The sequence below is a fragment of the Kryptolebias marmoratus genome, linkage group LG20 (genome assembly GCF_001649575.2).
Source record: "Kryptolebias marmoratus isolate JLee-2015 linkage group LG20, ASM164957v2, whole genome shotgun sequence".
NCBI lineage: Eukaryota > Metazoa > Chordata > Actinopteri > Cyprinodontiformes > Rivulidae > Kryptolebias > Kryptolebias marmoratus.
In genome coordinates, this window is record NC_051449.1 from 19,072,863 (window position 1) to 19,144,951 (window position 72,089).

Here is a 72,089-nt window from a genome sequence, read left to right on the forward strand (position 1 = left end):
GTGATAGCGTTCAAAAAATTTTTTTCCTGCTGATAGCAATGCGCTTCCGTACTCTAGAGTCACAATTTTAAATCAATAATTTCCTAAGAGGCAGTATAAGTGATGAATTTGCCGAAAACCGGCACTGACATCGTGTAAAACAGTGACATCCTACTGACACCCAACTGGCAGCTGCCAGCAAAACAGTGACATCCAGTGGCCTGCCACCGGAAGTGTCACTACTACATGCCAGTGCCACAAATTGAGCTCGGCCTTGCTGCATCCTGTAGAAAAACACTTTAACAAGACTTCCGTAAAGCCCCGAACACTGTGAGAAATACTAAAACGAACATCAAAGCATGGGCTGAGCCAAATGCAATCACAAGAAACACGATCTTAAAGAAGGTCCTGAAGATGTCCCTCCCTGACATGGACAGCACCACCACTCCCAGAACCGTGGACAGGGCTCCCTGCAGGACCGGATACCCCAGATGGACCAGGGCTTCCGCGGCCTTCTCGTTGACGTCGCTCTTGGGGCACGGGGCAAAAGTGTAGGAAATGTGCGCTGGGAAATCCACCGAGAAGCCGATGCACATGAGCAGGTTGATCATGGAAACGGAGTCCAGGCCGAGCCCCCACAGCGACATGAACCCCGCCATGCCTGCCACCACTGAACCCACGGCGAAGGCCACCCATATGGAACAAACTGGGTAAGGGAGACCAGCAGCATCACAGCCACGGCGATGAGGACAGTCTGAACGGCGTTCTCTGCGATGACGGCGTACTGATCCAAGTAGATGAAAGCAGGGTGGTAGACCAGCAGCTCCATTGGACATTCATCAGCTGTTTTCCTGAGTCCAGTCATCGTCTTGTCCATTGTTGTTTCGTTCAGTGTCTGAATGAAGAAGCGGGAGGCCTGAATGGCTCCGTCTGCTGTAAAAGTTGAGTTGAGCTCTAAGAAATCATTTAGATGGGTAAGAAAACCCTCCTGGGAGGAGAGAAGTGCAGCCCTCGGTGGCTGTAAAAGCTGACAATGTAGGAAACTTTTCCTTTGACCTTTGCTGACACTCTTTTAAATAAATAATGTTATTATACTTGTTTTTATATCCTAATATAGCATTAAATAGAATAATCTAATTTTTAAAATTAATTGCCAAATTTAAAAACAAATCTGAGGGCTTGAATGTTTTTGTTGTTTTTACCAAATACTTTTATATTGTTATTAGTTATAGCTTATGACTGAAGTTAAAATTATTATTATTATTAATATTATTATTATTGTTGTTGTTGTTGTTGGTCCTCGTGAGCTCCGGTGACGTCACACGGATTAAGCGGAAGTCCAACCTGCCATCGGCGCTGCTAGCCTCCTGCTGCTAAAACAAGTTCAACATTTGTCTCCGGGAGCGTCTCCGGCTGGAGGTCAGGCTGACTTTCAGGGGAACATGGATGAAGACGTGCTGACGACTCTGAAGCTGTTGATAATCGGGGAAAGCGGAGTCGGGAAGTCCAGGTTTGTGTTTGCTGCTAGTAGCGAGCAAGCTAGCTATAAGTGCTGTGGATGTTGACATCGTCCTGCTCGTTATGTGTGTTTATCCCTCGCTGCTCGGCAGCTGTTTCTGACTGGCTGGTTTCGTTCCCTTGAGGTCAAACACAACCATAAGCTGCTAACAAACTGATGTTTTGGTTACTTTCTAAAGCAAGTCGTTCACGCAAAGTTATGAACCTTAAAACCGTGTTGTTCTTCTTGTTGTGTGGTCCTGTGATCCTCCTGGCAGGAAACAGCTTATTAAACCTGTCCCCCTCTGCCAACAAAGCCTATTGTTCTGTGTGCCCTGCTCATTTCCATCTGATCTTTATTTCTCTCCACCAGCCTCCTGCTGAGGTTCACAGACGACACATTTGATCCGGAGCAGTCAGCCACAATAGGTTATACACTCACATACTTTGGAGACAAATGGTAATTTAAAAACAATTAATTTACGAACGTAATCTCACTTTTCTGTTGTTGTTTTTTTTTTGTGGTTCCAAGGTGTGGACTTCAAAGTGAAGACATTGTCAATTGAAGGGAACAAAGCGAAACTAGCTATTTGGGTAAGTCTGTTCTTCGTCACTGACGGGATAAACACGATGGAGTTCCAGGGTTTCTCCACAAGATGGCGACATTACACAGCAGAGCCCGTAGGGCGGAAAGGAGAAGCTTCTCCTGAGTCACGAAGTGGGTCAGTCTCTGTGAAATCTGAGGCTGTTCTGCACAACGAACCCAAGAACTAATCTCTGAGCACAAGTTCTACTCTTTGTTGTGTGCAAAAAGTCGTAAATATGACTAAACTTGTGTTGTAAGGCCTTGTAAGGCAGGTGTTCTGAGTGTTCATTGCTGGTCTTCAAAAGTTTCACCAGTGTTAATTTTTATTTTTATTTTGTAAAATTTTCTTTTCCTTTTTTTCTAGGACACAGCTGGACAGGAGCGGTTTCGCACTCTGACACCCAGCTATTACCGCGGTGCGCAAGGAGTCATACTTGGTAAATTGATGAGTCGTCTTTTTAAGGCTCTTGCTTTTGGCTCGTCCACATTCGCGGCCTTTTCACTCCCCACACATTTACCTGAGCACCTCTACACTGTAGCTTTATGTATCCCCTGTAGAAAACGATGTATCCCTACATAATCAAAATGTAAATCAGTTTGGCCGTTTAGCAGTTTAGTTAATATAAACGTTTCTGTATTAACGGTCTTCTCATATTTTGTCAGTGTATGATGTCACGAGGCGCGACTCTTTTCTGAAACTCGAGAACTGGCTGAACGAACTGGAAACCTACACGACACGCAACGAAATTGTGAAAATGCTGGTTGGCAACAAAATAGACAAGGTGAGATAAGTGTTTATTATTTAATGGGGGAGGAAACGGCTCTCAGAATCCAGGATTCAGTTTGACATTTGTTTCTGTTTCTCCTTTTTTTTTTTTTTCTATTTTGTAAACACTCCAGAAATAACCTCCAGCCGTGGTAGATAATCCAGCATTTCCCCTTTCATTGTGATAGCTTTCGGTGTGTAATTTTTGAGTAATAAATGGGGAGACTTCGCCTATTTTAAAATCCTTTTTATGTATTTGGCAACAAAGATTTTCATCTTTTTTTTTTGCTTCAAACTCATGCAGTTATTCACTGTCGAATTCTAAACAAAAAGGTTTTCTTGACACTAAAATACAGCGTTAACTCTTCTCTAAGGCCTTCTGTACATGCTCAGCACACATTTATAGGCTGCGTTTATCAAAATGTTAACTTTGCTGCTGTTCTTACAGAAACTGTCAGACCCTAAGCCTAACTCTGACCGCGGTCCTTTGTGATTTGTGATTTTTGTGGTATTACTGAAAATGACAAGATGTGTCAATAAAGGTCCCCCGTGTTCGGCTGAAGGGAGAAACTACTCGCTGCTTTATTTATTTCAGTGTAAGAACTGCCTTTTAGACCTACAATCACTGTAAAGTTTGGGGTAAAAAAAAACCACGTAGGCCGTTCAGGAAGAAACCCAGATTCTGTGTGTTTTACTGTGCACGTCCACAGGTTTCACTTTGGTTTTTTTTTTTCTTTTCTTTTTGTTGTTGTTTCAGGACGACCGTGAGGTGGACAGAAACGAAGGGCTGAAATTCGCCAGGAAACACTCGATGCTTTTTATTGGTAAGAACTAACTGGAGTGAAATCGGTGTGTTCTGTTTAGACCAGGGGTGGGCACACTAACACACCTGATTTGAATCAGTGGGTGATGAACAGGCTTCTGCAGAACATGAAGAGGTCATTTAACCACTGAATCAGGTGTGTTGGAGCAGGGAAACAATGAAAACCTGCAGGATGGTGGCCCTCGAGGACCAGGGTTGCCCACTCCTGGTGTAGAGCAACAGAGCCGTAAGCTGCAGTAGGGGGTTCTGAGAAAACCATGGACTCGGCCTGTCAGGTCGTTTCTCCACCATTAGCACAGCTGCAGCACAACTTGCAATCTTGAGCTTGAAGGACGGGTGTGAGCAGCGCGTGCACGAGCGTGATCGACACCGTTAAGACCCTCCTCCCGGCTCTGATTGGTTGTTTCTGACCGGGAGCTGTGTATTTCTGCAAATGGCAGCAGGACCACTAGGAGGAGCCAGAGGAACATGATTTTTATTTTATTTTTCACAGAGTATGTCTCATATTCTACTGTCAGGACATAGTGACAGTTTTAACAGATATGTTAAAAAACCTGCTGCAGCTTTAAGTCGGAGCCGATAAAACGTCAATGAAGGAGGCGTTAGTTTATCTGCTTTTACAGTGTTATCATATGTTTCTCTGCTGTACTGATAGACAAAAAGGATAAGATTTAAAACACGTTTTTTTGTCTCTTTTTTAAAAAAAAAATGTTATTGAGTCTTTTGTGTCATTTTGGACTCTGACCGATCTTTTAAACAGAGGCCAGCGCCAAGACCAAAGACGGCGTCCAGTGTGCCTTCGAGGAGCTAGTGGAGAAGATCCTCCAGACTCCGGGGCTCTGGGAGAGCGACTACCAGGGTCAGAAGGTCCAGCTGGGGGGGCAAGATCAGGGCAGAGGCGGGGCCTGCGGAGGATACTGTTCTATACCCTGAGACAGGACAAAAAAACACCTGATAGAAATGACTACGGACCACGGACCAGAAATAGAGTTAAACCAGTTTGTTTGTTTTTTTTTTAAAAAGAAAGAAGTTAAATATCTGAGTTTTTCTGTTGTTTGAATGAACATTGCAGTTTGCACAATCCCTGTCCCACCACCATCTACTCCGTTTAGGAGACATCCTGCAGGGGTGGCCATCTTGCCCGCCGAGGCGTAGTGTTTTAAACGAACCACGTCAAGTGTTGCACAGGAATTTTCTGCCCATTTTAAAGTCCTGTTCTGTGGAAAGCTTATGAGCAATCAGTATCTCACCTGTTGTAGGCGGCTAACCGCTAGTTGGCCAGCACGGCGAAAACCCAGTCGACTGCTGCCGACTCGTAGGGTCCTGAGAGGAGTTCAGAATTTCAGCTTAATATATAAATGAGTCTTGCTTATATTTGTACGGGCATAAATGTTACAAGGGATAAAAAAAAAAACAGTTATAAAGGTTGTTTTTGTTGCTACAAAATTTTACTTAAATGGCTTATTAGGAGTGTTTGAAGCCTGATATTAGCAACAGTCTGGGACACCAAGTTATTTTGTAGGTCATATAATCATTAACTCACAGATCCAGTCAGAATGAAGCTCCGTTTCTCCAAACTGAGGTCATTCAAAGAGCGATCTACAGCATGGGAGATATTAGCCGTTCACAACCCACAGAACCCCACTTCAAAATGGCCACAATATCCCTTTAAGTTCTACATCTGGGTGTGTACCTTTGGGGACAGTGACTCGGTTGCACATGAAGGCATCAGGTTAGTTTGTAGGCAACAGGAAATGGCTCCTAAAAACACTAAATCCTGATCAGTTTCGCAGCCGCCTCAGTCCTTTTCTGCGTTTATTGGCTGCGATTTAAAAAAAAAAAAAAAATCGGCATTCACTAATCTGAAGTTTTGTTAAATACGCATCATAGCACTTAGCCTGAGGACGGGGACAGAGGAGGCGCTTTGCTGAGTAGCTCAAAAGGCGACACTGTGAATCCTCCCGAAGAAGACATTTTACCGCCACTTCCTGACAGTTTGGTGTTATTGCTGTCGATGTTCTCTCTTCTCTGGGGCACAGATGCTCTCCAATCAACTCATTTCACCCGTTTATTCCAAAATCATGGTTGACATTCTGATATTTTTTATTTTTATGTTTTCCTTTGCTGTCTGTCTTTGTCTATCAATTGTTTTTCTTCCCTACTCTGACAAAAATAGTAGCATTATTGTTCTTTTTTTTCCCAGTGTCCCTGTTAGTATTTATTCCAGTTGCGTTGCAGTTCCTCTTTAGCGTGCGCTCTGTTTGAGGTTGGCATTTTTTTCCCTAATAGTTAGTTGTTTTTTTTTTGCTTCTGTCTTCCTGTAAAGAAAATGAAACTGACCCTTTTTTTTGTTTGTTTGTTGTTGTTTTGACTGTTCTAATACAGCTACGTGTAACATTGAAACCTGCCTTAAGAGAGCGATGCTCGCCTGGAGTTGTGGTTTAATGAACGTTTGAATTGTTTCAAACTCCAATAAATGACAGCCTGAAGATGTTCGCCCTCAGCTCTGCTCATTTTTTTTGGGTTTTGAAACGTCACTTGAAAGGTGTTGGGATGAAGTCAGACTGATGCAAATCAAAAAACAAAACAGGAAAAATCTGTTTACTTATTTGAACAGTTCTGCATAAAAGCCCCAAAGCCTGCAAGTTGGAAAGCAGCAACAAACACTTTTTTTAAACTCTTCACTTCAGCTTCACTCTTTGGGTTTATTAACAGTACCTAAACCCTCAAAATGACCCCGAAGACAAGATTAACGGGATTGATTATGTGACGAGAACCACGTCAGAGATCTGAAAGTGCTTCAAAACATTTAGTTTTCTCTTCTGTTAAAGTGAATTGTCACCTTTTTTTGTGTGTGTCTCCACTGTTAGCAAAATATGGCATGATCTACGGAGCAAATTTTAATGATTGTTTTTTCCGGAAAGTAATCACTACTAAAACTGATGACCTTTTGGAGCCAAGTCATTTCAAGATGGCCGCCACAGCTAAGCTAGCTTAGCAAACACAAATACAGCAGTCAGTTTTACAGATATTGAGCTAAAACTTTGCTGTGGTAAGTAGCTGGACATTGTCCCAAACACGTAGTTTGACGTCTTCGCTTAAAACCCTGGCAATAACTGTTGAAGTCGTCCCTGTTTAGTCTGTTAGCGAAATATCTCATGAACCACTGGATGGATTTCAACAAAACTCTCGGAAAATAATAATTGGATGCACATTTACAATCAATAAATCTTTGGAGTCAGTGCAATTCAAGATGGTCGCCACAGCTAGTTGACCTCAGCCTGCACAAAAATGGCTATAATTCAGTGAATTTTACAGCTACTGAGCTAAAATTTGGTGTGGTAGTAGCTGAGAGTGATTGACAACACATGCTGTAAGTGCTAACAGATTATGCAGGATATTGATATGATTCTGTGCGTGGTATATTTACGAGGTCTGACCAAAACAGATGCAACTCCCTCCATTCCTCAACATTAGGTGATCTTGGGCGATATGGATTCCTTCAAGGCAGGCAAGGCTTTTAATTTAAAATTGTGCCAAAGATGGTTTATCAGGATATCAGGATATTGTCCCTTTCCTTCAGGTGAGAGACTCTGCTGTCCGTGCCTGTCTTTGCTCGTGTCCTCAGCGTGATTTATAGATCCTGCCACGGTGTCTGCGTAAAGTTTCTGCTCTCGTGGGGAGTTTCAAACATCTTTCCACACTCTGAACTTCCATCAGCTCATCAGTCAGGAGGCGTGTGTGTGTGTGTGTGTGTGTAGGTGAGACAGCAGGCAGTCCTCCTCTCCTATGACCTCTTTCACCAGACACATCCTTGGCGAACATGGCTAACCTTCCTGATTGCCTGTCGTGCTATATTTATTGCTGTCACCGTTTTATTAGCATACCAGCTGTGTGTGCAGCCATTAGCCCCCCCCCACACACGTTCTCCAATTATCCACGCTCCCCTTCCAGCCCACCTTTATCTTTACCTCTCCCAATGTTTTTTTCTTACCTCAACCCTTGACCCTTCTTCTAATTCCAACTGTTTCTATTTATTCCCCCCATCCCCTCTGTCCTACTGTCCCCCCAGAGGGGACGCATCGAAGTGACCGATCTGCCCCTCAGACTGACCCTAACGTCAGGGGTTGGAGGGGTGGCTGACTGACTTTGGGAAACTTGTGATGAACGAGCAGAGCCCGTGGCCAGCTCTTTTAAAAGCCCCCATCACTCAGAGTGCCACTGACAACGTGAGCCGAGACCAGGATATGTGTCATTATTTAGCACTCCCCTAAACGTGCCTTAAGGATCTCAGGGCGCGCTTGATCGTTCGTGTTGGGATGGAAACGGTCGTGAACTGGCGGTGGTTGTTGCTGTTGTGGCAAAGTGATGAATGGAGGCTCCCGGTTTTATCTCAGGGTTTAATATCAGAGGCCATCTGAGAGCCTAAAGGTTGTTTTTTGCAATGAAATATAGCAGATGGTTTCATTTCACTATGCAGCGCTTCTAGCAGTGTTAGCAGGTAGAAATGACACTGAAAATGACTGGGATTGTGAGTGTTGTGGAAGTTTTGGGGGGGCGAGGGGGGTTGGTACTAATTATTTTCATTTCTTTTACTCTTTTAATGAAGAGAATTAGTTTCGCATACAGATTTTCAGGGTGCAGATCACCTGTTTGAACTGATGAAATCAATTTTCAGAGGGATTTTTTAAATTTGGTTTTTAGTTTGGACTGGGTTGATGAGCTAAAGGCTAGTCCGGGGTGGGGGTGGGTTAAGGCCAAGGCGTCCTCCAAGGACAGCAGCTTCAAATTACATAGAATTTGATGGCATTTTTCAGCACAAACAGCAGCAGCAGCTAGCTGTATCCCCGTGCAGCCTGGGGCACCTCAAACAGGAATTATCTTTGCCGTAATAACCATGTAATGCAAAGTAATGCTGGTGTTGAGGTTTATATAAAAAAGTGAAATTGAAGTTGTTTTAATTCCAGTCAGAGAGGAACAGAGTTTACTTTACTTTACTTCAAACGGATGATGATTTGTTTTTTGAGCGCACGCCAAGGATGACGTAACATTTGATTCACAGTGTTTAAGGAGGCCTTCGTCACGTGTGCCGATAACCCAATGGGGGTGAGCGTGCACACACTTTTACTGTCCAAGCAGCCCCAGGGCACTCAGAGAGCAGATTCCCAGTGGGATCAGTGTGAGCATAAACAATGCTGAAAAGCCCCAGGGAGAGAGAGATACTTCCATCTGGAATGAATGGAGCTGAAGTAACTAAAGTAATGGCTTCCCTGGACCTAATATTACGTTCTGTTCAACTTTGACCTGCTGTCCTTAATCAGGGACACTTTGAATTTAGATTCTTTAGTTAAATTTTTAAAATTTGTTTTGAATTTTCATCGTTACAATTTAGAAAGGAGCACAAAACAAAAACCCAGGGCGGCGGCTATGGGAGGGGCAGTTGAAGCACAGCTTAATGCATGTGAGCTCATCGCACAGGTGACCGATGTCTGAGCGAGGAGTTGGGTCCTTTATCGGATCTGTCAGTTTGCTGCCTGACTGCAGCCGATACGACGACGTGACAAAAGACATCTGCAACCCTTTCTCTGCAGAACCCCACTTCAAAAGATCTGGGCTGTCCCTTTACAATCTCTGAAGGCTTTAAATCAAAGTGTCATTTGAAGCTGTTGTATTACTTTAAGTTTCTTAAAGAGACGAAAGGTGTTAGCTGCTTTGGCAGACATACACCTTTTTGTTTTACCATGCGCTGGGCTTCCTTTGAATACTGCGGTGGGTCTGGAAATGAGGATTTAAGAACAAAGAAAGGGTCACTTTAAGCTGTACGGTTTGTTTATGATGGACAGTTTTCTACAGATGAGATGAAATCAGCTTGATAAAGATTGATAAGCCCAAAGAAAGCATTTGAATGTGCCAAACCCCAACATTTCCACCAGTTCAGGGCAGCATTTTGGCCTCTTCTTGTGGACTTTAAGACACCTTTGATTTATTTGATCTTTTTTTTAAGGATGTGATTGTCAGGCAGCTTTTTTCTGAAATAATACAAAATGGAGAAAAAGCAGTTAATTAGGAAGTATATCACATTTAATTAGTCTCAAAACCCATTCATGTATAAAACAAACAGTCATACATGACAGTAAGCATGGGAGGAGAACTGTATAAGTCTGTGTGTGTGTGGATAAAGGTGGACATGTCTTGATTTTTCTTTACATGCAAGTTTTAAGATTAATCAAATGTTAGGTTTCCAACTTCTCTTTATCCGTTGATGATTAAACCGTAAGCTTCTGTTGGTTCTCCGGCTGCCTTTTCTTCACCCACACATTGTATAAATAGCTTGTTGCAGGTGGATAACATTTATTGCTGCCTTAATAAGCAATACTTCAAGCAAAAGCTGAATTTCAAGTAGCAGTGATGTGGAAAAAGGTATAGCGACGAGTTCAAACAGCACCGACACAGTAAACAATCGCTGATGTCGAAACTTCAACTGGGAAAACATAATGTGAGAATTCCACGCAGCGCCATGATGCATTTATCATTTAGTAAACCAAGCACGAGTTCATGACTTATATTTTCTCAAATTTACTGTGAAAAAAACTCTCAGCTGCAATTGTCATTTGAGCATCTTTAATTTGTTTTCATCCCCCCTCTGTATACCTTTGGCATTTCAGGTGATATCTGCTGTAAGGCACAGCTACATGCAACTACCATAGAAATACACTTCGGTAACTATAACCAGATGGAAAACCTATTTACTGATGTATCCAGAAAGGCCTGGTTATATACAAGATACAAAAATGAACACAAATACAAGCTGAAGTCAGAACGGTGTACAGGGCAGGACATAGCGTCATGTAGTTGTAATTGCACGGTCTGACCACACGGGGGTGCTGTTGTACCCACTGGTACTTATATTTTTCTTTCACAAACCAATTATTGACTGCCGGACTTCCAAAGAAGAAATTAGTGCAGATAATAAAAAGTTGATGGCCAAAAATCAAATGTTAATTATTCTTCTGGTGTGATGGAATGAGACACATAAAGGTTGCTGATTATATATATATGTATTGGTTTGAAACTCTATTACATTAAAATATTATTGATTTTCTAAATCCTCTGAACATTTGCACCAATCTGCAAAGATATAACAAGTTGAACAGTGTGATTCTAAAGTCTGGTCACCACAGTGTGTGTGTGTGGATATGAATCCCATTAACACTTCACTCACCATTCACCCCTCAGTTCTCTGGCACGCAGCCTATGTAAACAGGAATTACCAAGGAAGTTATTGAAGCAGCCACAAACAGCCGTCAGAGGATTGGTCTGAGAAGTGTTTTCCATCTGGGTCGTAAGCAGGCCATCACTCTTCTTATCAATCATAATAATTAGTTGACTCCATTGTTCTGCAGCTATGTGATGAGGCAATCATCCCTCTGGTCCTCTGGATAACACTGGTTTAATAAAAGGACTAGATTATATTTGTGCTTTGTCAGCCTGGTGTGGGTGTACTGTCAGACTAAACTGTCCGGTGTGTGTTTGTGTGTGTGTGTTACTGCACCACATTTCTGAGTAATCTGATCATGATGTAAACATAACAAAGAATCAAAAGGGAAATATGTCTGTGTCTAGATTTAAGAGCAATCAATAGTAACCTTGTGTGTGTGTATATCTGTTTTTTGTTAACTCTTTAGGACTGTTTTTGGTCTGATCACCATGTCAGCACTGGTTGTCCTTATAGGGACCAAAAACAGTATACTGTTTTAACACTAAACCATTTGTCTCAACGGCTTTCTCTCATTGTTGGAAATTGAAGCCAGACGGTCACATGACCTTCAGTGTTCCTTTAAGTGTGATGTTAGAACTTTGAGGCACATTGTCAGTAGTGGACCTCAGGTCCATCTGGTGTTTCGGCCATTATCACTGGACACCTTCCCCCAAGGAAGGCCCAGTTGAGGTTGATCAGGCCTCGGTGTGTGTCCCTGAGCTAGTTGGGTTTGTTTGGGGCTGGGCTAGAGAAGCTGATTAGGTCATAAGGTTTGGGTCAGGTGTTCATATGGAATAGTTATGGTTAGTGTAAACTTTCTGAGTAAGGTTAAGGTATGGATTAGGCTGGACACACTAATGTAAGCCAATACAATATTTCAAAAAGGATGGAAACACAAATGGGTGTGTGACTAATGTGATGGAAAGTCATTTTTGGGTATGGGCTAAGGTGTAAATTGAATTTAGGTACGAGTTAGGTTGGAAACACAGTTGTTCGTGGGTTTGGGTGAGCATTCCCTTGTAATTATATTAGATTTGGACCAGCTGCACCACACTGTTCCCATCAGGGGTCTATATTACAGCTTAATAAGTAGCAATAATGTGCTCAATTTGTCTGTTTAAAAAAACAAACAAACAAAAAAAACAAGACAACAATTGGTTTTGAGCGATTTCTCTCTCATAATTTTGTTCAGCTTTTGTGCCCTTGTAGTCCCAGGCCGAGCCATACATCCATTTTCTTTACCCACTTCTCCTCTCTGGGTTGCGTGGAGCTGGTGTCTATCTCCAGTAGTCATTGTCTGAGAGGCGGGGAACACCTTGGACAGTATGCGAGTCCACCACAGGGACTCATAGAGACACAAACAACTATTCAGACTCCCATTCACACCAAGGGACAATTTTAGAGTTACCAAATCAAATACCCTATCATGCACATTTTAAATCTGTGGGAGGACACAGGGCTAAACTCACACGTACACGGGGAGAACATGCAAACTCCATATAGAAAGTCCGGGAGGTGACATTGTGACTTTCTTGCTGGGAGGTGACAGCTTTAACTATGCTCCCCGGGGGATACAAGTTAGGATACATCAGCACAAAATAGTAGGTGTAATTAATTATAATCAAGATACAGTTTGTGGCAAATTGTCTAACCTCTGAAGCTCTTTGTGTAGGGTCCCCAGCTTGTAGTCAACTAAACACTGGAATTAAAGTTTTCTAGGCATCATATGACATATTTTCAATAACTACTGACCAATACCCCGGCTAGGGCCAATAAACTCTAGTCCAGCCGAAGCGCTTCTCATGAACTTATTTTTAAACATTCAGCAGGGGTGCATGAAAAGAAATAAAAAACATCCCATCGCTGTAAGTCAAAGCTGGACTTTAAATGTTATTGCTTAATAAAAATATAAACAGTTGAGGGATCTTCAGGTAGCTCGAAGCGATATTAGGTCAGCTGACACCAAGTAGCACTGGCGTAATTACAGAGAAAGTAGAAAAGCTCCTCAGCAGTGTTTCCAACCGCACAATGAAAGCCTGGGCAGTGGTATCGATCACTGCCATAAAGTTTTTTTGAACCACCAGACTGATTTCAGTGAAACTACCAGGGAGCGATCATTGGATGTACGTCCATTACTGACTAGTTTTGCAGTTAACCCAATTCAAGATGGCTGTCACAGTTATCCAGCCTTAGGGAACACAAAAATGGTGACAAGACGGTATTTTCTTTTATGGTATTTTCTTTTATAGAGCTAAAATTAGCTTAAAGTCATACCCTACAAATACATGACAAGAGATCATGGGGCGTCTTGTGGTATCGAATGAGGTTGCACATTATTACATTATTTTCAAGACTCGATCAAAAAGGCCATAACTTGTCATTTTTCCACACAGAAAGATGATTCATGTGAAAACTTTGGCATGAAATGTGTCGGGATGATATGCATTCCTTTAAGGATTGATAGGGCTCTAATCTTTTCTTTGTTATCATCTTTTTTTCATACCAGTGTTTATTCTTCTTATTCCAGTTTAGTTTCTGTTTTCATTTGGTAAATTTATGTCAGTATAGTAATAAATATCAATAACCTAGACAGTCTGTACACTCAATATGCTTTAATAGGGGCCCTTGGCACAGTTCATTAGAACTTATGGGAGCCTAAAAATAAGAGCTTTTCTTAGATTGTCAACACATGACTTGTTTTAGGCCAAATCTTCCAATAATTTGACAGAATTTATGGCTTCTGGGATGCTGAAGTCCAGCTTCCAAGTTCCTTTCAGGCTCCATCTTTACATCTAATCGAATGCTGAGTGCTTCAACGTTGCAGACCTTTTCAAGTCTCCATAATTTCCAAATATGCTTTTGCTTTATTTGATCTTTTGGGGAATCATGATCCATATTTGCTTGAGAAGACCAAGCCTTAGCGGATTCTCTTTCTAATCCCAGTCTTCTGTCAGCATCTAGCCATGATCCCACAGCACCATCTCCTGAAGCTGTTGTCATACTCCATGAGAAGTTGAAAATACGTACATCTGGACCAACAGACTAAACTCATCCTGCTCGGTTCTGGCCCTATTAAGTGGGCAAACATGCCACCTACGAGCTCTCCTACTTTTCATCGCCTCTGTTAACACGCAAAGTAGTAACAGATCTTCCTCCTCCTGCTTGTCAAACAACATATTCACCTCCTCCTCATCACTTGTGAACTCATAATCGTACATCTCTGTCAAGCTTGATGTCGCTGTGTTTACTTGTGTTGGGAAACCACACCTATATATGCTTTGAGCGTGAAGTGTTTTCCCAGGAGTTCTGCTCTGTGTGTCTCGTGGACCATGAAAGGTGTGTGCGAAAACGAACGTCTCGCAACCACGTGACCGCAAACTGATGACTTCTTGACTGCGTATGGCGTATAACGGAGCCTTCTTCTTGCTCATGCTCTCTGTTGGTCTGCTTTGGCAGATTTCAGTCTGACAGTCTTCTGTTCAGACCCACAGCAGCAACTTGAGCACCGGCTTCTTCCAGGTCCTCGTTTCAGGAGTGAATGATGGGTAGAAAAGGTTGGTACCGTACCTTTACACATTACATGATTGGACACAATACTACAAAAAGGATGTGTACACATTGGTGCTCTCACACTACATACTTATACTCCAACAATGCAGTATGTACGCAGCAGCAACAACACAACATTGTGAATGAAATTGTATTTACATGCTACACGTGTCAAAAAACCAAATGATTAGGCCAGTCAAATGCAGCTCTAAGAAAACGGCAAGGGCAGCACCTGGTATGTATAAAAGCCTCACAAATACGCCATAGTACCATGGCAGTACAGACAGAGTGTTAGCCTAGAGTAGCATGAGATTGTGTAACAACGCTGCGACAAGATTTTGTTACAGACATTGATCTTAAGACATCATAGAAACTGAAGGCAGATATGTCAAAGTAAAATAGGTGGTATTAGTTATTGTTGCATTTTATGTAGAAAACTTTGAAACACTTCTGGAAATCGGATTTCTTTGGTCCAATGTGATGATAAAGTTGACTTTCTTTTAAAATGTGAGCTAAAATGTGGTACAATTATTTCTAAAGACTTGGGTATCTGTGGAAATGCCAGGAGACTGCATGCTGACGGCATGTTGCTAAGCTCTTGGAATTAATGACTGTTGAATCTGCTGATAAATGTTTAACACAGATTTTATTGTAGCTTTGATTCGTAAAAAATTGTTTCAGGTTCACAAATAGGAACAACAACAAAACAATGTGGTTATCTGTGTAGGTAGTTTTTCTTTTTATTGACGCGTGCATCGTTTGACAGAACAGTGGTAAAAGCTGAATCACTGTGGTACTGTAAGCCAGGATCAGCGCTCCTCCAGCAAAACTTTTCAGACCGGAATGGATCAGCATCTAGTCCTGATGCAAAATACAGCCTTGCGTTTGATTGCGTGGAATACTTGGCAAAACAACAAAACACTTATCACAGTGTGGCGCTTCTGCTTTTTACCTGCCGAGGCCAACAAGGCTGGAGAAAGAAAAGCATTAAGAGGAAAGTTTTAGAGCGATGTCAGACGGATGAATCACAAGCAGTGTAGCTGGAATGCCTTGAGATGAGAAAGAAGGGAAATTGTTCTACTTCACCATTTATATTTTTTTGTACAGACATTTTATCAATAAATTGTGAGTCGTCTGCAGATTTAAGGTCTTTTTTTAAACTGCAAAGGTAAAAAAAAAATCAAGTATTTGGTTTGCTTATAAAATCCAGAGTAGAGATGCACCACTTTCTTTACTAGATCACAAAACAAATGTTGAATACTTGCTGACATTATTCCTAAACTGGGAATCAAAATAAAGAAAACAGAGACTGAAGGACGAACATTGAACCCAGATGTAGGAGTGTGATCTCTGCAGGTCTAATTAGGGATGAAAGGCGCTGGATTGCTGATAATCTAATTCATTTTGTGCACTCAAAGATTCTTGAATGCTGCCCAAAATCAAGCACTGATCCCCCCCTCAGAGCCCAGAAGAACAAATGTGCATTTGTAAAAGCAGGTAAAAAGGAAAAAAAGGCTGTGGCAGTCTCTTTGTGTTAAGGTTTGCTTTCTTTTCCATTTTCCTACCCTTTTAAAATCCTCTTCCCTTGATCATCATGTCACGCTCCTGATGAGAGTCGAGCTGAAGCCGTTGATGCCATCTGTCTGGAAACAGATGACTTTTCTTTCCAGGTTGACATGCCTCCGTAATCCGGCCAGTGACATGAGAAAACATCAATACCTGTATTAGCAGAAAGCACGGAGAGCGCGAAACACGCTGTAACTCTGAATTCCATCTTGTTTTAATAGTGAATTTATGTTACTTTACAAACACAAAGAGCTCAAGGTAATCCCTGAATGGATGCTGCTCTAAATCTTCACATGGCACACACACAAACACATAATAAAGAGATCCTGTGGATCAGCTGCAGCTCAAACACGTCTTCATCTCCTACCTACAGATGTCGGGGTCCTCCAGCTTCTTGTATTCATCTGATAAAACTAGCAACAAATGAGAACTGGGGACTAAAATCAATGCTCCGAATGGCCTCAGCCACACTACACCAGATATGTTTTTTTAAAAACATGGATTTTCTGCTGCGTTTCGCCTCCCGTCCACACAAACAAAACTTTGATGAGAAAAGTAGAAATTAATAAAATTTCTGTTTTCAGAAACTCAAAATATGGCGGCTTTTTTTTCCTATGCATGTCCACAGTTCTTTTGTGGCCTAAAAACAAAACCAGTTAAAGGCCTTACAGCTTTTTAGTCAAACCTGGTAAATGACCTCATCTCATGCCATGCTGTGAGATCTCAATGAAATGTGTTAGCACTCAAAATTTAGCTCAATATCTATAATAAAAGTGACTTAGTTACAGCCTTTTTTGTGCTGGTTGAAGTTGATTAGCTGTGACGGCCATCTCAAATGAGGTTGACTCCACAGTTGTAGACGTTAATCCAGTGAATTTCTTTCAAACCTGTACACTAGTTCATGAGATGTGTTGCTAACAGTACAGATAAAACACACACACACAGACAAAATCATTAATGCTCCACTCGCGCCTTCGTTTAGGGGTGATAACAATGGAGCTGTTTTCACCGGTTCGTCTGTCTGACTTTATCCTGATTCTGTCGCTGTTAAACTCTGCTGAAATAGTTAATTGAAAGGAAACAAATGGCATAAAAACACACACAAGTTACAACTGTTCTGGGAGAATCTTTAGCCAGGGTAAGAGCGCTCTTTCTTTGTATTTTGATACCGTTAATGTGGATGTTCTCACCAAGGGTTAGTCAGCGGTTTTTCTTAGAACTGCGTGGACAGAATAAACAAAGAATTAGAAAAATAGAAAAACAAAATCTATAGAAGTCCCAGCAAAGCATCTTCTTTGTCCTTGTCTCCACCAATTCGTAGTCTTTATGAGGGAGAAAGGAGGACAAAGAAGATGCTGGATCAGGAGGTAAATGGCGTGGTCTTGTTTTTTAAATTCAGTACTTTTTTTATTCTGTTAAGTGGCTCAAGTCAATTTTAACTGACTGGTAATAATGAAGAAACAGCTCTTGTATAATCATTCATTGAATTCACTCTGAAAGTTGTTTCAAATAATCGGCTATGGTATAAACAGCTCATTTTCTCCCAGATAAACCTTGAAAACCCTGCCTGGTCTTCGGACACATTCAGAGAATCTTCGATCCATCTCAGCTCAGTAAAGTGAAAATTTTCTTCACTTCTTTTCTACAAACCGCCGCTCTGTTTCTGCACAGATTCCCATCTCACTCGGCACAACAAGAGTTGGAATTAACCTCTCTAACCTGTCCTGGTTTAAAGTTTTCTGTAGATCCTTCATAGCACCTCATAGCTGTTTTGTTCTCTCTTACATTGTTTTTGTACAGCACTTTGGTCAGCTGTTATGTTGCTTTTTAAAGTGCTTTAGAAATAAAGTGTTATGATATGGAATGTGCAAGAATGAAAAATGTCGCCTATGCTCTGAAACATCTGACAATAATGAACATTTGATGATAATTGCAGCAGGAAACTGTTGAGAATTGAATGTGATGGGCTATTTGTTGGTATTCATCAGGGTGTAAATTACCGGTTCGTGTTGGGTTTCCACTATGGCTGTGAGACGTGAAGCTCAGGGTGGAAGGCCATGTGTTGATTTCTACACATCCAATAAAATACTAAAATGCAGCAGATTTTTGTTATCTAATTCGGGCACAATTTCTTTACTTTTATGGTAAAGGGAGAGGAGAAACACTTGTAGTACTGAGATAATGTATTATCTATTATTGGACCAAAGTGTTTCGGCTTGTGGTCACATCATCTAGATCTACATCCTAAGCTTTTCAGCTTTCGACCCACAAAATAAAAGTCTTACAGACTCGAGATCCCGGCCATTGCTGGTTGAAGCATATTTCTAATAAGGCGTTTAACAAAGAGCCTCATCAAACAATATATTATTGTTTTTAACCATTTATAACCTTTCTATATCTTTTTGTAACAGCTAAGGCTAAACATGTTATTGGCAGTCATTTTAAAAGTTTATTTCATTCATCTAGATCTTCTCAAGACCCTTAAATTGGTGTTTGAAGACCCACAGCGGGATCCCAACCCTGACTTTGTGAAGCACTGATATAGATGAGTAATAAACAATACAGTAACAATAAATAAGATTGCAATCTTTTATATTCACAAATGCTTCATTAACAATCGGGCTTTGGGTCACATAATGTATGCAGTGTCAGCAAATTGGTTTTTGATTGTTTTGTTTTTTTTTGTTCTGCTCAAGGTAATTGTTTCGGCTTGTTTCACAGCCGAAGGAGCTCAAGAAGAGAAAAAAAAATCTGCTATACTGTTTCAGTCTCATTTACCCTTTTCCATCTCATTAAGTCAGCATTATTAATTATGATGTAAATGGAAGAGAAGCATTTGGAAAAAAAAGAGAGTTTCTTTATCCTAGCTCTTGTTTATGGACAACTTTGAGATCCATAGGAAGCTAAAGAAAAGAACAGCTTCCACCTCATTTACTGATTGTTTTAATTACAAAATGCAACCTCTGGCCTATATTTTCTATTCAAAACGGCCCAAATCCTGACAGCTAATACAAGCCATACATCTTTATTTATTTCTGCCTTGGCTTCTTTCCACTTCGACGGCAAAACAGATAAAAAGGCTTACTGGATGCAACGGTTCATTTGCTCGGCTGCTTCAATGAGCTTACGTGCCAAAATCTCTTTTGTCCCAAACAGACAAATAAGGGAGGAGGTTGATTTAACGGCTCTGATTAATTTCAACCTGCCTCTTAACTAATCATGTTGGATTTTTAATTACTCTGGAGCACATGGCCCGATCAATAATGCATTGTTTCTCCTGCCAGAGGTGAAATGCTTTGGATGCCGGTTAAGTAGAAAGATCTTTTAAAAAATGTTTTTTTCCTCTCATGACGAGGACTTCTGAACAACTCTAATTTGTCTGAGAGGAAGGTGAGTGAGCAACGTGTTACTTCTGCCTTTTTATACTTTTATTTGCAGGTCGTGTGCCCTCCAGCGCAGCAACTCTCTGGTCTGTTGCTTGTGTTGCTCTCAGTGGTGAGTATCGGTGTGGACGGCCGTACCTTCTCTAACTAATGGGTTGCGGCCTCCAACCTGGCAGAGATTAATGGTGCATGGGCCTTTGCTGTGGTTTCAGGATCATTGTGGTGTATTTGAAGAATTGCGGGAGTAAAAAAACACAAAACCTAGTGTAGACCTAAGTGTTTCAGGCCCATGCAATATGCTGTGCAAACACAATAACAAGCCAGATTATCTTCGAATGGTAGCAGCCTCTGTGTCAGCTAAAATAAAGTGTCATTATAATCAGGAAGTGACTGATCAGGGGTGTGTTTTAAGCAAAAACTGTAAGTGAGTAATTGGTAAGATGAGGCACACATCAGCGCTGAAGGGTGAAAAGAGTACAGGGCAAAAGGTGGCAGTGTGTCTCTGCCAAGATTTTTCTTTTTGTTCATTACCATGATGCAGTGACCTTACTCTGTCTCTCCTTTTGTACATTCTTTCTTTCTTTCTTTTTTGGGGGGCTCATTATCATGGCCCGCTATGGATATGTAACCTTAAGTTTCCTGGTTTGAGAAGCAACCCTCTGCTGCCTTTCCTCAAACCTCTATTTTTTTCACAGCGTCCCATTCTGTGCTGTGTTGCAGTAAGAAGTAGGAATCAATGTCATACAGTTCATACCAGGGAAACGAATATCATGCAGGGGATTTCCCAAAGGTATTAGTTTTAAATGCTGACAAATGCAGGAACATAATGACTCTTCCTAGTCCCAGGAGTAGCGCTGAGGAAATCAAACACCTTTTCCCATTTTCAGGCTACGGATCATGCTTCATTTGTCCAGTTCTAACTCGTGTACTATCAAATTGGCTCCCTAACAGTATTAAAGCTACTTTTCTCAAGTCTGTCCTGGCAGCTGATCAAATAACCCCATTAAGTACTAAAGTATGCGTGATTTTTTCATCAAAACTTGAGATGGGATTTTCATTTTAATCTTCCTTCTTGAGAACATCATCTAATTCCTTGCTGCATTGTTTATTTTTTTGCACTGAGGTCTAGCCAACAGGTTTCATGGTCGGTGGTTTCTGTTCTGACTGGAGCCAAGCCGATCCAAACATTTGGAAGCAGGGTGAAGCACACCTGAGAGTAGCACAGGTAAACTTTGGGTCAGCTAAGGTGGGATCAGTTTTTATACCTGCTGAAGACACAGAGGGCCACAGGCTATCAAAGGCAGTAAAAATACACACAAGACAGGTCTGTTCCAATGGTCTGGGTTTAGGGTTGTAATTTTAGAAAGTCCATATGAGATTATTCATTTGAAAACATGAACATAAAACTTGTTTCAAAGCTGCTCTTACTTTTGCAGAATCCAGTAGAGTACTCTCAACAAAAAAAGAGCTTGTACTGTTCATGCAGGTGTCCAGCTTGCATTACTTCCTATCGGAGCTCGAGCTGATAAATACCCATGACTACTGGGATGATATATGATCTGCATTTAAATTAGGACTGACATCGAAACGTGGATGTCGTTGTTGCCAGGTTCAAAGAAAAAGAGGCATTAGATACACAAAAAGAAATAAGAATTCCTTCAGGGAGAACAAACTATAATTACAGTAAACAAAGAACTGATTAAAAAGAGAAAACAAATTCAGTGAAACATCTGTGGAAAAAGTATTACTTACTTTCCTCAGAAATCACAACAACAAGAGGAATAATAAATTCTAAAGAACTAGCATTCATTGAAATAATGCATTTGGTTTTCTGCCAGAGTTTTAGACTGAGATCATTTAAGGTGAGAAATTATGGAGTTGTAGCTGTTTTGGTCAAATCTTGAAAATTATATAAGTGATCTCATGCAAAAATCATGAAATATACCATTAAAATCAAATAATCTGTAGTCAATGACTCTCTGCTCCTACCACATCAAATTTTAGCTCAGTACTAACCCTAACCCAGTGGTTGACAAAATCTTTTAATAATAGTCAGACAGAGTTGTGTGAAAAACTACGTATGCCTCATGATTCAGTAGCTTGTTTAACTATCTTAAGCATGATATGAAGTAGACTTTATCAGTCTTTCACATGGTTCTGGAGGAATTTTGGGCCACTCTTCCTTACAGAATTGCTTCAGTTCATTGAGGTTTGCAGGTTTTTGTTTCTGCTCAGCTCTTTTAAGCCCCCTCCGCAACATTTCAATCAGATTGAGGTCTGGACTTTGACTAAACTATTGTACCACCTTGATCCTTTTCTTTTCCTGCCATTCTGTTGTAGATTTGCTGCTCTATTTTGGGATCATTCTTTTGTTTTATGAACAAATTTGGTCCAAGCTTCAGCCGTGGCCTCACATTTATCTCTAAAATCCTTCTGTATACAGAGTAATTCATGACTGATCTAATAACTAACAGATTAATTTGGGCTGCAAAACAAGCCCAAATCATCACCCCTCCACCACCGTGCTTCACAATTGGGATGAAGTGTTTGTGCTGATATGTTGTGTTTAGTTTTCTTCAGACATGGTGCTGTGCATCATTGGTAAATTTTGGTCTAATTTGCAGGTTTACAATTCATGCTGCCATGTTCTATTTAGAGAACTGCCACCCTTCCAAACAAGCCATATTTGTTCGGGTCTTTTTCTAGCTTTCCTTTCATAAACCTCAAACTTTAACTAGGTAACTGAGACCTGTAGAGTCTGACATGGAGTTCTTGGGTTTTTGCTTTTTTTTTCCTGAGCATTGCACAGTCCAACCTTGGAGAAAATTTGCTGGGATGTCCACTCCTGGGAAGACATTTTTTTTTCCAATTAAGTATTTCTCTCTGCAGAATGATGGACTCTAAATAGTTTAGAAATAGCCCTAAACCATTCCCAGATTGATGGGCAGCAACAGTTGCTCCTCTAAAGTTATTAATAATATTTTTCAGCCTGGGCATCTGTGTGCTTCAGAGTAGTAAACTGCCAAACCTCTTGGTTTTATCGAGGTAGTCACACTCGCTGATGATCAGCAGCACATTGCTGCTTTCCCTTAAAAATTCAGAGGAAGCAGATTTGTTTAGTGGGATTATCTTTATATTTTACACATTTTTTTTAACACTTAAAAATGCACTTTGCCCAATATTTTATGAAAGAATTAGGAATTGCAGGTCACCACAAAGTCCTTAACTGCATGGACGACATGTTGATTTTATCCACAGAAGGAGCATCAACACTGGCTCAGTCAAAATGATTCATAAATTAGCAAAAAATGGAGTCTCCTACCTTTTCAACAATCTCCTTGACTCAGATTACACTCACAGGTTTTCAAAGTTAATACACACCAACACATCTTACTCTCTTTAGTATGTAGTTTCTATGTAATTTCCTCATGTAGTGTGGATAATTGTCTGGCTTTGACCATGTATTAAATTCTCTTCATGTTGCAACTGTGTGAACCACCTGGCTCCTCAGTTTAAAACAGAAAATGATTTATAACCAAGGAAAAAGTGAGATTAAGTCATTGACACGGCTTCACTCATGTAGTTTTTATCAGGATGATGGTGTACAGTACTGTTGAGGACAAAACTGTATAAACACTTCCTTATCTGTGACATAAGATGATCAATGCTGCTGTCCATACCAATTTTTATTCATGAGCAAAAGTATTTTATTTCAAAGGGGTCAACTCCAACATTAGATCTGACAAGGGAAACATGGAAAAAATGGGGATGGAGCAGTTCATCATGGCCCAAAATAAAGATGAGGATTTTTTCCTTCTCTGTGCAGACCCTCTAAAAACCTGGCTCGCTCTTCCAGAGTCTGAACTGGCCAACACAGCAATGTTAACAAACCCCACCACATTTAAAGTTTTTTTTTCCTATTGTTCAGGCGTGCTGTCCAGTTTTCTGATGTGGTGATCCGGTTCAGTGTCCTGAATTAAAGGGAGCCAAGCATCGTGTTGAGGACCCAGGGTTTCCTCTGACATTCGTGTAAGTAGCCGGGCCCTTTGATGGATGACTCTTATTTTCTTGTCAGCCTTAGAGTGCTTTTATGTTTATCTTGATATCTTCTTGATGGGCTTTCATTTATCCAGTACGGACCGGACAGGACAGGAAGTAAAGGCGGGAGAGGGAGAAAGAGCGTGTCAGTCAAAGAGAAAGAAAGACGGAGGGAAGGGCGTGTTGAGAGACAAAGAACAATCAGCAGGGTTTGAACCGCAGCAAATTACACAACAATCAAAAATCATTCCACTTTTTTCCCCAGGTACATGTTAATTGTTATTTTTTTGTAAATCATCAACACCTTCACCTCATCATGTATCGTTATTTATTAGATTAGTTATTTCAGTAAGGACAACTTTCTTTTACAAGTTTTTTTTTGTCACCTGCAGGCTCTTTATTTGTTGCAGAGCTTTACTCTGAAGACCATTGTGAACTGTAAAGGTCAACTTCCTTTGGACAGCAGTGTAAGTAGGCATTTGTGTCAGAAAGATTACTCGTACACAGCTAAAAGAAGCAGCACAAACTCTGTGTGCAGAACTCTGCAAGGCTCCAACTCTATCATCTTCTTCTACCAAAGAAAAAAAAAACTGGATTCAATTTAAAGTTGGGACAACAGAACTTTTTTTTCTGAGATTTATTTCCAGCAGATGGCCAATTAAAGTGACATTTTCACAAAAAAACGGATTCACAATTAGCAAGCAATACACAGAAATGAGGCCAAGAGCAAAAATATTAAAACCTGCCGGCAGCAGATGTGTTTAACACTCTTTCAGTAACTCAGCAAATAGCAGCAAATGTATTTTCTATATCATAAATAATAAAACATCAGTTAAAATGGTCTTTCTGAAATATTAGCTTATCCACATGATTAGGGTGAAGCACGCTTCCAGTGCTTGTTGCTGTTTATACCAGTGCTGCTGAAGTGCTCCTAAATACTTATAAACATTTAATATCCAGCCTGTTGTAAAAAAAAAAGGTTCTCAGTTTAGAGAAGTAATGTTTAATTTTAACCAAACGGATGAGCTAATGGCTACTCTAAACGGAGCGAGGCTATAGCTCCCTGCTGCTGCTATTTGCATTTACAAATAATTAAAGAATTTCAGTAAATAACCAAGTAAAGCCAAACTGACACCAGTGTAAAATATAAAGTATTATCTGGCTGGAGTTATTTTAAGAAAACAGCAAACTATGGTTTAACTCGTCAGTCTTGTTTCTCCCTGAAGCTGTTTGGGAGCTACCTACAACAGGTAAGACATTATCTCTATAACCTTTCCACAAAGCCCCACTTCAGAATGTCTGAGCTATCGCTTTAAGCACATTTTGATATTTATTTCAAGTGTTCCCATAGACTCATACGGCTTCTCTTTGACTTGACCAATTCTAAACTTCTCAGATGCTGACAACAGCAGAAACTGTTTATTTATTCACTGGTGAAATAATCAGTTTTTGCTTTGTGTTTTTTTTTTTGGTCACCGAAATATAGAAGAGTCTGTTCAGTTTCAGTGGCAACACTGAATTAGATCTAATACTTTCTTTCTTTCAAGTGGTGCTGTGCTCAGAATTACATTGTCAGGTTTTTTACTATCAATATGAACTTTTCACTCAATTACTGTTTCACTTCCACAGAGTTGGGGAAATCTAATGAAATTAAAAGAAAAGCAATTAGAGCTGAAAAAGCAGAAGTATTATTAGTATTATTTTACAGTAAAGCTCACAGGATGCCAGATCACACTTTTTTGTTTTTATAAAATCACCCTGCTTATGAATGATAAGAATACATAAAAAAACCAGAACATATTTAATCTGAAAATCTGTTTACTGTTTATACCCTGTTATTAATGCTTTTTTCATTTTCTGTTATAACTTTTAAAGAGTGTTTCTCCTTGAGACGAGCGATCTGACCTTCCAGGAAGGGCGGGAGGCGCCATCATCTATCAAGGCTGCGTTTTTTCGACGGTCTTTCACTGCATCTATCAAAACAGGGTTTCTTTTTTTATTATTATTACTATTTCATAATGTGTCAAGTTTATAAAGTAAGAGTCACTTAGGATCAAATTTTATTAGCTGTTGGAAAAAAAGGAGCAAAGTGGCACAGAATCAAAACAAGGTTTTTAATAAAATCTACATATGCAGTGATGGTTGTTGAGTCCTTTGTGCGTTTGCTCGTGAAGATGGCACCACAGAAACACAGTTCTTACTTTGTCCACAAAGAAGTAACTTTGCAAACATTATTAAACTGACGCTAGAAAGTCTTCCCTTTCATAGGTTTGCTTTTACACAAGAGCTGTACGTTACAGCAATGAATTTTCCTGTCTCCCTTAAAACATCAAATGATGAAATCATCAACTGTTCGACCACTTAAAGCTTGATATCAGCAAACGTTCTGCTTTAAAGGATTATTGAGTTTGGACTCAGCTCGGCTTCTTCACATCATGGCATCTGTTTCAGAGAGTCAGCTTTTCCTGCTTGTCTTCCTCTTCACAGATGTTTTTTTCCCCTTACACCGATATTGTGAAGGAACAGAGCTTAGCGAATATTATATATAATTTAAAACACTACACTGTTAGTCCGTAAGCCTTTAATGCGCGGATTAACTGTTAGGGTTCAATTCTCATCTCCTTTCTAAATCTTCAAACCAGTCCAGAACCGGAAAACGCCACATCTATCTCCCAGGAAACCCGTTTTCTGGAGAAAACGAATGAAAAAAAAAACATAATCCCCAAATTAGATAAAGTTTGGATGAAATAGCAAGCAAAAGAAATAGAGTGATGCACACATTTCTTCTTTATTTTTATTTATTTTTAACTAAAATTCATTTCTTTGTTAATATACATCCATCCCTGTATTTCAGATTTAAAACACATTTATAAGAAAGTTAAAACAAGAGATGTCAACAAGGGATGGTACTGTGTTTTTACACATTAGTTTATAGAAGGCTCTCTTCAAACAGGATGAAGACCTCGCCATCCTTTCCAGGACCTGCCTACATGACCCATTAAACTGTGGCTGGATCACAGCAAATGTAGAAACCCTCCATCGGTATAAAGGCATTCATGACACTGCTGTACTCTTAATACTTGCCAAATAGGTTTTCCTTCACTATTTCCTACATCCCCGAGACACTCTTCTCCACCCTCAGCGCCCTTGGTTCACCTGCCCTGCTACGACCCTCTCAGACTGGAAGATCCCTCCATGTTTGTTGTGATCATGACCACAGCGTTCAGATGAGGCCAGTCCTGCTTCAAATTCTCGAGTGAGCCCCTTGTCATGGATACTGCTGCCTCCATGATAAACCATTATGACTCTCCACTTAGGTTTTGTGCATCTACAATCTATCATGCTCTTTGGAGTGGAGTTCCTGTTTATACTGGCCCCTCAGATGTGCTGCACTCATTGCAGTTCTGATCTTAAACAGTAGGAGTTGCTACCAGAAAATACTCCTATGTAGCTAGGATGAAAAAAAGAAGAGTAATTTACAGCGAGTACGTACATTCTTCATACAAAAACGTAAATAAAAAGTCTCATTTTATCCAAGGAGTTTTTAAAGATTATGAAAAATATAATATAAAATATCTGCAGCAGTAGTACCTGCTTGGTCTTTTGTTGAGTTATATGAATGACTGTATAAATAAACATTTGTGTAGCATGTAACAAGTTGCACAAATCAAGATGTACACAACAGGCTGGAATGATATTACCCCACCCCCACAAATAAAGGCTCATAATCCATTTGTCTTTGTATCCATTCATCCACTCATCTCTGCTTTTTCTTTCCAGACATCATCTGGAGGGGGTGAGGGTGGGGAGTCAGGTCAGGTTACAAACCTCCTGAAATGGACTCCCCTTTATATCCCTGTCCCCAAACCATCACAGATAAGTCTAATTGGAGAATGTATGTGTGTACATTCTTCTGTACTCTCACTCAGTTTTCTCTCTAAGGCTACTAGCATATTGAACTAATAAGTTTACATTGTTGTGATGTGGTCCTTGCTTGTCAAATAAAGAAATGGAGGTGAGTCAAATAAAATCAAAGGCCTTGTATTCTTTGAAGGAATGCATATTGCCTGACACCTTTCATGCCTTGTTTTAAACTAAGATTATCATATGTTGAAAAAATGTTAGAGTTACAGCGATTTTGATCAAACCTTGAAAATAACTTAATGCGCAATATAATGCTATAGTTTGTGTTATCTCTCATGATCTGTTAGTGCTTGGAGTGGGTGTTGTGAATGACTCCCATCTACTACCACACCAAGTTTTAGCTCAATATCTGTCAAATTCACTGAGGTGTGGACATTTTTGTGTAGGCTAAGATCAATTAGTTGTGGCTGCCATTTTGAATTGGGTTGATTTTAAGTTAATCAGTTGTAAATGTACAGCTGGTAATTACTTTCTGAAAGTTTCATTCAAATCTGTTCAGTGATTCATGAGAATATTATTAATCATGCCATGAAAACATTACTGCTTCTCTTTTCGCTTTGGGATGACGAGACAAAACATGACATATGTTTTGGTTCGCATTTTCCATGCTGAGATTTTATTTCCCCCCCTTCAAACATTTTCTACTTTCCACTTCAGTTCCTCTTTATACATAACGAGTAAAATTGTGACAAACGCTTTATTTACACAATCAGCAGGGAAAATGAGCCTCAGTGTCACTGTTTTCATTTGGTGTGAATGCAAAAAGATGTATTTAATGCAGCTGTGTTCTTACGACGCACGTCTTCTCAATTCTACATTCAGACACTCACCTCTGTTTTCAAAAGAAATAAAGGGAGAAAGCAGACGTCTGCTTTTTGTTGTATTATTCATTGAAGCTTAGATTACCGTCTGCAGATACAAAATAAAGTTCATCACTTGTGATCAAATGAAGGGTTATTGAACGTCTGTTCATGGCTTCATGAAGTAAAGATGAAAAGAAAGATGAGAAAATTATCACAAATCATCATATATTTAGTGGAACTGTAGAACAAGTTCTTGGAAAAAGATAATCATCTTATTCTGTCATATTCTGAATGGATTTCAAAATAGTTCACTCAGGTCAGTGTTGGGCAAATAAAAATAAGATTGAGTTTCAGTGAAAATGGGGATTTGTTTTCTAACAAAGTGCATTTTGCTCAAGTTGTATGAGGGGATAAATTATTGGTCCCCACAGGAACAGTGATGCGTCACAATGCATCAGTCGTTTTTGTAATTATATTATCATAACTTTATTATAATCTTGTCAATATTACAGCAATATGTGACATTTAAGCATTCCTGTTTGTATTGCCTGGCAGGCAATCACATAACTGTCTGTGTTTGTCTGTCTGTCTGTTAGCAAAATACTTCATGAACCACTGTGCAGATTTTAATGAAATTAATCACTGAATGTCCATCGATAATTCATTAACTTTTCGAGTCAATACGTTTCAAGATGTCCGCCACAGGTAATCAGCATTAACAAACACAAAAATGGTTGTTACACTGTAATTTTTGCAGATGTTGAGCTAAAAGTTGCTGTAATAGTTGCTGAGAGTCATCCCTTACACATACTCAAGGTTTTAACTGATTGTCTGACATCTTGTTTAAAACTTTGGCATGTTTGGCAGCGGGTGATAAGCTCCTTTCAAGGAATTTTACTTTAATTAGTTAAAAACATAAATCATGCAATATATTCTTAAATTTGTGTTTAAAACTTTTGTCTCAATCCTGTAATGCAGTAAAACCATAATATTCTTGTTTAAAGCTATCATACTGTTGGAATATTATATCAGTCAGTGCCTATTTTCATAAGAAATTCAGGCCATGATGGGAACATGAGAAATAATAAAAAAAAGAGCAAACCAACGTTAAAAAGCAACATGTTTATATCTCGAGGTTTTAAAGGGAGAAGAGAAAGTTACACAAGGCAGAGCTAAAGGTAGTTTGGTATTCAAATAAGGATTCTCTCAATCTTTTCATCCAGATTGTTTCAAAAATAAATAAAACAAACGGTTCAGAGCAGTGAATTTCATCTAAAAGGCTTTGAATACAAATGAATCCTATTCAGACATTTGTTGGGTGGCTAGATGCTTTGCTGTGACGTAAACACGCCTTTAAATTTTCTTTACAAGCAATCTAGCTTGCTAGCTTGTAATCCTGCACCAATAAGATCCTCTACAAACTACAGTAAAGCCACACTAATAACACGGATTTCTCTATTTTCTGTACCATAAATCTTTAGGATCATGGCGGATCTGCACAGAGGTAGAAAGCTGAACTAAACCCCAGAAAAGTCCACACTGCCATCACGGGGTTAATATGATGCGACAGATCTGCAAGTAATTTCAAGGCTATCTATTCATCTTGTGAGGGGAGTGAAAATGGAGGAACTCTGAGCTGGAGAAGATGCAAACGCACGGAGCGATGACATCAACGATCACCACATGCCTTTGACTTACACTCCTGATCTCGCTTTTCTATGTTTTTTTGCATTTTTTTAATTTATCACCCTGTACAAATCGAGCATGGCAAAATCAGGTGCAGTTTTTTGGTAGCTTATGAAAAGCAATTTAAATCAGATTTTCTTTTCAAATTTAAAACCTAGGGTCACATTTGCCGTGAAAAAAAAAAACAACAAAAAACTCTATATGGCCTCAAATCGCTTGCCAATCAGCGTGGCCTTCAGTGATCTTTATCAAGGGTAAAAAGACACCATTAATCTCATGTCTCACCTGTCAGGCTCTCAGTGAGGTGTTTGTGATGCACGTTGTGCGGCTTACACATTTTCCCACTCTTCAATGACAAATTGCTCCTGCAGCTCCGACTTGTCCCGGTGCATCAGAATACGAGCTCGTCAATACTCTCGCTGTAGCTGAGAAGGAGACCTGCAGATACCTCTCTGTGGCTTCCTGAACTCCACAGAGAACCTACAAGGGGAACCACAATAAGCTTGGAAACAGCAAATTATAATGGGAATTAAACATTGAAGAGTCACAGAGGTCATGGTTGCTCCAGAATCGGGTGGTGGGGAAATAAAATGAGGCTTTCTCAATTACACTGGTGGTCACCAGAAGCAGCCAAGCCTCAGGCATCACCAGGAACACAAACTGAATAATTCAAACTGTGATGAGGTTGGGAAGCCTTTGTATTCTCACATGAACTCCTCTGTTCTCCTGGAAATAGAGAATCAGGCTCAAAGGACGAGGTGATGAACCGAGAACCCTCTTTGGCTCTAATGTCTCGGGGTACACGGTTGGCCCCCGTTCAGTGTTAGTTGGTGTCAGTGTTTGATGCTGTAACACTGTGTGTTTCTCCGTAAATCTGTTTCAAAATTAACCGAAATGCCAAAAGGTCACGAGCGGATCACTCCTGAGAACTGACGTGATCGTCAAGCTGAATCTAGACACTGTCTTGTCTTAATAAAAGGCTGTTTCCAAAACTACTAGGAAGCTGTAAAACCAAAATAAAGTGAGAACACAACAATATGCAGATCATTTAAAGATTAGCTGAAGACAGTTCAAATGTTTGATGGCTGAAGAATGTCAAGGAAATTTTTGCTAAAAAAAACCCTAAAAGATTCACTGATTACCGGTGTGTACGTACATATTTGAACATATTAAAGTTAGTTTTCTTTTAAGAATGCATCAACAGATGGTGATCACTCACCTTGGTTTTCCCAAGTTTTCAAAGCTAATACAGTGACTTTGACTACATATTGGTGTCTGAGTCTAATGAAATTCTGCCTGAGGGCCTGAAGATAATTTCCTCTCAGTATTGGATTTTAACCTTATCAGTTGCTTTCAAGGGACTTTTCTTTTGAATTGGACAAATGATTTTTTAACCTCCCCGTGGCCTTCAGGTCAAATTGACCCAACGTCACAAGGGCTTCTCTATCTCTCTTTTTTTAAGGCTTCGAGAGGGTTAAAGCAATCATTTTATTAACCTTATACCAATTACAAAACTATGTTAAAGATTCAAGAATTGAAAGACTTTTACTTGTATTTTGAATTTAACCTTATAAAATCCATACAATATAGTGAAATGAGGTTCCTCCAGGACCACAGAGCTACAGTACTTTAAGAAGTAGTTAGGTCCACTCATCACTGTTTGTTTTTTTTCTCCAGGGTGGAACAATTGTACAACAACTTAAAAGCAAGAACTGGGTGTCTGTGTGCTGCTGTGTCTGCATGTTGGCAAAATGTCTCATGAACAACTGGACTGATTTTAATGACGTACAGCACATCTGATTACCTTCTGGAGCCAACCCATTTCAGGATGGCCGCCACAGCTAATTGTTCTTAGCAAACACATAATGTACTATACCTCAGAGAGTTTCAAGGAGACCTAAAGGTTGGTGTGGTAGTGGCTGAGAGTCATTCCCAACACATTCTTCAAGCGCCAACAGATCAAACAAGATGTTTTCTTAGAACTTTGGCATGCAAATCAGTGGGCAAGAAGCTTTCCTTCAAAAAATGTTAGTTTCATTTAGAGACTAGCCTGAATTTAATGAGCAAATTTTAAATCATGTAAAATGATTGTTCTTTATGAGGTGGCCCACAGAAATGACCGGGAGACACAAAGGCTCGACTGAAGAATTGTTTAATTGAAGATTCAGGTTAAAACTAATTCAATATGCATCTACTACACATTCATTTGTCCAACTAACACTGGACTTCCCCTATTTATTTTATAGGCGTGACTGTATACTTAGTTACAGCTAGATAAATATATTTCTGAACCAACATGTTTGCTGGTGTTACCTAACAAAACTAATTGAGAATGCAAAGTAAAAAAGTCTTATTCCCTATAGTCTTGCTACTAGTAATACGTTTTTGATAAATAAAAGATGCACATGCTGTTGACTTAGATTAAGGACAGAATTAAAGATGATAGATTTTTCATACTAACACCACAGTAACTTTTTATGTAATTGTTTTTATTTAGAATTGAATGGCACCTGTAGAAAATTGACCTTTTTACATGGAGATATATTATAGGTAGAGACAGAACCAGAAGCCTGAAGCTGAAGACTCACTGGATGAACATCCCCTAGTGGCGGGCTGAGGTATAATTTTTAAGGTCCATGTAAAGAAATGGGACATTTTCTTGAATTAAAAAAAAAAAAAAAACACTTTAGATAAGGTTTGTCAGGTGTTGATTTTTGTTTATTCTCATAGCTCTTACCTCGTTGCTGTATGTTTCCCCAATATGTTTAGTTTCAATTAGTTACTTGAAGCTTAAAGTAAAGTGTCCTGTTAATTGTGACTGACAATATGAGAACCTGTTAGCAAATTTGGAGGGTGGGCATATCAAGGGTTCAGCCCCACAAACCCGAGTGCACAGACCCTGGCTCCAAAAATACAACATGACAGCACCCCCCAAAAAATTAACATTTTGTCCTCAATTCTGAACAAGGGCAGAAGGCAGAGCTGCTTTGTTTATCTAAGTCGATGCATTTGATTATATAGTGGAAATATAATATACTAGACTAAGTCCAAGGGGATGATTATTAGCTCATTATATGGTAATATAATAATACATTATAAGGTATTGCTAAAGGCAAATAAATGAACAATACCAACAAGAACAAACTTCCACTGCTTAGGTACAAAAGCAACTTGATTTTATGTTGTAGGTTTTCCTACTATGAACTGAAGAAGTGACATATTTTCCTTGGAAATCTGAACAGCTTGCTGAAAAAAGAAATGTTCAAACCTAGGGGGCACAAAAAGGTAACAGGGTTGTGTTTTTGTTTTGTTTTCTTTTTTGTTTTCTTTTTTGCAGGGATTCTGAGTTGGTGGTGTCTTTTGATGCCCTGTTAAAAACAAAAAGTAAAACTGTTTGTCTCTTTAACTTTTGTAGAGACAAAGCAGCTGAGCATGAAAATAAAGTTCCAAGAGTGATGGCTTGAGTTTCTGACTTTACCAACGAGGTCACAAATACAAGCTACTGAATGGAAAGGTGTTTACTTGGGAGGTTTGGGTAAAGCTCTCTGCATAGGCGCTCTTGTCAAACCCAGAGAAGTGAAGCTTAAAATTCAAACCCAATTACACTCCAGAAAAACATCAATCAGAATGTTTTATTCCCCATTGTGTTGTTGTTATCCTATTGTGCCAGAGCCTAATGTTTCATATCAAACAGTGATTATGATTTTAAATCAAAGAATGCTGGGAACAGATGAAAATAAGGTTACAGTCAGACATTACTGTTTGATTTCCTTGGGATGTCAAAGGAGACGATACATTTCAGAGACATTTCTCCCTTTGTGTTTATTTTCAACAACTTTTTTGTGGTTATGTGTTTTGAGCTTTTTTTCAGGAAAAGCAAATTTTATTGTTCCATTTGTTGTCAACAAATGAGTGAAAGTTAATAATTGATAGTTACTGTGTAATTTATTTCCCATCTTGATAAAGAGGCAAACTAAAATAAGAAAGCTTCCGAAAAGAGACTTTAAATCAGTTTGCATCTTTGAATAATATTTTTTGTGGGATTAGTTAAATCCCTCATCTATTTCATTACATCATTTGTAACAAACTGCTCTCTAAGCAAAGAGCCTAAAACTAAAACACAAGGATGTTAAGCAGTATTTGAGGTTTTTGCTTTCAGCGTGTTTTTCCTTCCTGAACACCTATTATTCACTTTGCTGATTAAGTTTGTGCTGAATGACTACTTTCAGATAGTGTCTCAAGCAGCTGCAGCTGAATTATATAAATTAAAGTTGCCTTAATTTTGATTAATGATTTAAGTTACTTCATCTGTCTTGGGACTTCTCTGACATTTGATAGATGGAGTTCTAGGATGTAGTTTTGGGGAAAAAACAGACAGACCTTCATCAGCCCTCTGATGTTTATGACCAATATCTGGATAAGTTACATGAAAACAGATGTATGATGAAATGGATAGACATTTTCCTCCCATCATTCACATGCCTGTATATGTTTAATGAAGTTAGCATGAAGTATTGACCCATGGTGAACATGGAGACGGGTTATATTCTAACCTCAAGAGGACTCGTGGGTTTTTCAGCCTTAAGGCAAAACACAGTTCAGGTATCATGGGTATACTTCTGTATGAACTTTGGATGAGTCCTTGAACAGGACAGAGTACACAGACAATTTGTTGACTTTAGATTGAACTTGTATTTTTTTGCCCTCGCTCACTAGTGGATTAAACACAACATGGGAAAAAACAAAAGTAGCAGAAGCTTAACCTCTTTTATCTTTTCCCTGCTTTCCTTTGTGCTCACAGTAAATCAACACAAGGCTCCAATCAGAAACATGGCCATTACAGAAATCCTGCAGATAAATGAGCAGGCTCACCAAATAATGATCTAGCGGTACAGCTGTGATTACTGTCTTCTGGGCTTGTGTTACTTTAAGCCTCTGCAAAGATTCTGTCCATCAAAAGCAACGACTGGAAATCCCTCCAGTTATCAGTGCACACACCTCTGCAGCTCTAAGTGAAACCCTTGATGCAGTAAAGTGAGACAATTCATAATTGAAATGATATGGAGAGAAATGAATTTAAAGTTTCACATCATCAACTTGTGTTTTTTTTTTTAACCAGAAACTGAGCCTCTTAACTTCAGCTCAAAGACTGAACAACGAACATGGTCACTACAGTGAACTTAAGGCTGTAAAAGATTACAGTTGAGACTATACATCCTGTTAACCTCAAAATACATTAGATAATAATACTTCTCAGGAACATACAATAGTTTCTTTTCAGTCTACTCAAACAGCTGCATTACTTTTTTTTTTTTAATCTCCAAAACATTCCTGAACCTCAAGTTCAGATCTACAGCTAGATTTCAGTGTGCAGACATTTAAGCTGTATTTTCTCTTTTATTTGAGTATTAAAATATCTGTTCATGGTGGTACGGTGAAGCAGTGGTTATCATTGTTGCCTCACAGTAAGAAACTCCTAGTTTCAGATCTAAACTGGTGTTTTTCTGTGGGGAGTTTACATGTTGTCCCTAGGTGCTTTTGAATCATAGTGGACCACTTTGCAATCCTTATAACCATTTGGAGGTATATGTAGTTTGATTTTTTCTTTTGCATTGGTGGTGCTGCGAACAGTTACAGTCCTTATTTAATCGGTCTGTTTTAGTTCCTGCTTCAGAGTAGGTGCTCTATTGGCTCAATAGGGACTCTCAAGGAAATAAGGAGATATGATTGCTCTATACATAAACATACAGTCAAACTGAACAGTCTTCTAGCACTCGCATTAATAAAACTACATTAGTACTGCTAAAATAAAAACTACTCGACAGACGCCTTTTCTGCAGCACAAAGCAGACTGATCTGTTGTATGAGTCTTGGCTCCTATATGTTTGTAGTGCTCTTTCAAACTCCAGTTTAAAAATTAAGCCGGAGACATACAACACAGCTCCAACTACAGCGTCGTTAGTTGTTGTTGGTGGAGAATGTCATGTGCACAAGTTGCATCACCACACTGAGTTTGTCACACTGGTCATTCACAGTGTTCCCCTGGCAGTGTAAAAACAAATTTGTAGGTCCTTATAACCTCTCCATAGTGAGACTAACAGTCCTTATAACCCTCAGAGAGTCCTTGGAACCATTTGGTCCGAAAACACCTCCTGTGGTTGCATTGGTTTTCTCTCCGTATGCTGGTTTTCTTGTTTGGCCCTGTGATGGACTGGTATCCTGTCAAAGCTGCACCCCACCTCTCATCCACTGCCCCGTGGGATCTCTTTCTGGCTTAAAGAGATGCAAGAGGGTGAAGAGATGAACATTTTTACACTCAGAAAAGTATCTTACTCTGATGAGCACATCTGTTTTTTCTTATAGAGTCTGATGCTGTTTGCTGCTCAGGACCAAACTCTACTCTGCCGTCTCACAGGCAGCAAAAACAACAATCTTTAAACCTTTCCTGTAGTTGTGTCACTTCTGTGATTTTTAAAGTCAAAACATTCCAGTGTAATTGTACCATATAAACAAATAGTTTCCGTTCTGATTCCACAGATTGATGTTGTTACTGTTATTATCCAGTATTAATATTCAAACTGACGATTTGAGTCTTTATCTTTCACTATTTTCTTTAGTATGAATTTTGTTCAAAACTTAGTAAAAGTGTGAACTATAGTAGCTGAACTGTACCTGATAGTTCAGGTGATAATTGAGGTCCATCATTTAGCCTTCTGGAAATCTTTTGGTTCAAGTTTGTCAAATATTTAAATAAAGCACAAATTTATTTGTTTCTCTCTACATCTGATTGGACTTTTTATTGGACCAAAACCTTCAGCTGCTACTGATGTCCATACATGGAGCATGACAAGACTTGATATTTGGTATCAGCTAAAAATAAGCACTTAAATGGAGGTAAATTTGACCCTTTGGGTACAAAAAGTGCTTGTTCGTACGAGAAGAGTTAAAAAAAATGTTCAACTTGATTGTCAGAAGTAGGTTTCATAGAAAGTCAAAGGGCATGACTTTTTATTGGCTCCAAGTGAACTTACAGCAGCACAGCCTGCATGGGAAACAAGCAGCAGTTTCAAGGTAACACAAAAATAGCTAAAAGTCAGACAGTTTTACAAATTTTAGGTCCACCTTCCAGCAGGACGATGAGCCTAAACACTCTGCAGAATAACACTCCACTGGTTTAAGGAGAACCAGTTAAATGTTCTGGAGTGGTCCAATCAAAGCCCAGACATGAATCCAACTGAGAATAAATATTATATCTTATGTTTTAAATCAACTCATCAACACAATTTACTGTCAGAATGTAAGATTAACATTGATGGAACAATGTGTGCAGCTTTAAATTGATTAAGATATTCCCAAGTTTTTTGTGTGACAGAGAAAGTATTCATCATTTAATGTCTTGCGATGCTTTACAAGGTCCAAAAAAATCCACCTCACCACCTTGTCAGCTATGCCAACCCCAGTGGAGCAATTTACTGCTATAGAAGAGTAAAAACTGTCACCTATCACCTCTTTTAGAGTGATATAATGATTCTCAGGTGGAATAAATTTAGTGTGGCAGTAGCTGAGAGTCATCCCCAACACATACTCCAAACACTAACAGAGCCCCCTAGATATTTGTTTAAAACTTTGGTATGTAAGGCAGTGGGTGATAAGCATTTCTTGAGGGATTGATAGCTTCATTGTGCATATATGGAAAATCATAACCCACTATTCCCTATTGAGTCCCATGTTTTTATGTATGTTTGGGATAGTTTTTACAAAACTGTGAGAGCAAATTAAAAACTGATGGAAACAAATAAAATAATGGGTGAATATTATTAAAGGTGCTTCATTGGCACACTTAAATACAAAAAAAGAAGAAGCTGTCTTGTTTCATCTGACAAAGAAAAATAACACCATTTAGAGCAAAATTAATTAAAAGCAGCCTTCTTTGAAGGCATGCCTATGATGTGCCACCTTGCATGCCAACGTTTTAAACACAGATGTTGTGTGATCTGTTAGTGCTCAAAGGATGGTTTGGGGATGACTCTCAGGTACTACCTCACCAAGCTTTCCCTCAATGTCTGTGAAACTGGCTGAGTTACAGCCATTTTGTGTTTGCTAGTGTTGGGGTAGCAGCTATCTTGAATTGAGTTGGCTCCAAAGGTTTTGCAGCTGTGAATGTGCACTGAATGATTACTTTTGGAAAAGTTCAACAAAAACCTGATTTATGAGATTTTTTGCTAATACACAGACACATAAACAGAGACAAACTTACAGAGGCAGCGAGATGATTGCTCAATAAAAAGCTAGAATAACAGACGGAACAGAATGTAATACAGGTAAAGAAATATAAAGTAGGAACACAATCATTCATCGTGAACTGGAATATGATATCATTTCATCCACTCAAGCAAGATTGTTCATAAAGCCAAAAAACTAACCTAAAACTACCTGAAAAATATATTTGAATAATGACACAAACTCTTTATTTCTCACAGAACATGAAAAGAGTAGAAAGGAGACGTCCAGGTCCCAGCAGGTCTCTAAAACACTCATGGAAAGAAAACTGGAAGGGCAAATTTTCTTCTGTCACACTTCCATTCAGACTTATCAACAATGAAAACCTCAAATTTCACACAGATTTGGAAAATTACAGGAGCTAAACAATTACACTCAGCATGAATTTGGTTTTGTCCAAGTGATGGGAGTCCCACAAAAACATCAATCAAATTGTTTTACTCCCCATTGTGTTATTGTTATCCCATTGTGCCAGAGCCTAATGTTTCATATCAAACAGTGATTTTGATTGTGAATCAAAGAATGCTGGGAACAGATGAAAATAGGTTTTCAGTCAGAGATTACTATTTGATTTCCTTGGGATGTCAAAGGAGACGATAAATTTCTGAGACATTGCTCCCTTTGTGTTTGTTTTGTCTTTTAACTTGATCTGAAACAACAGGTAGAGTGTATTTTAAGATGCAATAATGTTCCTAAAATCTTGGATGATGTTATGATTGATTGCAACAAACCTTTCATATTTGTGGGTAAGAGACATTTCATTTTTTGCCCTGAACCATACGTTCTTCATGTTGTGACTTCTGAATAAGGGAATCAGGCAATCACAGGTTGTGAATTTCCTCTTCAGTGATTGGTTTTGGGGTCACTCTGATCACAAGCTCTTCCTGTAAGCTGATTGGTTCGTATAATCGACCTTGCACGAATCATGAGCTCCCAAGGCTATTTGTACTTCCTGCTTTGTTTTGACTACTCCCCAGCTTCTGCAGCTGCTCTGTACTCTGTTGAACACTACCTACTACAGCTCTTAATAAAATCCACAAAAAGACAAATATCTAGTTTAATTCTTGAGTCCACCAATATTTCAGAAAATCCCCCACAGCCATCCTCAGAAGAAATCTTTGTATCTTGTCTTCTTTGTATCTCGCTAAAAGTTTGTGTTAGCAAATGAGTGAAAGGTAATAATTGATAGTTACTGGGTAATTTATTTCCCATCTTGATAAAAAGGCAAACTAAAACAGGAAAGTTTCCTATAAACGACATTAGATCGCTCTGCATCTTTGAATAATTTTTTTTGTGGGATTAGTTAAATCCCTCATCTATTTCATTACATCATTTGTAACAAACTGCTCTCTAAGCAAAGAGCCTAAAAATAAAACACAAGGATGTTAAGCAGTATTTGAGGTTTTTGCTTTCAGCGTGTTTTTCCTTTCTGAACACCTATTATTCACTTTGCTGATTAAGTTTGTGCTGAATGACTACTTTCAGATAGTGTCTCAAGCAGCTGCAGCTGAATTATATAAATTAACGTTGCCATAATTTTGATGAATGATTAAAGCTTCCAGAAGTGCATCGAGCATGCAACACAGCTATTTTCATTCTGGCTCTCTGGGTGGTTTTAAATCTGAACTATTATGCTTTAAAAGGAATGTGTAACTGAACATAGAAATCAGTAACAGAAGTAACAGGGATAAGGGACCATTTTTATATATATATGTACTAAAAACAGACTTATTATGGTCAAAACTACACAATGCTAACACCATTACTGAACATTTCCATCGTGGAGCTTTTTCAGAAGACAGGGGTATGCTGGTTTGCATGATCGCCTTGTGACAACAAAAACTCTTTTCACAAAAACAGTTTTGTGAATGAAAAGGTCAGCCCCTCTTTAAGCTACCTCCGGCTGTTCATAAATCACCAACCTACCTGGTTATGCCCCTCAAAGATGTGACCTTTTGTAAAAAAAAGCCAGCATCTCAAAACTGTAGGACGTGTAGAGTGTAACTACACTTTGTTGACCACTGAGTAATAGATCTAAAATGTGTGTTGGACATTTCCCATTCTAACTTTTGGTGCTGGTTGGACACATAAATCATCTTTCCCTATTACATTACATCCACAATGCCAGCTTATATCTTGTATATATATATATATATATATATATATATATATATATATATATATATATATATATATATGGTGGCCTGGTAGCCTACACTTCTGGACCACCCTGTGCTCGAACATGGCCCAAGTCTAGCACAGAAGTCCAATAACAGGACACCGCTCGGGTTCAGATCAGGAAAGCCTCCTCCTCCCAATCACCCTCTTTCAGATAACTTCGTCATTGCCCAAATAGGCATTGAAGTCACCCAGGAGAACAACACAATCCCCAGACGGCACCCCTTCCAGGGCACCATCCAGAGACTCCACGAAGGAAGGGTAATCTGAACTGCTGTTTGGAGCATAAGCACAAACAACAGTCAGAAGCTTCCCTCCTGCAGCTTAGAGCTGCAGAGAAGCAACCCTCTTTTTTAATTGAGGAAAACACCAACACCAACGTGCTCAGCTTGTAGGTTTCTTTAACACTAGATAATCAACTCCACTATATGCTCCATAACCTAAAAGAACAGGGCTGCACTGTGGCAAATCTTTTCAAGTCTTCAGTATGAGGGCAATCTGTAACCCAAGATTCTGTTGCCAAAACTGAAAAGAGCCAGACAGGGAGGAGTAGAAAAGTTCAAGGCTTTTATTGTGATAGGGAAGGGTGAGTATCTGCGGGGAGAGAACTGCAGGAGAGTTCAGTCAGTGCATAAGTATATGAAAAACAGGGAATTACTTAATAGATCGGCTCCGGTTCTTGAATGTTTTCTTCATTTCAGGTTTTGAAGAGGCAGGCCTAGATTCCAGGAAGCAATGTGCAGAGAAGCAGAGTTCAGTTCATCTTGTACCCAAGCAATTATTGACAGTACCCAGTTTTGACCAGACTAAAAAACAGATATATGAAGAGTGAAATTATTTCAGACATGGCCGAGATGGTTAGCAGTGATTTAAGGTAGAAAAACTGACAGAAACTTCCTGAAAAAAAGAAGCAAACTCTGGTGCTTCATCTTGTGTGATGTCTGATGCCTGGCAGTTCTGCTGTCAGCTAAACCGAAGTCTCTGAACATACTAAAGACAAGACATGAGATTTTCTTTCCATTACACTGATGTTCTTATGTAATCTCCTGCTACAAGAGAATACAAGAGTACATCAGCTTTAAGGTTCACCTTACTGCTCTCTCACCTCACCCCAAACCTTCGAGCTGGATGTTGACTTCAGACAATCAAAATGGCTGATGAAGGATTTTAGGAGTCTTTGTGTGACTTTGCATTCAAGCGCGTGCACATATATGCTGTGGATGTTCTTTTATAGCAGTGGAAAGCTGTCAGAGGGATGATGGATGGATCACGTGTTGATCTAGCAGCCAGACGTTACTCATTTCAAATGCCTGGTCTGCAGTCAGGAGGAGAAGCTCAGGGGGGGCCGTTATAGAAAGAAAAGGTTATTGGAAAGGTGACAAAACTCAGCAAGTGATTGTTTTTCTACTTGTAAATTTATGTTATACTATCTACATTGCCTAAAAACATCCATAATGATAAAAAGATTTAAGAAGTAAGATGGTGAATACTGTCTTTTGCCAATAACTAGGAGATTATAATATTGATAGTAGTAGGTCAGGGCAAAACGCTAATTACACTCAGTGACATAAGTTAAGTGCCTCGAATGAATGGTCTGATTTGGACATAATTTGGTTCACCTACAGACCAGTGATAAATATGTAAATGATTTGATTTGCAAGGAGCTGACACGTCTAAAACAAACACCAGAGAACATTAGCGGTGGCGCCATGAGTGGAGGGATAGTGTTATCATGCAGTTGCCATGGCAACTGACAGTCAGTTAAAACAATAAATAAAGGTCACCACAGATGCCTTAGACACGTTAGACAGTATTACCTCCATCCAAATCTTAATGTTAGCACACTGACATGAACAAGTCCCCTAACTAAGATGATACTTTAACTGAACACCTTTTTTTGAATACATTTTAAAATTCAACTCAAAACCTTAAATAAATACAGAAAAAGATTGTTTCTTTACTTTTGGTATCAAAATAGTGGGAAGTTGTGCAACAATACCTATTAAGTTGCTGTGTGTGTGTTTTAACAAGTCACAAATGCCTATGCCTACAAATTTCTGTACCGGTTACCTTTCCTGCACTTTCAGTAAAAAACAAATAGTGCAACCTAACAAAATCAGCTCAGAGGCAATATAGGCCACTTTTTCTCTCCCATAATATGTAAAAATATGAGAAAATCCACTCTCCCTTTTGGCCTTCCCTCTCATTTTAGGTGTCTGACTGGACCTATTTTCTGCAGTTCATTACAGCTGCACCAGCTGGTGGTATCCTCATATGGTTTTTCAATTACTCCAGTTTTTATACACAGGCAACACCCCATAATGTCAAGCTGATACATAGAGACATTTTGAATTTAGCCTATTCAGCAAATGCTCATGGCTAATGAATGTAATAAATGAGATGCTGCTTTTTTTTTTGCCACTTTTTCCCGCTCAGCGCTGAGCTGACATTCCTCTGCCTTAAGGTGAGCCCTCGTCACAAATATCTCCTTCATGAAGCATTCTACAATAGGATTTAATCTTTTATCTGTAGTCCAGTTCCTCTAAACGCTGGATAAAAAAATAGAAAATAGTGCAGGGGGCTCCAGAGGAGACAAGTGTCGTCCCTCAGTCTTTCACAAATGCTTCATTAGACACTTGGCGGGGCCATTCATCGCTGTTATCGCATGGCCACAACGTGCCCTGCCACCACCCACTTCTCATGCATGCATTGTTGAACACACATGCAAGCAGCTGACACGATCATGTATTGTATTCCTCCGCACAGGCACAGATGCACACATACACACAATTATGGTTGGGTGTCGTTATTGGCTGCTCAGCACTGCCGACACTTCCATCTGCTCCATAAATCTTACTCGCTTTAATTCAGCATTCTTTGGGATTCGAAATGAGTCATTTTTCAAACTGCAGTCACAAGCTTGTAATCGGTGAAATATATGAATATTCACATACAGTCAGGCAGCTAGGCACTTTCATTGAACGCACACAAGCACAAGCACACACTCTGTTGCTATCACTGACTCACTGGTTTTCATTGTTGATTAATCCCAGCTCGGGATGCACTAAAGGAGACTGTTCCATTACCTGATTTCCGCGGGTCGACACATCGATTAAGCTATTACTTTGATCGGGAGATAATTTGGGCACTCTTAAGGTGCTTCTCTCATCATCCATTCAAATCACCCCCAGGCTCACTGACATGCACTGGAGGCCTTTTTAAAAACACAAGTTATTTAGTCCTTTTAAAAGAAAATTTCACAGAAAGAATTCTCTGAAAAATAATTATTGCCAAGAAATGTTAGAAATCAGCTCTGAAGAGCTGAGGTCAAGACTGAAATCAATGATGTATCAAAGTACAGATTAGTGTTTGCAATCAAAGTCACTATGAGCAGCAAACCTGAAGAAAGGCTGCTGCCATCATCAACTGTCGCCACCATGTCAAGATTTGCTCCAAGTTGAAGTGTTGAAATCATTTCAAGTGAACTGCTGTCACTGGTTTTTCACTGTTTTAGGGTATCTTACTGCATAACTAGCAGGTAACATCTATCTAAGGCCTACGTCACATCAGATGAGAAACCTGTTATGATCTATTAAACGGCACTAGATCGTGGCAAATTTGGAAAACCTCCTTCATTGTGAAGGCAATCATGAGGCTGCTACGGGAGCCGACTGTGTTCTTAATCTGTGCTTGAAGACATCACTGAGACCCTGTAAAGATCATTCATGTTCTGGCTGATTTTTCACAACATAGCAGGTTTATCATCCAGTGTGAAGGGGGCGTAGTGGCTGTGCAAAAGTGGCACATGCTTGGATGCTGCTTTATTTTGTTACATCCCTCCTGGTATCTCTCAATTAAGAACTTTGGCATTCAAAAGGCACAGGTTCTGATTATTGAGGAAGAGGTGCAGCTCATAGTATTTTGGTTTGTGTTCAGACAGCACTAGAGCCACAACATTTTGTTGCTGTTTTGAGCAAAGCGCAGCTGACCTCTCAATGAGTCGACATATACACACATACACACACACACACATACACACACACACACATACACACACACACACACACACACACACACACACACACACACACACACACACACACACACACACACACACATATATATATATATATAGCTTGCAGTAATGAAGTCCAGCTAGAAGCTTTTGAAACTCCATCTATTTAGCACTTTCCTGCATGACTCTCATGAATGGTGTGAAGCCCGAACAGCTGCAAGCACAGCAAAAACTACACCGAATCTGAAAAGCCCATTGGGAGACTTTACCTTAATGGCTTTTGCTTACACAATTGGTGTTTGTGCTTAGGCAACATTTTACAAAATTACTGCTTCATTCTTTTGATTTTTTTTTTCCAAGGACACCGTAGCAGTAGTCATTAAAGTCACCAAATCACATTACCTGGGAAAGTGGAGGCACTTGCTGCCCTGTGGGTGTGAGTGCCAGCACACAGTGAAACAGGAGTGAGTTGAATGTGAGGACATGGAGGCACAGTGCCTTAACTGACAGCTTCAGCTTAGAGTTTATTTGCATTAGGAGAACAGCTTATTATATTTCTTTTGAAGAAGTCACAAACTGTTGAGAGTGCAAACAGTGTTTTGACACTGCACTTCCTCCAGTTCACTTCTCAGTTTCGAGACTTTCTTTTACGAGTCTCCTGTTGACGGAGGACTCCGTTTTGGCAGTCCTATTATTGTTTGTTCAGTCACAGTGGCTCTTTATACTCCAAATGTGTTCAAGATACTGTTTTTTGCAGATGGTAGGGATAGGGCAGACTTAGAGTATTAGGCACAAGGCAGTCCAACCCAGTCCTACCACACTGCCTGGTTGGGTCACAGTGTCCTCTGCCTGCTGCTATGCGCCGGTTCATGACAGCTCCATATTTCAGCTCTGCAGGCAACCACCTGCGTCACTACAGGATTACACAACAAAGCAACGGCATACAATGCCTTTTTTATTTACTTATAATTTCTCAACCCTTTCCTAACCCTCACAGCTCCAATCATCCATCCACCTGCAGGAAAACAAAGGAGTTCTCCGTAAAGCTCGATTAATTAGCCAGATAACAAGGAAAACACTTAACCTGCTGTATCCTGCAGCATGAACCGAAATCTGTAGGAGAAATTTGCATGAATTAACTGAGTCTCAGTGTTATGATATATTTATTGCAGAACTAGATTTGAAACCATGAAAAGCTATCTTTTATTAGACATAATTTAAGTTAAGTTTCTTCCAGATATGAAATATGGAAACAAGGTCAGGGTCTGGCAGTGAAATGATAGATTCTTATAACGAAAACAGATTTATAGCATTGTTGAAAAGATGAAATTTGGTCATATACTTCCCTTATATATTTATATATCATTCCAAAATCTTATAATGTGGGTGGTATTTTTCATTTTTATCAAACCATACCGAGTAAGCACAATTGCTTCTAAAGTCTAAATGAAAATAATTAGTGGGCATGAGTTTCAAATCTTGAGGATGAAATCATGAAAGCTGGTTTTTAAAATAATGTTCTTTTTTAAATGGATCAGTCAAATCCTTTGAATTGGGATTCTGTGGAAAAGTTAAGTAATATCTTACCTGTTATAAGTAGCTCTTTGACTGACTTCAGTTTGGAGAAATAGAGTTTAATTCTGATCGGATTGACAAGCTAACCACTAGTTAGAGCAGGGCCAAGACCAAAATGGATTGTTGTGGACTTAAAACAACTATCCCAAAAATTTCATAGTGATTTGTTTAAACACTTTTTATAATCCTTTACACTGACATCCAACACAAATATTTCTATATGATTCAGTGGTTACTTGCGAACACAAATAGTGACAGCAGCAGCTTATTGCAGCACTTCCAGTGCAGCCTGGAGCACTGGAAGTACCCACAGCAGTGAGATATTAATTGTTCATAACGTTTCCACAGAACCTCACTTTAAAACATTAGAGTTATTGCTTTGAGTATACTAAATGCAGAATACCATCAACTAATTTTTGGGAATATATATGATTATTGATTGTAGGACTAAATAAAATCCTATGGTTTTATGTAATTTGTACAATTTCTGTCATGGATTTGAGTATTTTTGAGTTTTCTTAGTGATAGGATCATTATTATTGTGTTTCTGTAATTCTGTTTTATTTCTTGTTTACCCCGTGTTTAGTTGAATACGTTCTTGTGTAGTTTTGTTTTCCGTGTTCCCTCTCATTACTCACCTGCCCTCAGCTCAGTTTTTCTCCAGTCAGCCTTTCACGCCCACCTTCACCTGTCCTGAGTTACTAATCAGTCACCTGTGTCCACTTCCTCATCAGCCTCTGCCTTTATAATCAGTTCTTCAGCTTCAACTACTTGGTGGTTTATTCCTTCTGCTGTTGGTATCCTTGCTTCTGTGGTTTTCATGCCATGTTCATGCTCCTTGTGTTCTCTTGTAATGTTTTTTGTTACTTCGTTTTGCTGCCATATCAGCCCTTTGTTGTTGTTTATTTTGTAAATAAATCAGTTATTTTTTAATCTCCGATTTGGGTCTGCATTCTAGGTTTGTTCAGCACAGCAATTACAATTTCTGGATTCAAGTTTGATACTGTCCAGCAATGTATAGTACAGTATAGCTATTATTTATAAGTTGACTTCTTCTGTCTACAAATAAAGTGTTTTTCCAGTAAGTTTTAATAAATCACATATTCTCTGTATGAAACATCATGCAAATTTCACCTGTATGCTTGTTCACTGTTCTTCTTTCTATCTTGGCCTCGCTTTTCGCCCTTCTTTAAAATCCCACAGCTCTCAGCTTCAGGGACCTGGGAAAGTAATTAAATGTCGGAAAATGACAAGCTCTCTTTCTCCCACTTACAACAGCCACAAAGCTCCATTTCTCAGGACCTTAGAAATGACACATTGATTTCCCTGCAGTCCAATCCTCCCCGGCCATGTCTTCCTTGGATTCTTTTTCCTGGGACCTGTGGAGAATGGGGTGGAAATATGAAGAGGATAGGAGGTTCTGCTGAAGCACCAGAGGGTGATGCTACCTGGATTTGTGTGGGTGGTTTGTAGAACTGTCATCTACCAAAGCCATATGTTTTTGTTTTCATCACCGACCCCTGTCAGTTGTGAATGCTCTTCATTAACTTTGTGCTTTGCTCCCATGACAGTGCCCCCCCGTTCTGATCTGCAGCTTTGTAGGATGTTTGCATTTCAGAAACGAAGGTCACTCAGTGGTGAGAAGAATCCCACAGAGACATCATTAACATACTGTCATGGCATTTGGACTGTTTATATGTTCTCACCATGCTTATATTTTGACTATGTGTGACAAAATTCCTTTTTTAAAGAAATGCATCATACAATAAATACTTGAACGTAAGTCTCCTGGACATGTTTTTCTGCACAAACATTTTAGGAAAAAAAAATACTGTTTGAATTCTTTATTTAACTGATCAACAAGTTGTCTACTGCTTCACTGTTTGCATGAAATGGTTTTTGTGACAGAACAACAAGCAGATCATTAGAGCAACTCGGACAGTTTAGTAATTTTCTGACCTTGAAAGTGTCTTTGTTTAACTGGGTCATACCAAGCCCAGAATGCAATGGTGGTAGAAGAGCTGCAAAAGATTAAATGAAGCCCTAGGCGGAAATTCAACCTGTAAGACTGTTCCGGCATCCCCTATCACCACGCCTTCGCCCCAGCCAATCAGGACGCTCCACCTCACTACCTCGTTCCAATCGCCCGACAAGAGATCCTTCAAAAGGCGAAGCGGCCTCAGATCCACCCGCTTCAGATGTGCTTCAAACAAGACCGCTGTCGCTCGCGTGATCATGTCAGATTTTGATTCAGACGATCTCTTTACCTCTCCTACCAGCCGTCCCGCTGATCCCGATCCTCCTCCCCTCGGCCTGACGCGCAGGAGCGTTCGTTTGGCTCCTCGTCACAGCCCAGCCCCTCCCTCCTCCATCCTGAGGTCCCGAGGCATTTCTCCGGGCCTTGGTCTTGAACCTCCTCAACCGGCCTCCCTTGCTGCCCTCCTGCCGTACGGTGATTTTTTCCCCTTCTCTCCGTTCTGCTTCATTTTGCTTTCGGGGCAGCTTACCAGACAACTCGTCGTGTCTTCCCCTCTCTGTTTAGGCGGGTCCTACGTGCCCACGCANGTTTTTTTTCCCTTCTCTCCGTTCTGCTTCATTTTGCTTTCGGGGCAGCTTACCAGACAACTCGTCGTGTCTTCCCCTCTCTGTTTAGGCGGGTCCTACGTGCCCACGCACGCGCACGTCTCTCCCCGGCTTCGCTCTAAGATTCTGCAGGGGCAACAGGGTTAATTTAGTCTCCCTCATTCTCCCGTCCTCCGAAGTCGACCAGCGCGTTGCATCATCAGCCGGTTTCACAGCTATCTTTAAATCCAACGATCCTCGTCTTTCTAAAGATCTGTCTATCGGCGAATTCCTGGCGGCTTTCAGCGTTTACCGCGATGTGCTGTGCTCAGTTTATCCGGATCGCAGAATCGAACTCGACACATACCTATCTCTAATAGCAGATCTCAATCTCAAATACGGCCGTACTTTATTCTACCAATACCACAAGGCGTTCGCCACCAAAGCCGCAACAGTCCTTTCCCAATCCGGCATCTGTCTCGATTGGTCCGTCCTCGACACAGAGCTGCTCCTCATGCTCGCTCAAGCCCCTGCGTGCCACACCTGTTCCGCAGTCGGTCACCAAAGCTCTCTCTGTCCCACACTTCCGTTCGCTCCCCCGCTCCCCTCCTCCAGCCAACTCCTCACCACCCCGACAGCCAACCCGTCGATAGCTGGGGAAGGGAAATAGAGGTATTTAACAACGCTCCCATTTGTAATAATTTTAACAAGGGAGTTTGTACTGTCCACCAATGCCATTTTCTCCATGTGTGCAGCTTCTGCAAAGGAGCTCACCCGAAGTTCACCTGCCCTCGCCGGTGTCCTCCCAGCAAAGGGCGCCTCGGATCCAAACCCTGATCTGGATCTACAGCTCTGTCATCCGGTTCGGCGGGTTTTTTCCAAGGCAAATGGTTCGCGGGCACTTGGCCACCGTCGTTTTCTCAGACAGAATCCATAGTTTTTTTTTTTTTACGAATAATCCCTATCACCATCGCCTGCTGCCTCTGAGGCCGCTTCTGGAAAAGAAAGCGCATCTCAGCTCTCTGCGACAACGCCGCCGTAGTTCACGCATCAACAAAGGTCGCTCATCCACCAACCCGATTATGCCACTCATCCGTTGAATCACATGGCAAGCCGTGACCGATAATTTCATTATCACAGCTCGACACGTTCCCGGTCATTCTAACGCCATCGCCGACGCTCTGTCACGCTCTAAATTTCAGGTCTTCCGTCAGCTGTGTCCAGACGCCGACCCACTCCCCTCGCCGATCCCCTAATTTCAGGACCCGATCCTGAATTAAATAGCCTTGTCTCCCTCTGCTCCAGTCGGCCCGTTTTTACATCAAAGCAGGCCTCGCCCCCTCCACTCCACTCTCCACTCTTCTTACAACTTTGCCTGGCGCATTTTTGCCAAATTCTGCCCTGCTCATAATATACCTCTGCGCCCCGTTCGCACACCCTCTGTCCTTGTTTTCATCTCGTTCTGTTTCGATTATCACCATTTTAAACCTCCCTATATTCGCTGTCTTTTGGCGGGAATTAATTTTTATTATAAACTCCTTCAACCCAGCATGTCATCCAGCCTCTTCTCTAACCCCGCAATCAGGCTTATTCTCAGAGGGATAGTTAAACTCAGCGTTCCTCTTCCCGATAATCGGAAACCCATCACTCTTCCTATTCTCAGAAACCTTTTAACGACTCTCCATTTAGGCCCATTCTCCCCTTATAGCAAAGCGCTTCTTTCAAGCGCTTTTCTCCTTGCCTTTTACGGTCTACTAAGATTAAGCGAGTTCATGTCCACGACCTCTACATTTAATCCTTCTCGAGACTTATCCACCGACGACCTTAAATTCTATCCCGACCACTACGACATCTACATTAAACATTCTAAAGGTAAAGGCCCCTGCACCATCTCTGTCGCTCCTATAGACGGCCCATTTTGTCCCTTCCTATCCATGTTCAAATTTGCATGCCGTCGCCATAAGTTCTGTCCTTCCTCTAAACCGCTGTTTCTAACACACAAAGGCCTCCCCATGTCAGCCACCTGGTTCGTCCGCCGTTTAAGACAAATCGTAGCCTTATGCGGTCTCCCTCCTAGCTATTTTCCGGACATTCATTTAGAATAGGGGCAGCAACATCGGCAGCCTCTCAAGGTATCCCCTCTACGTCTCTTTCTCAACTCGGTCGTTGGTCATCCTCGGCCTTCTCCTCCTACATCAGACCGGATCTCTCTGCAGTGTTGGACGCCCAACGTTCCCTGTCTTCACGTAAGCATTTTAACAAATCTCTGGTGGTGGAGTACTCCGTCATATATATATATATATATATATATATATATATATATATATATATATAACATCTATTCTGCATCTAGGGGGTCATCCGAGCCAAACTAGGTCGAGTCAATCTGCATGCCACGCCTGTGTTTGCCGCATGTCCTCGCACGAATCATCCCGTGTCCGGCCTCATAACGTCCATTCAGGCTCCGATCTGCCCAAGTCCACGGTCGACACCGCCGCCCTGCATCTCTCCGATCCACCCGTAAGCACCTCGCCGTGGCACCTACAAAGATCGAACAGCCCACAGGCTCCTGCCTCATTACCCTGCCCATCAAGCCTCACCTAACAAAGTTCGATATGAGCTTGCAGGTCCGGACGCCGTTGTACCTAATGAGGTCGGTCATCATGCAGACTGCAGCTATCACCACCGCCTAACAAAGTTCAATATGAGCTTGCAGGCCGACTGCTGTGCGCCTAACAAGGTTCGATTAGCCCCCAGATCTGGGCCCCTTTGCCCCGCCTAACAAAGTTCGATATGAGCTTGCAGGCCGGCTGCCGCGCACCTAACAAGGTTCAAGCAAACCTGCAGGTCACGGCTCGGCCTCGGCCCGGCACCCTCTTTTGGGGGGGAAGACCTACCTGAGCTTCGTTCGAGCCGATCATTCAAGCTCGCTGCGATTCTCAGCACGCACGTCTTCCGCCGGTGTCCGAGCGCCAAATTCTCGGTCCAATAAAATTGTCTAACTGCTGTTTCTCTCTTTGTGTGAGTCTCTACAGATTGAAATGAAGCCCTAGGCGGAAATTCAACCTGTAAGACTGTTCCGGCATCCCCTCACAATGATAACAATGATGACGTCCATGGAGGAGTCGGTTAGGATAGAGAAGTCCAACGGTTTTGATGTATTTCAGCTAGGTTTTATAAAGTATGCAGATAAAAAGATATGTTGAAATGGTTACCTTATCGGTCTAAACAAAGTTTTGTTTGAATACTGAGCTCTTTCTTTATTGTGCTCAACCGCCCTTCTTGATTTCTGGTATTTATCTTGCTTGTTCTTTCTCTTTTTGTGTGTGTCTTTAGCAGCAGCTTCCTAAATGTCTTCTCTGAGATTCTATGCTCATGTAGCAATATTTGTTAACTTATCCAGTCTATGGCCAGACTAATGTAGGTCAATCACATGACTCAAGCTTCAATGGGATGGATTCAGCTTACATTGAGTGCATACTGGCATTTCAGAACTGCATAACAATATATCTTGAAAACCACTGGAATAAAAAAATAATTTCAAAGTATGCCAACATACATGGCAAAATACAAAACAGTGTGACTGCAGCCTAAGTGTATACATTTATTGTATCCAGCCAAGCAAAGCAGTTTTGGACCAATAGTAGGGAGGCTGCCTACAGACTGGAAGATTGCTCCCTAGCTGCTGCAGTGTACCAGGGTGCAGTAGCTTGGTGGTCAGTGCTGCAGTCTTGTAATTCTGAGGTTGCAGGTTCAAGCTCAGGATTTGGCAGGAAGGGCATCTGGCGTAAAATAATTGATAAGTCGTTTGTGCGAGTGTACTTGCTGTGGCAACCCCTGAAGAAGGAAGCAGCCGAAAGTACTTCCTTATTAGAGTAAAATATATTTGAGTATAAGTGTGTATGTATGGGTAAATGAGAAACATTGTAAAGAGCTTTGCAAACCTAAAGAGAGGAGGAAAAGACACTATAAAAGTGTGGACCATTTATGTTTTTGAGGTGTCATTATCATTAAGCTCAAACTAGAAAATGACTGAAGTGTGTTTACAACATGCTTCAAATGTCACTATTATCTCCACATGTGCTTACAATGGATTTAATGTTCACTGTTCTTAATCAAGAGCATGAGGAAATCATTTGTATAAGATACTCCAACATACCTGTTGTCCACAGCTGCTTCAAGCCGCTTGTAATGTTTTTTGCTTTGGCTCATTAAACACCTGCAGCCATCTAAAGGCAGAAGAACTCATTATGATGATAAATGTTCAGCCTCTGATTTCAGGGTTGCCAGAGTGCAACACTATTACACCACCATGTTTACCTTCACATGCAAACTCCTCTGAGCGGCTACATAATAACCCCAATCAATGCTCCACTCCTGTGAAGGAGTATTCTTCTGTTAATGTGGGGGATGTGGGATGAATGGTACAGCAAATCCGTTTTTCACAGGCTCCAATCCAACTGTGCTTTTAGTGAGGACAGATTTACACTGTGTTCCATCCTTGAAAGGCATGCAAGTGGACAGATATTTTATAAAAAAAACTTTAACAAATACAATCATTATATGTTTCTTATTTTTATCTGTCCAAGGTAAAAAAAAAAACCTACTAAACCTACAAAAACATTATAAAATAAGTTTAGACTTCTTACTTTTGAGTTAAAGCAATTCCAGCAAGATTTGAAGGTAAAAATAGAGAGCTTTCTGCTCCTATGAATTAAAGAAATGACATTTTTTTTCATTGAAAAACTAATTAGTTCAACAGTTAAACAATTTAAAATCTAGCCCACCACACACCCAAAACTAAAAGTAGTAGAGTTAATTTTTTCCTTTCTTTTTTTGGAAGTTTAACAACTTCAAACATCAAAGTATATGGTATTAGGCAAGTATTGTGTTACAATCCTTACTATATCTTCCCTTAATAATAGGACTGTGGTCATCAGGACATATGTACCCCTAATTCTAAGATGTTTAAACCTTATTTTATGCCTTTTTTGCAACTCTGTTTATATACTAATGACCTGTCATGTTAATTGGGTCTCTTAATGCCTTAAATGTGCTTTGGAAAATGTGTTTGGCTAAAGTTCATGGGTCTATGTATAATCATGGACACTCTGGGATGTTTTCTGTCATAAGAAGGATCCCATGCAGGTCTGAAAATACTGCTGTAGTGCTTTAGAGAACGAGTGGACACAACCCTGAGAAGTCTGTGATTATTTTGAGAGAAACATTTTTTGAACATGTTAAACATTTGAGCAACAAGGTGGCAAGCTTCTGCAACTCACACATGAAAATTTAGAACCTGCATGAATGTTTTGAGTTATTTTCCAGACTCTCTTCTTGCAAACTAGTCACCAACAGTTGCAGCTTGATGAGGTTCTACCTTTTGGGAAAATAAATTGCCAACCTCTGCTGTAGACTGATGAGAATGTAATGAAGGTTAAGCATCTTTGCGGTAACAATCACACAGAGAAGTGGAAGGACAGGTCAGCCACTGAACAAGCTCTTGTTCTATTTTAAATCAGATCTGCTTTGTAGGAAATTCATTTGACTTCCTCAACAGAACAGTGTAGGAGTTACTAAAAACCAAAGTCGGAGCACCCTGAATGAACTGAACATTTTGCTATATGAATGGCTAAAATACCACAAAGTATGCAGAGGTAGTTAGATTGCAAACAAATGTATGGGAAAAACAAAAACAACAAGTGAATGCATGAATGCTGACTCAGCATTCATGCATATGAGTGGAGTATGGGGAATCTTGACTTGGGATTTTGATTAAAATTCCTGGGAAATATGAGCAGTCCAGTCTGGAGGTTTTTATGTTGGAGCAGAATGATAACTCCATAAAGTTAGCTTGGCACATTGTATTTGCTTTGTGTGGTATATGAACCAGTACAATGAGCATTGTGATGAATTTATGCAGCAGATATAGATCATCAACATCATGCAGACAACAAGCCCTCAGCTGTGGGAGGAACAGTAGTGGGGCTGCAGAGAGGGCAAAAAGTGCATCCACTATCAACGGGAAGGCTGCATCAATATACACATACTTTTCATTTTAAATTACTTTATTGACATTAATTTGCCCTTTGGTAACATTATATTTTCTCACTAAATCCTTAAAGATTTTTGACAAGGTGCAGCAGTTTCTCATCAATAAATTCATACTTCAGATTAAAACCAGCTGAATAATCAACTTTTAGTTGTCCTAATTAACTTACAATAACCCGAAGGGGACCTTAGAATAATTAGCAGAAAATAATTAACCTTTTTTAGGAATGGAATAACCTGTTAGTCGGAAATGGATTCATCACAGGATTTTTGCTTGATCTTTGACCTCATGTTTTGTGCTTCACACTTTGCCAAAAAAACACAAATAATACCTCAAAGCAAAAGAAACTTAAATTTTACTTTTACAAAATCGATGAATATTTTTTTCATGTTATAATTATGGTGTGCTGGTTCAACAAGCCTATTTAGTTTTTCTAAACGTCAGGCTGAGTTTTCAGATAAATAAACTCATCACTATAATTCCAACAGCAAGGTATCCCTGTTCATACAATAATGTTTTTACTTCTGTCTGTTCGTTTCTTTTCATGATAGCAAAATATCTCATAAAACTGGATTTTCATGAAACTCTCAGAAAGTATTTATTTGATGAACATCTACAATTGATTCCCTTTTGGAGTCAACCCAGGTCAAGATGGCAGCTACAGCTAATCAACCTTAGCAAACACAAAAATGGCTATAACTCAGTCTATTTTACATATACTGAGCAAATTTTGGTGCAGTAGTAGCTGAGCATCATCCCAAACACTTACTTTGAGCACTAACACATTGCACAAGATTTTTGCCTAAAACTTTGACATTAATTGTTGGTGTTAACCCTGTTTGTCTGTTGGCAAACTATCTCACAAACTACAGAACAGATTTTATTGAAGCGTTCAGAAAGTAATCACTGGTTGTGCATCTATAAGTCAACCAAATTCAAGATGGCCGCTACAGCTAATCAACCTTAGCCCACCCAAAAATGGCCATAACTCAGTAGATTTGACCAAAACTGTGCGTGCTAAAATCTGGTTTGATAGTAGCTGAGTGTCATTCACAACACATACTCTGAGTGCTAACAGATTGCACAAGATCTCACAATATTGCATGATGTTGATTTCAAGGTCTGACCAAAACGGCTATAGCTTCATCATCTATCAACCTAAAAAGCTAAGCACACAAATATACTTTACTTTTTGGGACAAAGAAACTCCCCTGCTTGGCGTTAAACAGGATATAATGATTGCAGATACTGTGGACAAATACAATGATGGTGGGTGTGTGAGACAAAGCTAGACTGAAGACAAAAAAATAAAGAACTGATAAAGACAAAGGAGAGTATAAAAAAATATAAACAGAGGAAGTAAAAGAAGAAAGGACGATGGAGACAGATTCATTGTTGCTTTCCAATTTAGTCTAGCTGTCATTCTGACTGGTGATTAATCAACCATAGAATCACATCTGTTTTCCCAAGGAATTTCACCTGTTCAGACTCAGAGATTGCCCATCCCTATCCTGCCAACAAATCTTTTCCCTTACTCCACAGTTTGTATCCGGGCAGATTCAGTAATTGGGGATAGCCTAGTTTTTTTTTTTTTTTTTCTTTTTCTTGCTGATAGTAGAATGCATCTATAGTGGCAAGCGAGAACCTGGCAGATGTTAGCAAAAATAGAGTAGGAAAAGAAAAGAAAACATGGGAAGGGAGATACTGGGGGACAGACAGGCACTTGATGAATTGTTATCACACAAGGTTACGGACAGCAGGGCACAAGGGAGGATCTGAGAAGATTGCCATTTATTGTAAACATGACTGCCATCTACATCCAGAGGGATTACAAGAGTGTTGAACTGTTATATATGATATAAAAGCACAATCAGTTCTTCTTCATTGTGAGGGCCATTTTGGGACATTTTGAAAGGAAATATCTCCACCTTTAAAAGGAACTATAGCAACAGGAAAGACTTTACTAAACTGTAAAACTTTTATTAAACCTAATCATAAAATATAAAAGCAGATAGACGACTCATCTCTAACTAGATGCTTGCTTTTACTTGGGAGATAAGAAGATAACAGCAGGAGCAGAGGAGATGTAAAGTGTAACAGACAAATAGGAGAACAGTAGATTTGGACAGGATAAGAGGGGGACAGAACTGGATAAACGATTCATCAAAATTTGCCTCAGTTTAAATACTTTATTGTTTAAGAGGAGCAAGAAATTTGAGGCATGTGTTGATGCGTTTTACAAATTTACCATATTGTTAGTAGCACTCAAAGCCATAGCAAATAATTAGCATTGGCAGACAATGAATTGGAGTCAGTTGAGGTTGTTCGGACAGCTGATTAGGATGCCTCATTGGGAGTTTCCTTCTGGAGGTTTTCTGGGCACGCCCCACTGGGAGGAGACCCCAGTGCAGACTCAGAGCTCACTGGAAGGAACCTATTTTCACTTAGGCATGGAAACACCTTGGGATCCCTCAGGACAAGCTGGAGAGTGTCTTGGACCTGCTGTCTTAGTGACCCAGTCACAGATAAGGAGAATAAAATAGATAAACAGTAGGCTTGCTCTTTATTCTCACAAAGTTTCTGAGATGATTACAGAAGTTTTATCATCCAGTCCACATGTGTATTATGGACCTGGAAAAGGCTTACGGCTGTGTACCCTAGGAGAGTTGGTGATAGGTGCTTCTGGGGTATATGGTGCTACTGTCACTAGTGATTACTACTAGGTTGTTGTATAATCAAAGCAATATCTACATTCACATTCTTAGCACAAAATCAAGTTTGATTCTGGTGCAAGTTGGATTTTCCCAAGACTTCTCTTTGTCTTCAGTCCTGTTTGTGGTGTTCTTGGACAGGATCTAGTCACTGAAAGAAGAGTGTCTAGTTTGGGAACTTCAGGATTACATTGTTGCCTTTTGTAATTAATGAGGCTTTGTTGGGATCTTCTGACCATAACCATCAGTATACACTGGAGTAGTTTGTAGCTGAGACTGGAGCAGCTGGGATGAGAGTGAGCTCTTCTAAATCCAAGGCCGTTATTCTAAACTGGATAAGGGTAGAAAGCTCTGTTCAGGTTGGGGGTTAGTCCCTTAGGTAGAGGACTTCAGGCATCTTGCCTGAAGTCATCATAAACTTCAGGCATGATGACTTCACTGGCCTGGCTACTGGCCTTTTCTTCCTAAAAAAGAGAGAAAAATACGGTACCACTGAAAGGCACCCGGTAATAGTGACTTTAAACAGCATTGCTCCTTGTTTGGAGGAGCATTGTGTGGAGCAAGAGATGAATCAGAGCTGTGATGAATGTGCTTCTTTGGTATGTGGTGGTAAAGATAGAAAGGAGTCAAAAACCAAGGTGCCCAATTTACTGGTCCATCCACATTCCAAACTTATCCATTGTCACAGGATTTGGGTTGCTGTGCTATATTATTGATTCAAACAGCTGAAATTTGTATTCATTGAAGGATGTCTGGCCTCAGTCTTTGAGATACGATGAAGATCTCAGTTATTCAAGAGGGACCCAAACCTAACTAATATGGCTTAAGCATCTGATTAGGATGCCTCTCTATGGCAACCTATGGTATTTTTTGGATGCTGCCAACTGGAAGGAGACCCTAGGCAGGACCCAGAACTCTCTGGAGGGACTATTTGTTTTTTCTGGATTGGAAAACACATCTGTTTCTCCAAGATAGTGCTGGAGACTGTTACTGGGGTGAGGGATTTGTGGATTTATTTCCTGGACCTGATGCTCTTGCACCCAGACCTGGAATAAGCAGATGAAAATGGATGGATGGACGGTTGGCAACACGCATTTACTTTAAATAGTCGATAGTTCCAATTTAATTTTTGTTTTCAACAATAAGTAGGTTAAAGTTGAATGAGAATCTAGCTTGTAGTAATTTTGTTTTATCTGCTTATGCAGATCTTCAGTATAGTCTTAAAATAACACAAAAGTAATTTTAATAAAAACCCAAAGATTACTGGAGTAGGCTAAACTTCAAATGTTTCAGTGCGTTAGCAATACCTTCGCTTGTCACCTTTGAGTACAGAGTTACTTAATGTCACAAAAACATAAACTGAAATAATTTTTTGCTGATACTTTTCTGTCTGAAGAAATTTAGCTACTGGCCTTTTCTTCCTAAAAAAGAGAGAAAAATACGCTACCACTGAAAGGCACCCGGTAATAGCGACTTTAAACAGCATTGCTCCTTGTTTGGAGGAGCATTGTGTGACCTATGACAAGATGGCAAGGACCACCATCTGGTTTGCAAGTGATTACCTCTGCAGGTGTTGCCACAGAACAAGCTGAGCAGTTAAGAAAAGCCAGAGCTACTATAATTAAAGCCAGGGCTTAACGTCTCTTTTTAAAAGAGCTCATTTTATTCACAAGAGATGACTCTGCAATTTCCAAAAAGATGATGGAAAACTGCAGTAGACAAACACACTTTGCATTCTAACATCAGAAGAGTCTGCATTTGACTAAATTGTGTAGTTCTCTTCCATTTAGTCTTATTGTGTCTATTAAAAAAATAAACTCTGATCTGAAAGACTTCTTTTTACGAATGGTAAGAGTTGTTCATTGTTTCAGTTTTGGTTGATAGAGATACAGTGGCTATAAAAAGTATAAAACATTGACCAGAGTTTGCCAAACTCTAGTTAAGATTTAAAATTTTCTTTAACAGTGGTTTTCTGTTTGCCATTCTCCAATAAAGTTCAGACTGGTGAAGAACCCAGAGAACAGTTGTTGTATGAACAGTCTCTCCTGTCTCACCTGCTGAAGCTTTAACTCCTTTAGAGTGCCTCACAGGGGTCTTGGTGGTCTCTCTCATGATTGTCCTTCGTCATTGTCAGTTTGTGATTTTTGCTGTTGGTAGATTTACACATGTTCCATATTCCTTTCATTTCTTGACGATGGATTTAACAGAACTCCTGGGGATGTTTAGAGCCTTGAAAATCATTTTGTTTCCACCCCCTGACTTGTACTTTTCAAAAATCTTTTGTCTGAGTTGAATTAGGACAGTCTTTGTAAAGGGGGTGAATATTTACGCAACTACTTATTTTACATCAAATATTTTATTATTCTGTAGAAATTGTTTCCCTTCGAAGAAGATTTTTAAAAGTTTTTTGTAAAGAAGGCCGATTCATATTAACCATGATTGATATATGACAGCGATAAAAGAATAACACATCCAAGCGGGGAATACTTTTGATAGGCACTGTATATGTAGTTAGACTCAGAGGTCTTTTAAAATAAAATAAATCACATATGAATGGTTCCAATACAGCCCATGCTTTAAATAATAATAATAATAACTGATCATCAGTCAATGTGTTTGGTAATGCATATTTTTAATGTGATTATACAAGATTACTGTCTTTAAAATATTATACTTTATAAGAAAAAAGACAACTGTTCACAACTGTTTTTGGATTTTGGTCAAGTCTGACTCTGCAAGGTTAACCTAATTGAAGCTATAATGATTTAGTGTTCAATCAAACCCGCAGTGCTCAGTGATTTTAGCAAAGTATGATTTTTATTGATGATGACTAATACACAGTGATAATTGTTGGTAATTCATTCATTGTATAACCAGCAGCAGGTTCATTATTTTTTCTCAGAGTGGCAGCTTCAGTCAAGTTGGAAGTTAAATGTTGAGGCTTTAGCATCACAGGTGTTGTAGAGCCGTGCTCATCCTGCAGAATCTTCCTGGTGACTGACACTCATTATCATCCTGGCAAAATGTGCTTTTCACTTGCAGTATCTTAATAATTCATACATTTTCTGCCATCTCACTAGCAAAGTGACCTAAATTTGTGCACTGACAGGTGAAAGATTTTCTGCCAACTGAAAAGCAGAGGAGACGCAGAACAAACTGGAAGTTTTAGTTCGTTTTTGACTTTTTATTGAATTTTTATTGTTATCACAACAGTAGTCAAACAATATAAATTGTATTGTTGAAACTTTTGATTCAATTACATTTTTTAATAAACAAAATAATTGTTAAGATAAATGTTTTGCCAATCATATACTAATATGTTTGTATAAGTTCTGTTTTTGACTCTTAAAATTGTGAGATGCATCAGAAATAATTGTCTAATGATAATAATAATCTAATTTTACACAGTACAACTGCCTGCCATCTGGGTGTTGTTCCTCCTAAATGACCTCAGTATCCCATCTGAGGACATCAAGACCTCCAACATCCTGGTTCTCCACTGCATCTATCCAACAGTGCCAACTAGTGGCACCTACCACCTGCCATCGTGACACCTGCCTGGGGTACCAAGGTGTCAGCTACCACCTGTTTGCTTTGCATACTTGATCTTTTGCTTGCTTTCCACATTAGATTGTTTGCTTTCTACACTGGATCTTTTATTCATTTCATTTGGTCTCTAAGGACAAAACATGACTGCATTATGGTTAAACATCACTAGAAGACCTATCACTCTCTTTGGATTACAATTTCCTTTTTCATCAGTGGGTACAGAGATGTCACACTTAATTATTCTGTTCTTTAAAGTTGAAATCCCTAATGGTCACCTGCGTGTCATTACCAACAGAAGTCAACACTCAGTATATGAATTTGAGACCCATACTGTGAAGGTTTAAAAAAAGTTCTGTCAGTTCAGCTGCAGTAGAAATAATAAAGACACCACCTCAGACTGATTTAAATAAAATACTGCATGTTAATTTGAATTTAACCCAGTAAAAGGACACCCATAACCCTTCGATACAATAGTTATTAAAAAATGGAACGAATACAATCAGGTTTAGGAGCACAAAGGATTTCACTTCCTCTGGCTTAGTCTTAGAAAATGATTTTTTGTTTTTAACTTTTTTCTGTAAACAATATTGCGTCTCTCTGTAAATAGAATTTTATTCTTAACATTTTGACTTTAATCTCAAAATGTTAACTTTAATGTTAAAACAAAAAACATCTTCCTTCTCAAATTATTTTTTTCTTCTGAGTGGCCCTAATGTGACGTCGCAAATAAACAATGTTCATCCTGAAAAAAGTGGTCTCTTTCAGGATGACAGTCTCTTCCTCTGGGCACGATGGGAGTCAAGGAGTTGATTCATGCAGAATAATATGTCTTTTTCAGGTAGCAGCTCATTCCCTGGATTATTTTTGAATGACATTTTAAAAACCACTATGTATTATTGTCTTGGGAGCACATGATGTCCCAAAACCTTTTTAAGACTCACAAGATCATTACTAACCCTAATTTTTACTGTTTATTGTATTTACCGCAATGTTATGAAGCTAATTGCTTAAATTAGTTTGGGATTTTTTTAATTTAAAGAAAAAAGAAAGATTTGTAACAGTACTTAACTTTTAATGCAAAAATGAAAAACATAATTGACACTGTTTCATATAATTACAATTTTAGATAGCATTAGATTTAACTGCTATTTTATAGGGAGGCTTTTGTATCCTTTTTATGTGTTGTAAAACCATTTGAAAAAGATTTTCTTGTATCTTAAAACTGGTTGGGACCTATTTCTTGAGGATTTTTTGAATAAATGCTGATGTGTGTTCATATGATTAAAAAAAAGTAAATTTTGTAGAAATGCTGTCCTAATAATAAGTTTCCGAATGCAATACACAGAGGCAGCTTAAATAATTTACTCCTCTTAAGTTTTTGTGTGTACCAAGTTTTTACAATGTGAAAAACCTGAATATATGCATCAGCTGCAGATCTAAAAATGTGAATCTATAATGTACTGAGTGGCTATAAATTACTGTGATGTTTCACTGGGTTGAGTTAATTTAATTGGAACCTATGTGAACTAGGGGAGGAAAAAAGATCTCTTTTCTTGTATTGTGTTATAAATTACCTTTTGTGCTGCTCCATTTTCACTCTGTTTTCTAGCTGAGTTTCATTTTGCACTGTGCTCCCATTAGAGGAAGCTCTAATACATTAATTTATTATCTGGAATATAGTAAATGTTACATTTATACCATCTAGCCATCCATGTTCACCTTTTACTGTATACTCATCCATTAATAGTACAGTCATATTTCAACAAAGTCTAATTGGTGCCTATTTCCTTGTACTTTTGGATGAATTTGTACAGTACCAGATGGGACAATTAACACGACTGGGTGTAATAACCTTCCACTTCAGTCACTTTTTTCCAGTTATGCCTCATTAGTTGCTGCCCGAGGAAGTGAATTCAGTCCCTGAGCTGGTGGATGATTACAGAGACGGCACGGCTGCAACATAAATCACTATGACACATATACAAAGGATAAAAAGGTAGCTCATTTATTCTGCTTTTACATTTTAAATTGATTCTGTTTCTAATATATCCACGACCTATTGTTGTGCCAGTCAGGCTCGGTGTTATAAGATGTAGGACTAATGAAGAGGGTATCTATGTGCATATACTGTAAATGTAGATTGAAATATTTGGTGTATTTCCATGAATCAGTGCACATGATTCAAGATGTTTCCTTTAACACCATGGACCTCCGTGTGTTTGAAGATAATCCTTCTTGACTTCACAGGATATACATATGACCCAATACTGTCCACTCGGCCTCCTCATTGAATCCCATGGCTCTAATTAAAGACTTATGATTGGCCTTAAGAGTGCTGCAAGCTTGTTGAGCTAACAGGAGCGCACAGTGGCACTCTAATGATGCTGAATTGACAGTAAGGAAAGTTTGGTCTAGGCTGGAAGGCACAGAATGGTCTGACATTCTGTCAAGCAGGAGCACTAATGGTACAATATTTATCATCAATAAATTACAATGCAGAGGATTTTCTCTTTTCATTTGACAAATCAGTCAAAAGAAAAGTCATTGCCAGTCGTTTTCTGCCTTACAGATTTAATTGTCTGTCAATTTTTCAAATTTACTTAAACTCAAGCTGTGATTTATGGCTTTGTTACCATCTGAGAAGAGAAGTAGCTTTTCCTTAGTTAAACATTCACTCCAGTTTACCTTATTTCCAACTGTAGACAGAAAAATAAGGTTTAACTAGACACTGACAGAAAAATTTAAAAACAAAACAACTGGACTTCTATTCTGTAGCTGAAGACATTTTGCTTCCTGTCCAAGGAGCGTTCTCAATTCGGAAAATTGGAGAATGTGGAGTTCCAAGGTTTCAAACTGCATAAAAGCTTTGTTATGTAAGCTAGATCCACATGCAAATTAATCTCACTCCCCTCACAAAGTAGAGTCATTAGGGTCTATGTTAGCTTGGCTCACAATACAGATGCTTTGGTCGCATGAATGAAGGTGATAATAAAAGGGAAAAGGACTAATGCTCCATTGTAAGTTATAGAAAGCTGAAATCTGACACCTCCATTTCTGTTTAAAGCTGTTTTTTCTCATTTGTTATCTACGTTGAATAAGAAAAATCAACTTTAAACAGAGGAAGAACTCACCAGATAGAAAATGAAACGTCTTTAACTACAGAAGGTTTTTTTTGTTTTGTTTTCTTTTGGGGGGAAATTCACCATGTACTGAATGTCTGAGAGTTGACACCAGTGTTGTGGAAAAAAATCAATTTCCAGGCCCTATTAGATGAAATCACTCAAACAGGTTTAAGAGGAATTTTGGTTAAGATGATGAAACTGCCTGTCCCATGTTAACGGCTGAACAGCTTAAACTTATAAGCTTCCCAGATACTTTTTAAAAAACATCTTTTGAAAATCTTTGATATTGTTTAGAAATTTCTTCTGTTTTGAACTATTTCAGCACATGATCCAAGTTTAATGGTGACAGGATCAGGACAAAGCAAGACAGTTGCAGAGAAACTACTCCATTGTTGTTGTGGTTTCTTAAACCAAACAAAGTAGAAATAAACAAAATATGCATGTTTTAGGTCTAAGATGCATCAAAAATAAAGTTTCTAAAGATCTCCATCTTGGAGGGTGTTTTTTATATCCGTTTTCTTGACAAAATCTCAGTTTGTGTGTGAACGGTAGAGGCAAGCTCAGCTTTAATGAATATCTGGTGTAGTGTAGGATGTATACGTGTGTGTAAATAGAAGACCGATAGTAGAAACTGACTATCCCAAATAAGCTGCTGATTATAAAATATCCATCTGACTGCACGTTTGACTCAGACTGAAGTTTTAGTACAACCTTGTCTCAGCGTTTGCCCTTGACATTTGAAAGATTTCGAAAACGTAATTTTCAGGTAAAAGAAGACTCAAACCAAAACAGATTTAGAACAAGATACACTAGTATTTACATACACTGGTTCATGCTTTTCATTTTCTTTGTTGTTTCCTATGTTTTTCTTGTTTGTATTAACTTTAAATGTATGTTTCTTTGTTATTATTGTCCAGTTTTTTAAGGAGTTTGTGTTTTCATTTTATTAGTTTTAGAAGTTTAGTTTCCTTTAAAAGCCTAACCAGTGTCTGGGTCTGCAAATTAGCCACAGGCTCAAAGTCCCACATACAAAGCAACAATTTCATTGTTTGTAACACTGTGCATTATGTAACGTCCCTGATCAAATACACTGAAAAAAAAGTGCTGATATTTTCAGAACAACTGGAGCTTCTAATGATACATTTTTTGCAGTCATGAGCAGCACAAGGTGTTGTAGCACACACCAATGTCACATTGTTTTTATTTCTGGTGTAACAAATGAGTGAGTTGAAAACTGAGCAACTTTTACTTTTCTGTGAAATGTCTGTTCTGATTTTAAAAGCTAAGCTGCTAAAAGATGTCAAACTTTCGACAGTCTCATTTAAGTAATTATACATCCAGGGCAAAACTAAACTTTTACTGAGTTTTCACTCAGTAAATGAACTCTTATTAGCTCTAATCTAAGGAGGCAACCCTTATTAGCCCTGATCTAAGGAGACAGATCTTACATTAGTGTCTATTAAAATCAAATTCTAGTTCTTACTTTGCAGCTAAGGAGAGTCGCTGTGTGAACTGTACACAGTCTTGTACAATGTTGTCATTTCACAGATATTGCATTCAGCAAGATAAGAAATAGAAAGGCAACAAATGCTGAAAATATAAAGGAATGTACCCTACACATTCTGGACATTATATAGTTATAAGAGAGCTATTCCACTCATCGCCTGCATCTGCAGCAAGAACAAAGTTTCACATATTCAGACTAAAGACTTCATGTAAGGGCACATTTACTAATAGTTGTATGTTCCTCACCATAATTAAGCCTCATTTGTAACATTAATGAGTTCATCAGTCTGTTGGTCTGGGAAAGGGGAAGCATTATTTATTCACACATTAGTCCCTTTCTTGTTAATGCTTCCTATGTTTTATTCAGACAGGGCTGTGAAGGTGATGAAACAAAAGAGTAAAGTTTTTCATGTATTTGTTTGTGCAAAGATTGGACACTGAATTTAATAAAGAAGACCTCAGACATGATTAGATGCATAGTATCCTTACAACATCTCTCTGATATACAAACTTTTACAAAATAATTTTTGCGCTACGCCGAGCAAAGAGCAAGCCGGTTGGAGACACCTGCTTAAAACCAGAGAAGGCTCTGAGATGCCTGCGTAAAACTCCATGACTGTTTTGAGAGGCATTTTGTTGCACAAATTCCTTTTTGAATGTGTTCAAAATTTAAAGTGGTGAAGTCAAGAGCACCAACAAATGTTTCAAGATGATTTTGAGACTGTTGCAAATACCGTTTGAAAACTAGTCACTTGTAAGATACTGGTCTAAATGGATAGTTTGTTCATTTTTGAAGTGATGATTTGTCAAATAGTTATATGTAGTTAGTACCTTATTAGCCATGACATGAACACTATCACTGTTTGTTTTATTGTTATTAGTGGTTGACCTGTTACCATTTAACATAATTAGTTGCAAAAACAAGTATTTTTGGTGTTTGCAAAAACATAATGTTAATTTTCTACACAGCAACAATAGAGACCATTCTTCGGTATGGCATCACCAGCTGGTTTGGACACCTAACAGTGAAATCTAAAACTCAAAATTACCATCTAATAGGAACAGCAGGCAAGATCATTAGTCACACTCCTCTTAAACTCCATGAGCTTTTGGACTGGGCAGGTATTTCACAGGAAAACAACATCTTACCTGACAGCTCTCATGTTTTACATACAGAATATACACTCAGGGAGCAGGCACAGGGTTCCCCTATGTAAATTTAACAGACACAAACAGTAATTTTTTCCTGTCTATTAAAGTTGTCAATAAACAAATTAAATCTTAATATTCACTCAATTACGCAAGGCTAATTCTGCAGCCTCTTTTAAAGTTAGCATATTTGCACATTGAAGTTTGTTAATATTATTGTCATGTTTTTATTACATAACCTTTATTGTCTTATTGTTCTGTGGTCGTTTTATCTTGAATGTGTTATTGCTGTGCAGCAGTGCCCTTTTTATACCAAACAAAATTTCTCCCATGGGAGGCAAATAATCAACTTTGAACTTGAACTTTGAAAATGCTACTCCAGCTGTGTTGCTAGCATTTATTTCAACATTACTCTAAAAATTGCTCAATTTCTAATTTTAAACATTTGACATGTTTATTTTGTTTGACTGTGAATTAAATATTGGTTTCCAAGATCTGCAAATCATTCAGTTTTTTTTTTACATTTTACACAACTTCTCAATTTTTAATTTTGTATTATTGTGATTGCACCTCTGTAGGCTTATTTTTAAGAAAAAACCTTGAGACCTTACATACAAATTCAATAATGTGATGAACCTTTTGTTCAAGATCTTTTGTAATTTATTGTTTGTCTTTGTTTTGTAATGGCATAGAGCTTCAAAAATAGAAACCACTGGTTGAAAATATACCATTGCTCCAAATTACACTGCACCAAGATTTCTAGTCAATATGTACTCTTATATTTTACATAGAAAAAGAAACTTGTGGACATCTGTGCAGCTCCAGGGTCACAGGTGGTTTAATTTGACAGAAAACGATGACTCTAGAATGAAAATGTCCCGTTTTGCATATTTTCATGTATTCAGGTACCTCTTATCTCTAGTCACCAGGGGTTTTGTTGTAAACAGTGGAGACCAAGAGCCAAGTATTACATACAAGCAATTAGCAGATCATCCCTAAAGGTGCCCTGAGGCCTGGAACAGAATAACTCAGAATGGGTTAGTTTGTGAAAATCTTCCAAACCTTTTGGTTTGGATTCATCGACACCCAGAGAGGTCATCTTTTCAACAACGATCTGTTAGGATCTGTTAATCTGAAAGTGCCAGTCAGTTCGACTGCACCTCTGCCAAAGTGCTTCAGTGGTAATTATGAATTTAATACTACAGCCACTTTAGTCTATTTATATGTGTAATTAACTTGTTGAATGAACATAAAACATGTAGACCAAAGAAATCTACATCATCAATCAAACATGTACCTTGGCTGTTTTCTAAGGGTACAATGACTTATCTAGGTTTATCATAGGCTTCCTAAATCCACAGCTCATCAGAAGAAGGATCATAAAAATAATTTGTATTTGTGCTTTCCTGCAGTGTTGCCAGATACATGTCTTTTGTGGCTTCATTTTGAGTGCACTTGATATACTTCATGTTTTAATTCATTTACCTCCACTCCAAACACGTCCTCCATCCTGGCCACTGGAAAAATAAGAAGTTAGAAGTCTCAGCTTGAAAATGAAAACCCTCTTAAGCTTAAGCTTATTTTCAGCAGTCATTGTGGATGTTTTGAATAATATATAATATATGTAATGTTCGTTGTCTATCCATCCATCCATTTTCTTTACCCACTTCTCCATTCTGGGTTGTGGGGAGCTGGTGCCTATCCCCAGCAGTTACTGTGCGAGAGGCGGGGGACACCCTGAACAGGTGTAATGTTCGTTGTGTCAGTTTTAATTTGTTAAAACAAGACTTAAGATTTTCTAAAGTTAGCTTTTGTGGAAAAGTTATGAAGCATTAGCTGTTTACCGGTATTTACATAGAAAACTCTAGTTATCTGAGTGCATATAGCATCGTCAGCTGGCTTTAAACATTTTCACTGCAACCAGTGGAAATGCTACAGCCAGAAGCACTCATTTCTGCTAAAATACTCTTATAATGCAAAACTGACAGCAATATAAAAGCTGGTGCTTCTGTAGATTTAGTCTACTTTGCTCTACCAGATGCCTTTTTGTGTTTTTGACATACTGATTTAATTACTAGATAGGGCTCTCATTCTAAATAATACCATCCACAAATAACATTAATAAAAAAGGAAACAAAATAAATGCACTGTATCATATAAATGTGAGGAAAAAACTTTGTTTATTTACAGAGCATTGCTCTTACTGTCCACATTTTCAGTGGTGACATTCTGTAAACAACACTTCATCGTTTATCTTCAGGGATGTAACAGTACCATTAAATCACAATTCAGTATAGATGTGGTACAATGGGAAACAGAAACAGAAACAGAAAACAAATTCAAAATAAAATATTTTTGTGTGTTTTGTTTGTTGATTTTATATATTTTAAATAGTTCATAACCCAGAAGCAGAGACAAAAAGAAATATCTCATATTATAACTAATATTTAGTTGTTATAGATAAAAATAACTCATATTATCGTGTCTTATTTATCCAATCTGAGCTGTAACAGCATCCTACAGTGTCCATTTGTCAAAAATTGTTTGATAGACTAAAAAAAAAAAGTATGTTTTTTGTTACAAAACAGTACAAGAAAAAGTGTTAGTTTTTGTTAATTTAGCCTTGACTTAATGAAGGCAATACATTACTGATTACCATTTCAAAATGTGAAATAAATACAGTAAAATGTGGTTATTCAAGCACACCTAACTTCTTAGCTAAGTGAAACACCTGGTGGCACATTTAACAGCGTTTATTAGATCCTCAAGGGCATTTTGAAGGATGTGAATTATGACCCATTTGGCTTTCCATACATCTACCTTTCATTCTCCACTGCTGCTGTAGATCTCCTGGAACACGAAACTTTTCTACACTTCTTTGAAATAAACAAACAAAAAAGGCAAGTCCTCAAGCTTTTGCGTGAAATCTAAAGCAGCCGTTCTTGCTTTGCTTTGGTGTAGAGTGCTTTAGATCTTATCCTTTCCGTCTCAACAGACAAAAAACTCATTCTCTTGGTCTGATTTCATGCATCAGTACTGTGATGGTTTGGTCTGATGTATTGTTACACTCCTAAAATCAAAGTTTGGCACACAGTCCACATTTCCAACCTGTCCTTCATACAGCACCTACCACTTTGTGAGAAATCCATTTGTCACATCAGAATAAAAAAGTCTTATTGAACAAAATATTAAAATCTCCTCTACTTTGGTATCAAAAAGATGCTGCCATTGCACCGAAATAGTATCTACATACCAAACTCATTCCATCCATAATATATTTATATAAAACTAAAACATTTTGTTGTAAAAGCCTTTTCATTTGGTTGTTAGTACTTCATTATTCTATCTGTCAGAGATTAAGCCACTTTCAATCGTTTGTATCATTATTTAAACATCTACCAAAAATATTTCAAATTTCAATATTTCAAACCTTAATTACCTTAAAAAGAACAGTTTTAATGTCATTAGCATGCTACAATAGCAATGCTGCGTGTAGAACAAGTCACTCATTAAAACCGGCTCATTTCTTACAAAATAAAAGGAGCAAAACTAAAATGACTTGCAGCAAAATTAAAACCTAAAAGACTAAAATGTTAAAGTAATTGCCAGTAAAAATATTTTGTTGTGCTTACATTCTTTTTTTTTTTTTCGAAGAATCTTGTCTGAGTTTTGTAAAACTTTTTAAATGTTTTAGGTAATAAACAACCAGCGCTCTTCACCTTTAATTTATTATTGTAAGACATCAGTACAAAAATAAATTTTTTCTTCCTCTACACTTTCTGATATTTCATTAGAATGAATACCTTACCATATCTGTAGCTCAGATATTGCACAAAAGAATGATCCTCATGAATCCCCTTTTGCTATAATCACTGCATTTTCTGCAAAATAGTTTAAAGCTCCCTCCTGGCACGACCAGTACATTTCTTTTATTCTGTAGAGAAACACAGACTTCAAGCTTTTGCATGTTTACTGCATCAGATTTTTGCTCATGTTGTCCAGAGGCATTCCATGTTTTTCTTTTTGTTATTAGTGGAGACAAGGCTGATGCAAGAGCTGCTTTAAATCCACCTGAACGGGCTCTCTGGGCCTCAGAAACACCATGTCTCTGGTTATTAATGACTTCTTGGCTGGGGACTTTGAGATTTCGTGGTCGTGGTTAATCATCAACCATCCAAGTGGGCCACTAGTGATACGACAACAGGCTTGTCTGAAGAGGGCCCTTTGGTGATATCGATTGTGGGTTCACAAGACGGGCCCAGCTGGGGCATGGTGGCGGCTGGTTGACCCAGTGAGGCGACCATAAATAGAAAACCATTGGTTTGGCGTTGGCCAGTCCCTGCTGCACCCTTCATTGCCTTGGTGCAAAGCTTGGAGGAGGATTTTAAGCTGGAGCCTCGTCGAGGGGCTTCGCATCGCAACAGGGATTGGAAACATCTGTAAAACTGGGACAGGATACAAATGAGTGATTAGAAATACACCAAGATAACAGTGGGTTCAAGGGATATTCTGGCCATTTCGGTGTGCTGAGTAAAAGTTAACACAAATTAATACCAGTCGTAGATAACTCGTTGAATTCTGACAGGACTGATCAGCTAAAACTACAGTCAGTTTTGCATTACTGTGTAATTTTGACAGAAATATTAATAAGTTTCTTTCAGATTTAACCCCATGCTGTGCTTTCCCCCTCACTCTTGCTCATTTGCACTTTTAAATGACCACAGAAATCTATATAAATAACTGCATATTGCTATTTTTAAACATCAGTTTAAAGCCTTATAAAATGTTTTAGATTGGGATTGTTTTAGGATACCAACAATATACTTTGATTTTGTGCCTGCCCCAGTTAACAATTAGCTCATCAGTCCTATTTCTCCCAATTGAAGCAGTTCAAAGAGCTATTCAAAGCAGGTAAGAAATTATTTTTTCATAGTGCATTACTTCAAAATAGAGAGAATATCTCTTTAGACCACAAACTAGCCAACACAGCGAGTGCTTCCACCTTTGTCTGAACATACTAAACGTTACACCTGTAATTGTTATTTAGTGAACAATAATTTGACTCATGTTTGTGCCCTTGTTAAAGAAAAAAATCATTGGTGTGCAAATTTACTTGTCTCTCTGCTGAAGCTCAGGATAAAATACATTTATTTATGACTGATCTATTCCCTCTGAATCGCTACATAGTTGATTTTTTCTTCCCTATTGTGTTGTTTGCCTTCTGATGTGGAACAATACACCAGAGGAAACAAATTAGTCTGCTCATAGGGTTTGTGCGAACCCTCTTTGCATTTTCAGTTAAATAAGTGATTCTGCTAGTGTGTGTTTTACCAAATAATAAGAGGAAAGTAATAGAGAATCAAAATAGCTATACACTTTAAAAATACAAAATAAAAAAACATTATTTCTAATGAAACAACAACAACAAAAGATTACTTGGATCATTTTTATTGGTCAGATGATGTATTGCAGCAGCCTTTTACAAGGATGTTTAAGAGCTTTTTGCAAGCACTGTGTTTACGTAAAAACTGC

General features: G+C 39.1%; 2 protein-coding genes and 1 long non-coding RNA gene across 3 annotated transcripts in view; 2 read left to right on the forward strand and 1 right to left on the reverse strand.

Annotated features, from left to right (window-relative positions):
* The first annotated feature begins 1,301 nt into the window (after positions 1 to 1,301).
* On the forward strand, positions 1,302 to 5,570 carry LOC108238209 (ras-related protein Rab-18-like). Its single transcript, XM_017420155.3, has 7 exons — positions 1,302 to 1,489; positions 1,850 to 1,905; positions 2,009 to 2,070; positions 2,427 to 2,499; positions 2,726 to 2,844; positions 3,586 to 3,652; positions 4,412 to 5,570. Exons 1-7 carry the CDS (start codon positions 1,422 to 1,424, stop codon positions 4,582 to 4,584), a joined length of 618 nt encoding a protein of 205 aa, XP_017275644.1. The 5' UTR covers positions 1,302 to 1,421; the 3' UTR covers positions 4,585 to 5,570.
* An 8,749-nt stretch (positions 5,571 to 14,319) lies between these two features.
* On the forward strand, positions 14,320 to 25,582 carry LOC119618075. The gene is made up of 4 exons (XR_005234593.1): positions 14,320 to 14,463; positions 23,336 to 23,436; positions 23,541 to 23,710; positions 23,838 to 25,582. It is a non-coding gene; the product is annotated as an uncharacterized LOC119618075 (long non-coding RNA).
* Positions 25,583 to 68,718: 43,136 nt separating this feature from the next.
* The window catches only part of LOC108238234 (vertebrate ancient opsin), an 84,005-nt gene continuing 80,634 nt past the window's right edge, over positions 68,719 to 72,089 (reverse strand). Inside the window, exon 5 of the mRNA XM_037981735.1 lies at positions 68,719 to 71,002. Coding sequence (XP_037837663.1) covers positions 70,724 to 71,002 — 279 coding nt within the window. The 3' untranslated portion in view covers positions 68,719 to 70,723. The remainder of the gene's footprint in view (positions 71,003 to 72,089) is intronic.

Coding starts and splice junctions, on each gene's coding strand:
- LOC108238209 (XM_017420155.3), top strand. CDS start 1,422: ATGGATGAAGACGTGCTGACGACTCTGAAGCTGTTGATAATCGGGGAA. Junction 2,071..2,426: donor AAGCGAAACTAGCTATTTGG/GTAAGTCTGTTC, acceptor CTTTTTTTCTAG/GACACAGCTGGACAGGAGCG. Junction 2,500..2,725: donor TGCGCAAGGAGTCATACTTG/GTAAATTGATGA, acceptor ATATTTTGTCAG/TGTATGATGTCACGAGGCGC.